Source organism: Salvelinus namaycush, chromosome 4, assembly GCF_016432855.1.
Source record: "Salvelinus namaycush isolate Seneca chromosome 4, SaNama_1.0, whole genome shotgun sequence".
NCBI lineage: Eukaryota > Metazoa > Chordata > Actinopteri > Salmoniformes > Salmonidae > Salvelinus > Salvelinus namaycush.
In genome coordinates this window covers 69,016,956-69,089,044 of record NC_052310.1, presented here as the reverse complement: position 1 = coordinate 69,089,044, position 72,089 = coordinate 69,016,956, and the positions used below count along the sequence as shown (strand labels likewise).

General features: G+C 44.4%; 1 protein-coding gene across 1 annotated transcript; it reads right to left on the bottom strand.

The window, feature by feature from the left end:
* Positions 1 to 25,282: 25,282 nt before the first annotated feature.
* On the bottom strand, positions 25,283 to 61,128 carry LOC120045705 (inactive rhomboid protein 1-like). The gene is made up of 16 exons (XM_038990646.1): positions 60,885 to 61,128; positions 59,385 to 59,524; positions 34,687 to 34,906; positions 33,913 to 34,119; positions 30,917 to 31,036; positions 30,579 to 30,748; positions 30,110 to 30,367; positions 29,447 to 29,558; positions 29,197 to 29,271; positions 28,920 to 29,081; positions 28,443 to 28,543; positions 28,191 to 28,349; positions 27,854 to 28,030; positions 27,483 to 27,636; positions 26,570 to 26,793; positions 25,283 to 26,389 (listed from the first exon to the last, which is right to left on the bottom strand). The coding sequence occupies exons 1-16, from the start codon at positions 60,999 to 61,001 to the stop codon at positions 26,194 to 26,196; spliced, it is 2,592 nt and encodes an 863-aa protein (XP_038846574.1). The 5' UTR covers positions 61,002 to 61,128; the 3' UTR covers positions 25,283 to 26,193.
* Positions 61,129 to 72,089: the final 10,961 nt, after the last annotated feature.

Genomic DNA, 72,089 nt, shown 5'->3' with positions numbered 1-72,089 from the left:
CGAAAGTATTATTCACCTCGTATTCGGAATCCCGCAACAGAAACAAGCCAGCTCACTAGCTACTAGCTACTAGTCAGCTAACCACTGCTAGCGGTCATCAGCTAACCTTTAGCTCGGAAAGCTCTCGCCAGTTTGTACAACGCTACTCAAACCAGAGCATAGCGGACATATTTTCTCTCCATATCCCTGGATTCCTACCGCAAGCTCTGGACATTTTCACCTGGATCTTCGCAGCTAGCTAGCTAGCTGCTATCCGAGTACTGGCTAACATCGGTCCCGGAGCAAGCACCAATTAGCCTGGAGCTAGCCCATTCCAGGCCCTTTCTCCCGGCTAGCTAAAAGTGGCCCATCAGCCACTCCTGGGCTACAATACCCGGACCCCTTTTACTGCCGGTACGGGGCACGGAACCCCGCCGATCCTTTACGACTGGACTACAACGTAATCTGCTCGAGGGGGTACTAAACTGGCCTCTACATCACGAACCGTACTAATCCATCACGACTGGTCTATCAATGTCACCGCACGCGGAGGCCAAAACAGACTTTCCTCCGTCGAAACATCCCTCTAAGGCCCTTCTGCTAGCTTGCTAGCCCCAGCCTGCTAGCTTGTTAGCCCCAGCCTGCTAGCTGTCTGAATCGCCATGTCTCCTGCCAGCCCAACCACTCACTGGACCCCTATTGATCACCCGGCTACGCATGCCTCTCCCTAATATCAATATGCCTTGTCCATTACTGTCCTGGTTAGTGATTATTGTCTTATTTCACTGTAGAGTCTATAGCTCTGCTCAATATGCCTTAACCTACCATTTAATTCCACCTCCCACATATGCGGTGACATCACATGGTTTAAACGTCTCTAGAGACAATATCTCTCTCATCATTACTCAATGCCTAGGTTTACCTCCAATGTACTCACATCCTACCATACCTCTGTCTGTACATGATGCCTTGAATCTATTCTATCGTGTCCAGAAACCTGCTCATTTTACTCTCTGCTCTGAACGCACTAAACGACCAGTCCTGATAGCCTTTAGCCGTACCCTCATCCTACCCCTCCTCTGTTCCTCTGGTGATGTAGAGGTTAATCCAGGCCCTGCAGTGCCTAGCTCCACTCCTACTCCCCAGGCGCTCTCTTTTGTTGACTTCTGTAACTGTAAAAGCATTGGTTTCATGCATGTTTTAACATTAGAAGCCTCCTCCCTAAGTTTGTTTTATTCACTGCTTTAGCACACTCTGCCAACCCGGATGTCCTAGCCGTGTCTGAATCCTGGCTTAGGAAGACCACCAAAAGCCCTGAAATTTCCATCCCAAACTATAACATTTTCCGACAAGATAGAACTGCCAAAGGGGGTGGTGTTGCAATCTACTGCAGAGATAGCCTGCAGAGTTCTGTCTTACTATCCAGGTCTACTATCCCATTGCACTGAGGCTAGGAAACACTGTTACCACCGATTAAATCCACTATAATTGAGAATTTCAATAAGCATTATTCTACGGCTGGCCATGCTTTCCACCTGGCTACCCCTACCCCGGTCAACAGCCCTGCGCTCCCCACAGCAACTCGTCCAAACCTCCCCCACTTCTTCTTCACCCAAATCCAGATAGCTGATGTTCTAAAAGAGCTGCAAAATCTAGACCCCTACAAAACAGCCGGGCTAGACAATCTGGACCCTCTCTTTCTAAAATGATCTGCCGAAAATGTTGCAACCCCTATTACTAGCATGTTCAACCTCTCTTTCGTATCGTCTGAGATTCCCAAAGATTGGAAAGCTGCCGCGGTCATCCTCTTCTTCAAAGGGGGAGACACTCTAGACCCAAACTGCTACAGACCTATATCTATTCTACCCTGCCTCTGGCCTGTTGTCCGGACCTCTGGCAGTCTCTATGGGGGTGTCACAGGGTTGAATTCTCGGGCCGACTCTTTTCTCCATATATATCAATGATGTCGCTCTTGCTGCTGGTGATTATTTGATCCACCTCTACGCAGACGACACCATTCTGTATACCTCTGGCCCTTCTTTGGACACTGTGTTAACCTGTTTGGGCTCAAGGGGCAGTATTGAGTAGCCAGATAAAAGGTGCCCATTTCAAAAAGGCCTCGTACTCAATTCTTGCTCGTACAATATGCATATTATTATTACTATTGGATAGAAAACACTCTCTAGTTTCTAAAACCGTTTGAATTATATCTGTGGGTGAAACAGAACTGGACTTAGAGCAATTTTCCTATGTGTATGTCAGAATGCAGAATTTTGCTGGCTGTTCTGAGACCTGTGTATTAATTTGCCTGTCCTCTATTGGTTGAGATGCACTGCATACGCCTTCCCCTGGGTGTCAGCGAATAGGGAGACTTGAAATGGAGTTTCTACGTAGTTCCCAAAGGTTATAAATTGCTTGGAACCGAAGCGTCCCATCTTTCCACTCTTCGCTCTGACGCAGGGAGGGTCTTGGCATGTCATTTTAGAAGCTCCCGTTTTAGCTCCTAGATATATCCGGCTCTGTTTTTATTCGATATAGGTGTTAAAGACATCGTAATGTTGTTATTTTAAACCGAATTATATCAGTTTATGTCAGTATATTGCGATTTTCGGGTATTTATTTTCGTGACGTTGTAGGAAGTTGGGTATCTCTGGCCCACATGGCTATTGTTTACTGCTAATTGCAACGTTGAAGACGACGTTCTCCAACCTAGCAACGATTCTTTTGGACAAAGGACACCTTTCCCAAGATTCTGATGGGAGTTCATCAAAAAGTAAGAACTATTTATGCTGATAATTCATTGTTCTGTTGGAAAAAGTAAAATGCATAAGACGCCATTACTTGCAGTGTAGCCTTGCTTTATCGCACCCTGTATTGCGCAGTAACGTTAATTTAAAAAATGTAATTCAGCGATTGCATTAAGAACTAATTTGTCTTTCAATTGCTGTCCAACCTGTATTTTTTTAGTCAAGTTTATGAATAGTTTTCGATAAGAATAGGTGCCTTTCCAAGATGGCGCCGGACAGATTGCTTGAGATTTTGGACACTATTCTCATTGTATAAGCACGATTTGTGCCGCTAAATATGCACATTTTCGAACAAACTCTATATGCATTGTGTAATATGATGTTACAGGACTGTCATCTGAAGAATTCTGAGAAGGTTAGTGAAACAATTAATATATTTTGGTGGTTTATACGTTATCGCTATTTTTGCCTTGAATCAATGCTGTTGTTATGTTTGCTATTGTGGTAAGCTAATATAACGCTATATTGTGTTTTCGCTGTAAAACACTTGATAAATCGGAAATATTGTCTGGAATCACAAGATGCCTGTCTTTCAATTGCTGTACACTATGTATTTTTCAGAAATGTTTTATGATGAGTATTTAGTTATTTGGCGTTGGTGTCTGTAATTTTTCTGTCTGCTTTCGGTGCAATTTCTGACTGTAGCTGCAATGTAAACTATGATTTATACCTGAAATATGCACATTTTTCTAACAAAACATATGCTATACAATAAATATGTTATCAGACTGTCATCTGATGAAGTTGTTTCTTGGTTAGTGGCTATTTATATCTTTATTTGGTCGAATTTGTGATAGCTACTGATGGAGTAAAAAACTGATGGAGTAAAAAAAGTGGTGTCTTTTGCTAACGTGGTTAGCTAATAGATTTACATATTGTGTCTTCCCTGTAAAACATTTTAAAAACCGGACATGTTGGCTTGATTCACAAGATGTGTACCTTTCATATGCTGTATTGGACTTGTTAATGTGTGAAAGTTAAATATTAAAAAAAAATATCTTTTGAATTTCGCGCCCTGCACTTTGAGCTGGCTGTTGTCATAAGTGTACCGACGTCGGGCTGCAGCCATAAGAAGTTAACTTCTTATGGCTGGGGGCAGTATTGAGTAGCTTGGATGAATAAGATGCCCAGAGGTGCCCAGAGTAAACTGCCTGCTCCTCAGTCCCAGTTGCTAATATATGCATATTATTAGTATATTTGGATAGAAAATACTCTGAAGTTTCTAAAACTTTTTGAATGATGTCTGTGAATATAACAGAACTCATATGGCAGGCAAAAACCTGAGAAAAAATCCAACCAGGAACTGGGAAATTTGAGGTTAGTCGATTTTCAACTCAGCCCCTATTGAAGATACAGTGGGATATTGGTCATGTTGCACTTCCTAAGGCTTCCACTAGATGTCAACCGTCTTTAGAAACTTGTTTGAGGCCTCTACTGTAAAGGTGGGCTGAATGAGAGGGGATTGAGTCAGAGGTCTGGCAGAGTGCCAGGAGCAGGTCACGCGCATTCAGATGAGAGGTAGTTCCCATTCCCTTGGCTTTTTCTGAAGACAAAGGAATCCTCCGGTTGGAACATTATTGAAGATTTATGTTAAAAACATTCTAAAGATTGATTCTATACATCGTTTGACATGTTTCTACGGACTGTAACGGAACTTTTTGACGTTTCGTCTGCAACTAGTGAACGCGCTTCGTGAGTTTTGATTTGTTTACCAAACGCTCTAACAAAAGTAGCTATTTGGACATAAATGATGGACATTATCGAACAAATCAAACATTTCTTGTGGAACTGGGATTCCCGGGAGTGCATTCTGATGAAGATCATCAAAGGTAAGTGAATATTTATAATGTTATTTCTGACTTCTGTTGACTGCACAATATGGCGGAAATCTTTTTGTCTTGATTGGGCTCTGAGCGCCGACCTCAGATTATTGCATGGTTTGCTTTTTTCTGTAAAGCTTTTTTGAAATCTGACACAACGGTTGCATTAAGGAGAAGTGGATCTAAAATTCCATGTATAACACTTGTATCTTTGATCAACGTTTATTATGAGTATTTCTGGAAATTGATGTGGCTCTCTGCAAAATCACCGGATGTTTTTGGAACTACTGAACATAACGCGCCAATGTATACTGAGATTTTTTTTATATAAATATGAACTTTACCGAACAAAACATACATGTATTGTGTAACATGAAGCCCTATGAGTGTCATCTGATGAAGACCATCAAAGGTTAGTGATTAATTTTATCTCTATTTCTGCTTTTTGTGACTCCTGTCTTTGGCTGGAAAAATGGCTGTGTTTTTCTGTGATTTGGCGGTGACCTAACATAATTGTTTGTGGTGCTTTCGCTGTAAAGCCTTTTTAAAATCGGACACTGGTGGGATTAACAACAATATTACCTTTAAAATGGTATAAGATACTTGTATGTTTGAGGAATTTTAATTATGAGATTTCTGTTGTTTGAATTTGGCGCCCTGCACTTTCACTGGCTGTTGCCATATCAATCCCGTTAACGGGATCGCAGCCATAAGAAGTTTTAACTAACCTCCAGATGAGCTTCAATGCCATACAACTCTCCTTCCGTGGCCTCCAACTGCTCTTAAATGCAAGTAAAACTAAATGCAGGCTCTTCAACCGATTGCTGCCAACACCTGCCCGCCCGTCCAGCATCACTACTCTGGACGGTTCTGACTTAGAATATGTGGACAACTACAAATACCTAGGTGTCTGGTTAGACTGTAAACTCTCCTTCCAGACTCACATTAAACATCTCCAATCCAAAATTAAATCTAGGATCGGCTTCTTATTTCGCAACAAAGCATCCTTCACTCATGCTGCCAAACATACCCTCGTAAAACTGACTATCCTACCGATCCTCGACTTCGGCGATGTCATTTACAAAATAGCCTCCAACACTCTACTCAACAAATTGGATGCAGTCTATCACAGTGCCATCCATTTTGTCACCAAAGCCCCATATACCACCCACCACTGCGACCTGTATGCTCTAGTTGGCTGGCCCTCGCTTCGTATTTTATTGTATATCCTTTAACGAGTCACCAACCCGGATCCGGGATCACCCCCCACTCCCCCCCCACTGAGTAGCATAGCTAGCATAGCGTCACAAGTAAATTGTAGCATCTAAATATCATTAAATCACAAGTCCAAGACACCAGATGAAAGATACAGATCTTGTGAATAAAGCCACCATTTCAGATTTTTAAAATGTTTTACAGGGAAGACACAATATGTAAATCTATTAGCTAACCACGTTAGCATAAGACACAATTTTTTTACTCCAACAGTTTTTTCCTGCGTCAGTAGCTATCACTAATTCGACTAAATAAAAATATATATAGCCACTAACCAAGAAACAACTTCATAAGATGACAGTCTGATAACATATTTATGGTATAGCATAGTTTTTTTTTGAAAAATGTGCATTTTTCAGGTATAAATCACAGTTCTACATTGCAGCTGCAATCTGAAATAGTGCTGACGCAGCCAGAACATTTACAGAGACCAACGTCATATAACTAATTACTTATCTTAAAACATTTCAGAAAAATACACAGCGTACAGATATTGAAAGCCCAACATCTGGTGAATCCAAACAATATTTCAGATTTATTAAATGTTTTATAGCGAAAACAAAATGTAGCGCTAAATTAGCATAGCCACGCCAGCCAGAACCAGCTGGGCGCCCGCGACCAGTTCACATGCACGACAGATATATGAAATAACATCGTAAATTGGGTCTTACTATTGCTGATCTTTCATCAGAATGTTGATCAATGTGTCCTTAGTCCTGATGAGTCGTTCAATCCATTCATAATGGCAACTTTCCCTCTTCATTTAGCATATGTACTGGTCGACTGGCCAAAGTAAAAAAAGTCACAGAACGGAACACGGCAAAACTCCCGAAAAAATTCAAATAATCTGATTAAACTATATTGAAAAAACATACATTAAGATGATATGGTCACATGTATCAAACAAACTTCGAGACGGAGATAGTTTTCATCCGTAACGGCAGCAAAACAGTAGACAATCGCACCTCCAAATAGCGCGAGTCAGAGAACCGGAAGTTGTCGGTCACGCCAAAGAAATAGGTCTTATTTCACGTCAGTACAAGGTAAACAAAAAAATTCTCCTCTGACGTCCTCTTGACACCCAGAGGAAGACGAATGAAGTGTGTTTCGGGTCATAGGTGGCGTGACCATATATAGGCAGAGCGTTGAAGCGAGCATACACATCTTGCATTCTTCTTCTTGGTCAGGGAAAGTGCTGTCAAATGACTTCTGTTTAACTCAGAGACAAAATTGAAACGGTTTTAGAAACTATAGATTGTTTTCTATCCAATGGTATTAATTATATGCATATAGTAAGAGCAATAATTGAATAAGAGGCAGTTTAATCTGTAGAGGAAATTATGCTAATGCGAAAACAGCACCCCCTATAGTGGCAAGAAGTTTAACTTATATTTTATAATGTTTCATGTTTTTCCCCAAACACCACTTTCCATCGATTTGTATATTAGACCCTCACGCCAAATTGAGTCAAAGGCTTTTTTGAAATCAACAAAGCATGAGAAGACTTTGCCTTTGTTTTGGTTTGTTTGTCATTTAGGGTGTGCAGGGTGAATACGTGGTCTGTCGTACGGTAATTTGGTAAAAAGCCAATTTGACATTGTTTTCATTGAGGAAATGTACGAGTCTGCTGTTAATGATAATGCAGAGAATTTTCCAAAGGTTGCTGTTGACTCATATCCCACGGTAGTTATTGGGGTCAAATTTGTTTCCACTTTTGTGGATTTGGGTGATCAGTCCTTGGTTCCAAATATTGGGGACGATGCCAGAGCTGAGGATGATGTTAGAGTTTAAGTATAGGCAATTGGAATTTGTGGTCTGTATATTTTATAATTTATAACACCACAGGCCTTTTTGGGTTGGAGGGTTTTTATTTTGTCCTGTAGTTCATTCAATGTAATTGGAGAATCAAGTGGGTTCTGGTAGTCTTTAATAGTTGATTATAAGATTTGTATTTTATCATGAAGTATATATTTTTTAGGGCCAAAGGTATGGGTAAACCACTTCTCCAATATATCTCAATTTTGGATAGATAACTTCTTGAGCCTATGGGGGGTGCTATTTCGATCTTGGAAAAATTGGTCCCCAAATTAAACTGCCTCGTACTCAATTCTTGCTCGTACAATATGCATATTATTATTACTATTGGATAGAAAACACTCTCTAGTTTCTAAAACCGTTTGAATTATGTCTCTGAGTGAAACAGAACTCATTCTGCAGCACTTTTCCTGCCAGGGAGTGAGATTTCTGAAATCGTGGTCCCTGTTCCCAGGTCAGTTTATAAGTCCCTGTGAACGCTGTGGGGCTACAAACACTGCATACGCCTTCCTCTAGATGTCAGTAAGTGGTGACAATTTGAATGGAGTCGATTGCGCAATCTGGGACCTTATATAAGATTCTGGAGCGGAAGTACCTTTCTTTTCAACGGTGCGCCTGACGCACAATGGACGTCGGACTGGCCTCCTTCCAAGCTTTGGTTTAGCCTGTTCTATATCTCCGGTCATGTTTTTATTCGTTATAGTTGTTAAAGACATCATAAGGTAGTTAATTTAAACCGACTTATAGCAATTTATATCAGTTTATTGCGATTTTCTGGCATTTCTTTGTGACGCACTTTCAAGAGTTGGACACTTTTCCGGTACATGCCGAACGTTAGTGGCCATTTCGACAGGACAAGAGGACATCTTTCGACCAAAAGACGATTAGACCGGAGAAAGGACACCTTGCCCAAGATTCTGATGGAAGCTCAGCTAATAGTAAGAACTATTTATGCTGATAAATCGTTGTTCTGTTGAAAATAGTCAAATGCATAAAACGCCATTACTTGCAATGTAGCCTTGCGTTATCGGACCCTGTATTGCGCAGCAACGTTAATTTTAAAAATGTAATTCAGCGATTGCATTAAGAACTAATTTGTCTTTCAATTGCTGTCCACCCTGTATTTTTTAGTCAAGTTTATGATTATTTATTGATTAGACTAGGTGACTCTCCAAGATGGCGCCCGACATTTTTCTGGGCAGCTTGGCAACTTTTCTCATTGTATAAGCACGATTTGTGCCACTAAATATGCACATTTTCGAACAAACTCTATATGCCTTGTGTAATATGATGTTACAGGACTGTCATCTGAAGAATTCTGAGAAGGTTAGTGAAAAAATTAATATATTTTGGTGGTGATAACGTTATCGCTCTTTTTTGCCTTGAATCAATGCTGGGGTGATGTTAGCACATGTGGTATGCTAATATAACGATATATTGTGTTTTCGCTGTAAAACACTTAGAAAATCTGAAATATTGTCTGGATTCACAAGATCTGTGTCTTTCAATTGCTGTACGCTGTGTATTTTTAAGAAATGTTTTATGATGAGTAATTAGCTAATACACGTTGCTCTCTGTAGTTATTCTAGTCGAGTTGTGATGGTGGCTGCAATGGTAAACTATGATTTATACCTGAAATATGCACATTTTTCTAACAAAACATATGCTATACAATAAATATGTTATCAGACTGTCATCTGATGAAGTTTTTTCTTGGTTAGTGGCTATTTATATCTTTATTTGGTCGAATTGGTGATAGCTACTGATGGAGTGAAAAAATGGTGGAGTAAGAAAAACGGTGTCTTTTGCTAACGTGGTTAGCTAATAGATTTACATATTGTGTCTTCCCTATAAAACATTTTAAAAATCAGAAATGGTGGCTGGATTCACAAGAAGTGTATCTTTCATCTGGTGTCTTGGACTTGTGATTTAATGATATTTAGATGCTAGTATTTACTTGTGACGCTATGCTAGGCTATGCTAGTAGCTTTTCTACTGATGGGGGTGCTCCCGGATCCGGGTTTGGGAGGTGTTAGAGGATAACTCTTTGTGTTTGTTTTGTGTTTCCAATTTTCCCAGAAGTGGTTAGAGTCTATGGATTCTTCAATTACATTGAGCTGATTTCTGACGTGCTGTTCCTTCTTTTCCCGTAGTGTATTTTTCTATTGTTTTAGTGATTCACCATGGTGAAGGCGTAGACTCAGGTTTTCTGTGTCTCTCTGTTTTTGTTTGGATAGGTTTCTCAATTTCAGTCATTGTTAATTTTCTTCAGTTTTCTGTTTGACACTTTTTGATTTGATAGGGAAGCTGAGAGGTCAAATATACTGTTTAGGTTTTCTACTGCCAAGTTTACACCTTCACTATTACAGTGGAAAGTTTTGTCCAGGAAGTTGTCTAAAACGGATTGAATTTGTTGTTGCCTAATTGTTTTTTGGTAGGTTTCCACACTACATTCCTTCCATCTATAGCATTTCTTAATATTATTCAGTTCCTTTGGCTTTGCTGACTCATGATTGAGTATTGCTCTGTTCAAGTAGACTGTGATTTTGCTGTGATCTGATATTGGTGGCAGTGGGATGACTGTGAACGCTCTCTAGCTCTTTCTCTTTCTTTCATCATTGGTGTACAGACTCAGTGTGCCAATGGCATGAATGTGAATCGTGAATACAGTGTGTGGGGGAGTTGAGACAAATGGGTTAGAAGTGACTCCTTGGTGTGGTTTTGGAGATCAATCAGGCTGGTAGGAGGGTCTAGGCCTCTTTAATAGCTGATGGAGGCAAAAGATGATTGCTTGGTCTGAAGAGCCACACTCCATCAAATGTGTGCTGTAATTTTGTCGCTGGGCACTGACAGGATCTGTCTGTGATTGGAGGAGAGTGTGTGTGTGTGTGTGTGTGTGTTTGTGTGTGTTTCCTTGTGCCTCAGACCTTGGGAGGGCTGACTGAGCAAGCCTGAGCTTGCCCTGGTGATGTTACAAAGCCTGTCAGAGTTGAAGGATAGTGGCAACGCCAGCTAGGATAATAATTCCCTCGTCATGCGTTATCAGACCAAATACACAAACACCACGCAATAGTCATTATATATCTACCAAACCTAAATCAAATGCATAAGGTCAAATACTTGAGCTGTGCTTGGTTAGTTTTGCCCAGTGCAATGGAACCAATGAGTTTGCACTTTTGGAACTAAATCAAGGGGCACCTCAAATACTTTTATTATACATATTTGACGCTATTTGACATATGTATTTGACCCAGGTCTGGTACTGTATCAACCTAGGTCATATCTGTACGTCAATATTTCTTCTTTATCACTGCTCCAGCTGAACAGGAAGAGTTCTGCTTCGTTATCCCCTGGAGGAAGACTCCCAATCAACGGTTGTTGACGCAGGTGACTGATAGCTAGATAGCAAACAGAAGGGAGAGACGTTTAAGGTACGTGATTTAAGGGACAGGCAGGCTGCCAATACAGGTGGGAGTCTTCCTGCTCACAGCCACAAATCTATAAGAAACAGATACAACATAACTGTGGTTTGTAGTTGGTTTGAGATAGTCTGTTTCACTGTTTGGGAAGGCTGTGATTCCAGTAACAGCAATCTAATCACTTTGACTTTTAATTGACTGTAAATCATGTTAGAGCAGTGTTTCTCAATTCCTGAGTATCCTCAGGGTTGCACTGTTTTGTTCCAGCCCAGCACTTGAATCAACTAGCCACAGATTTTATGAGTGGTCCTCTTTAGCTCATTTTGTAGAGCATGGCTCTTGCAATGCCTGGAAAGTTGGTTTGATTCCCGGGGTCACCTATATATTTTTTAAAAAGTGCCTGTAAAATGACATACACCGACTGTACCAAACATTAACACCTCCCTAATATGGAGTACTGCAGGTGGTGGTGAGTACTGCACGTGGACAGGTAAGTACTGCAGGTGGTGGTGAGTACTGCACATGGACAGGTGAGTACTGCACGTGGACAGGTGAGTACTGCACGTGGACAGGTGAGTACTGCATGTGGACAGGTGAGTACTGCAGGAGGGGGTAGTACTGCAGGCGGGTACTGCAAGCGGATACTGCAGGTGGACAGGCGGATACTGCACGTGGACAGGCGGATACTGCACGTGGACAGGCGGATACTGCACGTGGACAGGCGGATACTGCACGTGGACAGGCGGATACTGCACGTGGACAGGCGGATACTGCACGTGGACAGGCGGATACTGCACGTGGACAGGCGGATACTGCACGTGGACAGGCGGATACTGCACGTGGTGAGTATTGCACGCGGACAAGTGAGTACTACAAGCGGACAGGTGAGTACTGCTGGCGGACAGGTGAGTAATGCAGGCGGACAGGTGAGTACTGCAGGCGGACAGATGAATACTGCTGGTGCAGTATTCAAAGCCCAATACAGTACAGTACACCTATTTACTACACCCTTCACTCTGTGTTTGAGATATTGAGTTTTTCGGGTCTGTCACTGACAATTTACCTAGCCTGCAATTACCCTAAAAGAGTTGAAGAATCTGCAGAAACTATAGCTAATTTTTTGTGGATGGTGGGCAATCATCAGGAGACCCTGACAGAAACCCTGCCACCCACCACAGACACACAGTACAGCTACAACTCTGGAAACAGAATTGGACTGTTCAGGTCTTGATGATCATCAGTCTGGCTGTGTCTTCATGTGATGGGGTCAATAATAATCTATGGATCTGAGCTCTGGAGTGATGAAGGGAGCAAGAGAATAGAGAGAGAGAAGACATAAAGAGACGAAAAACAAAGGAGACAAGATAGATAATTTACAATGTGAGCTGATTGGTGACAAATAAGTAACTCTTGAAGAAAATTACCCCAAATCATCTGTTTGGTAAATGATATAGACTAAGTGTACAAAACATAAGGAAAACCTGCTCTTTCCATGACATGGAAGGTGAATCCAGCTGAAAGCTATGATCCCTTATTGATGTCACCTGTTATATCAAATCAAAATCAAATGTATTTATATAGCCCTTCATACATCAGCTGATATCTCAAAGTGCTGTACAGAAACCCAGCCTAAAACCCCAAACAGCAAGCAATGCAGGTGTAGAAGCACGGTGGCTAGGAAAAACTCCCTAGAAAGGCCAAAACCTAGGAAGAAACCTAGAGAGGAACCAGGCTATGAGGGGTGGCCAGTCCTCTTCTGGCTGTGCCGGGTGGAGATTATAACAGAACATGGACAAGATGTTCAAATGTTAATAAATGACCAGCATGGTCAAATAATAATAATCACAGTAGTTATCGAGGGTGCAGCAAGTCAGCACCTTAGGAGTAAATGTCAGTTGGCTTTTCATAGCCAATCATTATATCCACTTCAATCAGTATAGATGAAGGGGAGGAGACAGTTTAAAGAGGGATGTTTTAACCTTGAGACGAATGAGACATGGATTGTGTATGTGTTCCATTCAGAGGTTGAATGGGCAAGGCAAAAGATTTATAGGGGTATGGTAGTAGATGCAAGGTGCACCAGTTTGTGTCAAGAACTGCAACGCTGCTTGGTTTTTCACACTCAATAGTTTCCCATGTGTATCAAGAATGGTCCACCACCCAAAAGACATCCATCTAACTTGAAACAACTGTGGGAAGCATTGGAGTCAACATGGGACATCATCCCTGTAGAATGCTTTCGACACCTTGTAGAGTCCATGCCCTGACGAATTGAGGCTGTTCCGAGGGCTAAATGGGGTGCAACTCGTTATTAGGAAGTTGTTCCTAATGTTTTGTACAGTCCGTGTATGTCCCTAAGTCAAGTCAAGGGGGGGATTAAATAATATGTCATGGTCTTTCAGTCCATCTGATAATGCTGTTGATGATAATAATTGATGAGAAATATGACTTAATTCATCACTTGAGGACGCAGAGGATTCTGTCAACCAAATTTAAGCAGGGGAATAGTTCATGAGGTATATAACCAGTGATGGGGACTGGCTGATCCTGGCTCTCACACATTCAATATATTGATATAGGGTGATTTGAAACCAATAACAATATGATCATTCATCCAAATCTACAGTAGCCTTAATGCGTGTGTGCAACGCAACCGTTTGTGTGTGAGTGCATGCATGCGTGTGTGTTTGTTCTGTTCCCAGTGCTGAGTCAGAAGGGGACAATACATTAGGCCCTGACCAGTGATATGGGCTGCTCCTTGGTCCAGGCAGGCCTCTACTTGCCCTGTTTACTGATTAAACAGGTGTGTTTTACCAAGACACATAGTATAACAATGGCTGCCTGCTTCCTCACAACTGTTGACCCATCACACAGTACAGTCAATGGAACACAGTACAGGGAGACAAGACATTCTAGTTCTTTGGAACAAGAGGTCATGTGGACATTGCATTCTGGAGTGACGTCATCCATCATGATGGATGGAAATATTTATACTTTCTCTATCTGGTTAAACATGGTGAATTACCTGTGTGTGTTTGAAAGGATGTGAAGATAGTAGTACACTGATTCTCCCCCCCCCCCCCCTCCTCTCCATCCCGTAGCTATAATAACAATCCCTGACCTTACCCAGAATGCATCTGTTCTATAAAGGCCACCCACATCCCTCTGAGAAACCAACCATTAGAGAGACCTTGAGAGAGAGGGGGCATTCATGGAACCAGCCTTGTTAAAGAGATCCCTAACGAGTAGAGTGTTTGTGTGTGTGTGTGTGTGTGTGTGTGTGTGTGTGTGTGTGTGTGTGTGTGTGTGTGTGTGTGTGTGTGTGTGTGTGTGTGTGTGTGTGTGTGTGTGTGTGTGTGTGTGTGTGTGTGTGTGTGTGTGTGTGTGTGATTAGAGAGAGAGGACCAGAGAGAGGGGGCTTAGGGGATCAGGACGGGGAGACTTCTGCAGGGCTGCTGGGGGACACAGGGCCTTAGCAGGATGGGGTCTGGAGCTGACAGGTGACAGGAAGCGGGACAGGAAGGTGTTTTTTAAAGAGCAGATGTAATCTGGAGTTGATAGGGCAAACCTCACACCCCTCTGATGGACCAGGAGCCCAGGCAGTCACACAACCACAACAAACCAAGAGAACCACACACCCCTCTGATGGACCAGGAGCCCAGGCAGTCACACAACCACAACAAACCAAGAGAACCACACACCCCTCTAATGGACCAGGAACCAGTGTGGATGCTATTAGCTCAGTGTATTAGACTGCTCTCTCGCTCTCTCTCTTTCTGCCAGGGGGAAGGGGGCCAGTCAGTCACAGAACAGGTGGCAGATAGGCCATGTGTGATTCAGGCTACCATTATTCACAATCAGCCGTGTCATTGGAGGTGGGCTCAGACAGGTGCACTGTGGACTCTCTCCCATCCCCCTCACCTAGCCTCCCATCCCCCTCACCTTGGCTAAGAGCCTGGGGGCCTGTGGGCCTGGTGTGTGTGTTGCTCAAGGCAGAATGAAGAGAGAGAGTCTGTCAGTGACCACCTGCCGAGCAGCTGTCAGGGTCCAGTTTCAGGGTCGGCTTTCCAGCCAGGGTTGCAGTACCTGCCCGCCTGCCCATATCCATCCATCTATCAATTTATCCATCCATCCACCCATTTAGCCATTCATCCATCCATTTAGCCATCCATCCATCCATTTATCCATCTATCTATCATCCATCCATCCACCCATTTATCCATCTATCTATCCATCCATCTATCTTTTAACCCATCCATTTATCCATCTATCATCCATCATCCATCCATCCACCTATTTACCCATCCATTTAGCCATTCATCCATCCATTTAGCAATCCATCCATCCATCCATCCATCCATCCATCCATCCATCCATCCATCCATCCATCCATCCATCCATCCATCCATCCATTTATCTATCTATCTATCCATCTATCTATCAACCCATCCGTTTAGCCATCCATCCATTTATCCATCTATCTATCAACCATCCCTTTATCCAGCCATTTATCCATTCATCCATCTACCCATCCATTTATCCATCTATCCATCCATCCATCTATCTATCAACCCATCCCTTTATCCATCCATCCATTTATCCATCCATCCATCCATCTACCCATCCATTTATCCATCAATTTATCCATCCATTTATCCATCTATCCAAGTTCCCAAGTCAAGTCGGGAGTCCCTTGATAGGCTAAAAACTGCGGTCCATCAATCTTTGAAGCAACATTTCATAATATAGAAGGCTAGCTGACTTACGGTGTTGCACATTAGTAGGACTAGCTAGCTAATACAGTAGCTAAGCAAGACTTTCTGACATCACTACTGGACAAGTCAAATCAAAGTTTATTTGTCACGTGCGCTGAATACAACAGGTGTAGACATTACAGTGAAATGCTTACTTACAGGCTCTAACCAATAGTGCAAAAAAAGTATTAGGTGAACAATAGGTAGGTAAAGAAATAAAACGACAGTAAAAAGACAGGCTATATACAGTAGCGAGGCTACATGCAGACACCGGTTAGTCAGGCTGATTGAGGTAGTATGTACATGTAGATATGGTTAAAGTGACTATGCATATACGATGAACAGAGATTAGCAGTGGCGTAAAAGAGGGGTTGGTGGGTGGGACACAATGCAGATAGCCCGGTTAGCCAATGTGCGGGAGCACTGGTTGGTCGGCCCAATTTGAGGTAGTATGTACATGAATGTATAGTTAAAGTGACTATGCAAATATGATAAACAGAGAGTAGCAGCAGTGTAAAAAGAGGGGTTGGGGGGGGGGCACACAATGCAAATAGTCCGGATAGCCATTTGATTACCTGTTTAGGAGTCTTATGGCTTGGGGGTAAAAGTCTAAGTCAGGTGGAGTTCTGGACTTGAGTACTTCAACACTGTGTTGAGATATCTGACGTAAGACAATGGTTTTAGATTGGAAAGACAGACATAACATTTCCATTATGGCTATTCCATGGAAGGCGTGATTGAAGTGGGTATGCATAAGGGTGAAAAATGACAAATGTCCTTACAATAAGAACATTTACTTAATTAGAGTGGAGAGAGGGAGAGAGAGAGAGAAACATAGCAAACTAGAATGTTATTTGGCCCTAAACAGAGAGTACACAGTGGCAGAATACCTGACCACTGTGACTGATCCAAACTTAAGGAAAGCTCTGACTATGTACAGACTCAGTGAGCATAGCCTTGCTATTGAGAAAGGACACCTTAGGCAGATCTGGCTCTCAAGAGAAGACAGGCTATGTGCACACTGCCCACAAAATGAGGTAGAAACTGAGCTGCACTTCCTAACCTCCTACCAAATGCTATGACTATATTAGAGACACAGATTTTCCTCAGATTACACAGATCCACAAAGAATTCGAAAACCAACCCCATTTTTGATAAACTCCCATATCTACTGGGTGAAATACCACAGTGTGCCATCACAGCAGCAAGACCGGATGAAGAACAAACACCATTGTAATTACAACCTATATTTATGTATATTCATTTTCCCTTTTGTTCTTTAACTATTTACACATTATATGACATTTGAAATGTCTTTATTCTTTTGGAAATTTTGTGAATGTAATGTTTACTGTTCATTTGTATTGTTTATTTCACTTTTGTTAATTTTCTACTTCACTTGCTTTGGCAATGTTAACATGTTTCCCATGCCAATAAATCCCTTAAATTGAAAATTGAATTGAATTGAGAGAGTGAGTGAGTAAGAGGAGACAGAGAGAGAGATAAGGAGGGGAGAAGAGAGGTATAGCCCACTTAAAATCTAATCAGCATCTCTATAGGGCCATGGATGGAAGAGAGAGGAAGGGGAGGATTGGGGATGGGAGGAGAGAGGCTGGGTGAGTTTAATGGCACTGTGTGCCCCTCTCAGTTGTCTTAAAGAGAGAGAGAATGGGAGAGAAACAAAGAGAGAGAGAGAGAAAGAGAGCGCGAGAGAGAGCGAGCGAGAGAACGCTGCCCTGGGTCTGAACCCCGCCCTGTGCAACTGGGTCCTGGACTTTCAGATGAACCGCCCCCAGGTGGTGAAGGTAGGAAACAACACCTCCACTTCACTGATCCTCAACACTGGGGCCCCACAAGGATGCGTGCTCAGACACCTCCTGTACTCCCTGTTCACCCATGACCGCGTGGCCACGCACGCCCTCCAACTCAATCGTTAAGTTTGCAGACGACACAACAGTTGTAGGCCTGATTACCAACAATGATGAGACAGCCTACAGGGAGGAGGTGAGGGCCCTGGGAGTGTGGTGCCAGGAAAATAACCTCTCACCCAACATCAACAAAACAAAGGAGCTGATCGTGGACTTCAGGAAACAGCAGAGGGAGCACGCCCCTATCCACATCGACGGACCGCAGTGGAGGAGCTGAAAAGCTCCTCGGGCTTCCTCGGGGTGTACACATCACTAACGATTTGAAATGGTCCACCCACACAGACAGTGTGGTGAAGGCGCAACAGTGCCTCTTCAACCTCAGGAGGCTGAAGAAATTTGGCTTGGCACTTAAAACGCTCACAAACATTTACAGGTGCACAACTGAGAGCATCCTGTCGGGCTGTATCACCGCCTGGTACGGCAACAGCACCGCCCGCAACTGCAGAGCTCTCCAGAGGGTGGTGCGGTCTGCCCAACACATCACCAGGGGTAAACTACCTGCCCTCCAGGACACCTACAACACCCGATGTCATAGGAAGGCCAAAAAGATAATCAAGGAAAACAACCACCCGAGCCACTGTCTGTTCATACTACTATTATCCAGAAGGCGAGGTCAGTTGCAGGTGCATCAAAGCAGGGACTGAGAGACAGCTTCTATCTCAAGGTCATCAGACTGTTAAGGGAAATGGGGTAACCTAGTGAGTTGTACAACTGAATGCATTCAACTGAAATGTGTCTTCCGCATTTAACCCAACCCCTCTGAATCAGAGAGGTGCGGGGGCTACCATAAATTGACAACAATGTCTTCGGCAATCAGGGATTTGATCCAGCAACCTTTCGGTTACTGGCACAACGCTCTAATCACTAGTCTACCTGCTAAATAGCCATCACTAGTGCATTAGAGGCTGCTGCCCTATAAACATAGACTTGAAATCACTGGCCACTTTATAAATGGAACACTAGTCACTTTATTATTGTTTACATATTTTGCATTACTCATCTCATATGTATATACTGTATTCTACCCTATTCTACTGTATCTTAGTCTATGCTGCTCTGACATTGCTCGTCCAAATATGTATGAATTCTTAATTCCATTCCTGATTTGTGTGTATTGCTGTGAAATTGTTAGATATTACTTGTTAGAAATTACTGCACTGTTGGAGCTAGAAACACAAGCATTTCGCTACACCCGCAATAACAGCTGCTAAACACGTGTATATGACAAATACAATTTGATATGATTTGAGAAAGAGAGAGCGCGAGCGAGAGAAAGAGAAATACGTTTTGAGGGAGAGGGGTATACAATAGAAAATACAAAGTTGAGAGGAGAAAGTGAGCCTACACTAGTCCTAAACTAGTCCCATCTAAAAGGTCTGGATGAGTGAACGTAATATGGCATACTGCACTCTTTCATCACTGTACTCTATACTTCTCTGTAAACTGGTGATCTCTGTATACCTGTCGCAAGACCCACTGGTTGATGCTTATTTATTAAAACCCTCTTAGGCCTCACTCCCCCCTATCTGAGATATCTACTGCAGCCCTCATCCTCCACATACAACACCCGTTCCGCCAGTCACATTCTGTTAAAGGTCCCCAAAGCACACACATCCCTGGGTCGCTCCTCTTTTCAGTTTTCTGCAGCTAGCGATTGGAACGAGCTGCAGAAAACACTCAAACTGGACCGTTTTATCTCCATCTCTTCATTCAAAGACTCAATCATGGACACTCTTACTGACAGTTGTTGTGACATGGTGAGGTTGGACCCAGGTGCAGAGAAGAGACCAGACAAAGAATCAGTGGTTAAGGATGACTTTACTGAGAAACTGTAACGGAAGGATCACAGTAACACTGGAAAAACAACAAACACTAAGTCTCAAACTCACTCAGGAGACAAACGCACATGGCACACAATTCAAGCTTCAGCAAAGAACAGAAAACACACAGAAAACACACAGAAAACACACCTCTTAACAGGGAAATCATAATGAGTAAATAGGACACACCCGAGAGTCGTTAATGTCTCTAGGATGGTCTGTGCCGCCCTCTGGTGACAGGTGGAACCATGACAGTACTCTCACTTGTAAGAGCGGCTCCAGCCCGCGACATCCCAGATCCAGAATGTCGCGGGCAGGCACCCACGCACGCTCATCGGGATCATGGCCCTCCCAGGCCACCAGGTACTGCAGGTTGCCTCGGACCGGACGAGCCTCCAACAGATGCCGGACAGTGTAGGCCGGGGGACCATCGACAAGTCGAGGGGGCGGAGGGGCAGGTGTGGGGCGAGAGAAGGGACTGGTCCTTACCAGCTTGAGAAGGGAGACATGGAAGGAATGGACAGACCCTCATAGACCTGGGAAGCTGAAGACGATAGGTGAGCAGGTTGATGCGACTCATGATCTTGAATGGTCCAATGTAGCGTGGAGCGAGTTTCCGCGAGTCCACCTTTAAGGGAAGATCACGGGTGGACAGCCACACTCGTTGACCCGGTAGGAGGAGCCGAAGAGGCCTTCGGTGCCGGTTTGCCTGGTGTTGGTGTCGGGCAGATGAGCGGAGAAAGGAGTATCGCGCTCTGATCCAGGTGCAGAGACATCGTCGAATGAACGCCTTGACTGATGGCACCCCGTTTCGGCCTCTTGTTCAGGAAATGGGGGCGGGGGGTGAGCATACTTCGCCCAGATGAGGAACGTGCTCCAGTTGCTGGCCTGGGTGGAAATGAAACAACTTCTCCAGCTCCTGGTTGGCCTGCTCCGTTTGTCCATTCGACTGTGGGTGGAACCCCGAGGAGAGACTCACTGACGCACCCAGAAGGCCTCTGTCGAGAGGACTTGCTTTGGGCATAGGTGGAACAGGCCCCAACAAAGGATTTCACATCCTCAATTAGGTCGGGCCACCAGAATTTCCATCTCAGGAACTCCAGTGTCCGATTAACCCCTGGATGCCCAGTTCATTTAGAGGAGTGTCCCCATTGTGGCACTCGAGAACGGGCTGATCGCGGAACATAAAGTCTGTTAGTGGGACCCCAGCCGGGGTCAGGTTCTCGGGTCTGGGCTTGTCATATCATGGTCTCTACTCTCCATAACACAGGAGCCACAATGCGGGAGCTGGGGATGATGGGCTCGGAGTCCCTCTCCTCGTTAGAGACATCGTGTTGGCAGGACAGGGCATCTGTTTTCTGATTCTTGGATCCCGGGCGATAGGCGAGAGTGAAGTTGAACCTGTTAAAAAACAGAGCCTATCTTGCCTGGCGAGTGTTCAACCTCCTGGCTTCTTGAATGGAGACCAAGTACTTATGGTCCGTCCAGATCACGAAAGGATGAGGTTCCCGTCCAACCAGTGTCTCCACCCCTCAAGGGCCCACTTGACTGCCTAGAGCTCCCGGTTGCCTACATCATAGTTGTGGTCTGCTGGAGAGAACCGCTTGGAAAGAAAAGCACATGGGTGCATTCTCTTGTCCCCCTCGTTCCGCTGTGAAAGGACCACCCTGCTCCGGTGTCTGAGGTGTCCACCTCTGCCATGAAGAGAAGAGTAGGATCAGGATGAACGAGGATGGGTCCGGAGGTGAAACATCCCTTAATCTCCATGAATGCCCTGTCAGCCTCAGGGGTCTAGCCAAAACGGTTCTGGGACTTGCGGGTTAGGGCCGAGAGAGGAGCTGCCACCACACCAAAGTTCCGAATAAAACACCTGTAAAAATTGGCAAACCCGAGGAACCGCTGGACTTGTTTGAGTGAGGCGGGACGGGGCCAGTCAGTGACCACCCTAACCTTAACAGGGTCCATTTGGATGCCTGCAGTAGAGATAATGTGGCCCAGGAAAGAGACTTGGGATACATGGAACTCACACATCTCAATCTTGATGTATAGTTGACTCTGCAGGAGGCATCTCAGGATTTGGCGGATGTGCAGGATGTGTTCCGGAAGGGTCTTGGAGAAGATCAGGATGTCGTCGAGGTAAACAAAGACAAACCGATTCAACATATCCCTAAGAGGGTCATTGACCAATGCTTGGAAGACTGCTGGTGAGTTCAATAATCCGAATGGCATGACTAAATACTCATAGTGGCCAGGGGTGTTAAAGGAAGTTTTCCATTCATCTCCCTTCCTGATTCTCACCAGATTGTAGGCGTTGCAGAGGTACAGTTTGGTGAAAAGATCTGGGTCCCCTGGGCTAGCTGCAAGGCAGCGGACATCAGGGGTAAGGGGTAACGGTTCTTAATCGTGATCCTGTTCAGCCCTCGGTAGTCGATGCAGGGACACAGACCTCAATCCTTCTTTCCCATGAAGAAGAAACATCCACCAGCTGGGGATGTTGAGGAGCGAATGAAACCTGCCTCCAGCGACTCCCGGATGTAATTGTCCATGACTGCAGCTTCAGGGATCGAGAGGGAGTAAAGACGGCCCCGGAGAGGGGTGGAACTGGGTAGGGGTTATATGGCGCAGTCATATGGACGATGAGGAGGGAGGGTGGCGGCTTGCCTCTTACTGAAGGCCTCCGGGAGGTCTAAGTATTCGGGAGGGAGAGTGGAGAAGTCTTGGTCTTCAATGGATGCAGGTGGACGCAGCAAGGCTCTTGGTGGGGTCTTAGTCCACAAAGGCTTGAATCTGGTGCTGATGGTTGTCCCAGTGGAGGGTTGCGGGTAGTGACAGACGGTGACTGGGTAGCCGAGGGGTAACTGCACAGTTCGTCAGGGTCTCCCCTTGTCCTGGCAAGCCCTGGCATTTCCCGTCAGCTCTGGGCAGGTAGCATGGAGATGGTCGAGACCTCCGCAGTAGAGGCAGCAGCCTTCACTCATGCGCCTGTCACGCTCCTGTGGGCTCAGACATGTGCGTCCCAGCTGTATGGGCTCCTCAATGCTGGGTTCGGGGGGCTTGGGTTGCTCAGGAAACCGGGATACTGGGGTGGTGTCAAAAAAGCGCCATCTCATGCGTTCTCGGAGGCGGTTGTCGATCCTGATTGCCAGGGTTATCAGGGACTTGAGGTCCTCTCCCAGTTTCTGAGAGGCCAGTTCATCCTTGATGGAGCTAGACAACCCCTGGTGGAAAGCGCTGACCAGTGCCTCCGTATTCCACCCATTCTCGGCAGCGAGGGTGCGGAACTCAATGGCGAAGTCAGCCACTGGTCTGGCCCCTTGGCGGATGATGAACAGTTGGCTGGCCGCTTCTCATCCGCCGACTGTGGGGTCAAAGACTCGTCGCAGCTTGGCAGTGAAGGCTAATATGGAGATGCAGGATGGTGGCTGCTGTTCCCACACCGCCGTTGCCCACGCCAGGGCCTTGCCTGAGAGTAGAGAGATTATGTAAGCGATCATGGCCCGATCATTATGGAACGAGGAGGACTGTAGCTCGAACACCAGAGAGCCCTGGTTGAGGAACCCCTTGCATCCTCCCGGGTGGCCGTCATACCGCTCGGGGGCTGGGATCTTGGGTTCCCGGTGCAGGTTTCCTGGAGGAACTACGGCGACACCTGTAGCACTGGATGATGAGACTTGGGCATTGGCTGCTCCTGGGTTGGGGTTAGACTGTGGTTGGAGGGAGTCGGTAAGTGCCCGGAGGGTATCTGATGTCAGGAAGAGTTGTTCTTGCTGCCACCCCAGCAATGCTCCTGGGTGATCTCTGCTGGGTCCATGTTGTAGGCTGAAGCTTGCTGTGACATGGTGAGGTTGGACCCAGGTGTAGAGAAGAGACCAGACAAAGAATCAGCAGTTAAGGATAAACATAATACTTTACTGAGAAACAGTAATGGAAGGATCACAGTAACGCTGGGAAAACAACAAACACTAAGTCTCAAACTCACTCAGGAGACAAACACACACAGCACACAATGTAAGCTTCAACAAAGGACAACAGAAAACACACTTCTTTTAACAGGGAAATCATAATGAGTAAATAGAACACACCTGAGTGTTGTTAATATCTCTAGGACGTCTCTGCCGCCCTCTAGTGACAGATGGGAACATGACAGTTCTGACTTGCCCTTGGTGCTGTTGTCTGTGCCCAATAATGTTTGTACCATGTTTTGTGCTACTACCATGTTGTACTGCTGCCATGTTGTGTTGCTACCATGTTGTTGTCATGTTGTGTTGCTACCATGCTGTGTTGTCATGTGTTGCTGCCATGCTATGTTGTTGTCTTAGGTCTCTCTTTATGTAGTGTTGTGGTGTCTCTCTTGTCGTGATGTGTGTTTTGTTCTAAATTTTTATTTTTAATCCAAGCCCCCGTCCCCGCAGAAGGCATTTTGCATTCTGGTAGGCCGTCATTGTAAATAAGAATTTGTTCTTAACTGACTTGCCTAGTTAAATAAAAAACAATCTATAGGTGGAGAAGCATCTGTAAGGTGAGATTCGTGGAATAGCACCTAAACATACTATGTAGCTATTATACCTTGGCTGCAAATAAGGGTTTGTCATAATCAGCTTTCCTTCAACAGGAAGCTTGAGTGTACATACTAATTAACACTCAATTACAGACTCTCTCTGTGTGTGTGTGTGTGTGTGTGTGTGTGTGTGTGTGTGTGTGTGTGTGTGTGTGTGTGTGTGTGTGTGTGTGTGTGTGTGTGTGTGTGTGTGTGTGTGTGTGTGTGTGTGTGTTGGAAGGGGCTGGTGAATCAAGGAGAGGGGGATGGAAGAGAGAATTAGTAAACGACAAAAGAGAGGACTTGAAGTCCACCATAAATTATAGACTGTGTGTGTGTGTGTGTGCGAATGTGTGGGAAGGGGTTGGTGACTCAAGGAGAGGAAGAGAGAATTAGTAAACAGCAAAAGAGAGGTATTGACGTGCACCATTAAGAGTTGTGTGGGATAAACATATCAAACACTGAAATCATGAGAGGCCAGAGCCATGGAACAACATGGGGTCTCTAGTTGACATTAGCCTACATATCCTCTTGCAGAGATAATGTTGATAACACAGAGTATTATAAATGCATTATACATCTTACTTTAACAGCCATTTAGACTAGGTTTGTTGAAGCTTATATATGAAGGCATCAGATATGCATCTTATGTGACATGTCCCTGATGGAAGCCACTTACTCAAAAAAAACTCTGCCCTCTACTGGGGGAGGCTCTGCCCTCTACTGGGGGAGGCTCTGCCCTTTACTGGGGGAGGCTCTGCCCTTTACTGGGGGAGGCTCTGCCCTCTACTGGGGGAGGCTCTGCCCTCTACTGGGGGAGACTCTGCCCTCTACTGGGGGAGACTCTGCCCTTTACTGGGGGAGACTCTGCCCTCTACTGGGGGAGGCTCTGCCCTTTACTGGGGGAGGCTCTGCCCTTTACTGGGGGAGGCTCTGCCCTCTACTGGGGGAGACTCTGCCCTCTACTGGGGGAGGCTCTGCCCTCTACTGGGGGAGGCTCTGCCCTCTACTGGGGGAAACTCTGCCCTCTTCTGGGGGAAACTCTGCCCTCTACTGGGGGAAACATGCATGTGCAGCAAGACACATTCACACAACAGAAATAAAGTGGACACACAGACAGAAAGCTTTAGTTGGTGTTGCTGTATTGTCAGGTACAGATAAGCAGGTAGCTAAAACGCTACCCTCCAAACACTCACCACTCTTAGACAGCAGTATACAGTACATGTTAAGCTACAAGTGGTTTGTCTAGTCTAACACAGAGCACATCTCAAATGGCACACTATTCCCTATCCCCTATGTAGTTCACTACTTTTTCAAAACGTAGTGCACTATATAGAGAATAGACCCAATATAGTGCACTAATAAGTTCACTGTATAGGGAATAGTGTGCCATTTGAGACCTAGACTTGGACCTAGATTTAGACCTAGACTTGACATTAATAACCAAGGCACCAGAGGCAGTCATCCTACAGTACTAAACATATATTTTCTTTCTTGGGAGATAGCTTCCTGTCTGAGGTCATCCAATAAAACTCTTAGTTGGCTTTATGACTTGTGTAGAAAAATACAAAACAAAATCCATCCACAACTGTGTGTGGAGTCAGTGGCTGTTGTGTGGTCTGATGGCCACAAGGTGGTTCTGTTGGATCAGTTTTAATAAGAAGAGAGGGGAGTGAGATCAGTGTCAAGGCAAAACAGTCACATATTACCCCTTTCCACCTCTCTCTGTCTTTATGCTTTGAAAGTGACCGGTCACTCGCTAGCAATGTCCATATAAACAAAACTGAATGGAGACAGATCAACAGTTCAACAGTTATTAAGATCAACCGTCATCAGTTCATTTTTCCAAGATTGGCAATCTTCACGTCCAATGTCCTGAATGCTACACCAAATATTTCCGCCGGTCTGGTCCATGCCGTGACGTTGCTTTAAGACTAGTCTTGTTCACCAGACTTGTGTCCTGCTATCCTGGTGCGTGAGGCTATACTTCTTTGAGAATGTCCATTCTAGTCATTATAGTTGCACCGTCAAAGGCCTGGTCAGTGGAGGTGGGCGTTGAGGTCGTACTTGTCACAGAACTTGTCAGTGAGGGGAATACAGGTGAGGTACTCACACCACTCACACTTGACCTGGTGGACGTAGAACAGGACAGCCAGCCCTGAGAAGAGTCCCAGGAACACCAACAGGAACACACAGATCTGGACACGCTTACGGTACATGTCCGAACGGCCAAAACTGGAAATAATAAGAATAGATCATATAATCAGATAGTGACGATGATTTGCCAATAATTAGTAATACTAAAATCCCCCTAATTATCCCAAGCAACTTCAACCCAACAACCGAGTCATGTATATGTCAAAGCGTTTACATACAAACAAACTAAAAATATCACGAAATCAACAAACTTCTCACCTGATGTACGGCAGGAAGGCAAAGGAGAGGAAGAGTCCAGAGATGAATCCGGAGATGTGGGCGAAGTTGTCTATCCAGGGCAGCAGGCCAAAGGAGAACAGGAAGAGGACGACACACAACAGCTTGGTGAAAGCCCTCCACGGACGCTCCAGGATCTGCCAGCTCTGGAACAGCTCAACAAACAGACAGGCCAGAATACCAAACTGAGAGCCTGCTGGACCCACCTGGGGAGGAAGGGAGAGTGGGAGTGTATTTTACCTCAGCTCTGTAGGGCAGGTATCACGGTACAGTGTATCTACAGTATTTACCTCAGCTCTGTAGGGCAGGTATCACGGTACAGTGTATCTACAGTATTTACCTCAGCTTTGTAGGGCAGGTATCACGGTACAGTGTATCTACAGTATTTTACCTCAGCTCTGTAGGGCAGGTATCACGGTACAGTGTATCTACAGTATTTACCTCAGATTTGTAGGGCAGGTATCACGGTACAGTGTATCTACAGTATTTTACCTCAGCTCTGTAGGGCAGGTATCACGGTACAGTGTATCTACAGTATTTTACCTCAGCTCTGTAGGGCAGGTATCACGGTACAGTGTATCTACAGTATTTACCTCAGCTTTGTAGGGCAGGTATCACGGTACAGTGTATCTACAGTATTTTACCTCAGCTCTGTAGGGCAGGTATCACGGTACAGTGTATCTACAGTATTTACCTCAGCTCTGTAGGGCAGGTATCACGGTACAGTGTATCTACAGCATTTACCTCAGCTCTGTAGGGCAGGTATCTACGGTACAGTGTATCTACAGTATTTACCTCAGCTCTGTAGGGCAGGTATCACGGTACAGTGTATCTACAGTATTTACCTCAGCTCTGTAGGGCAGGTATCACGGTACAGTGTATCTACAGTATTTACCTCAGCTCTGTAGGGCAGGAAGATAGCGCTGGCCAGGTTTCCAGTGATTCCAGAGACAATGTAGATGATAGAGATCCTCAGCCAGCCAGCCAGCTTCTCTAAGTCCCTCAGGATGGTCATCTGGAACAGCACCGACACCAGGCAGTGCAGGATCCTGCACACACACACACACACACACACACACACACACACACACACACACACACACACACACACACACACACACACACACACACACACACACACACACACACACACACACACACACACACACACACGTTATACATTAGTAATGCGGGAAAGACCCTGAAAAAGACACAACACCATGACGGACATGAGACACTGTGATTCTGGGGGAGTTCCAGTCTCACCCAGCATGGAGGAATAGAGAGAGCCAGAGTCTGTAGAACTGGTCTGGGATCTCAGGGTTGAGGAAAGGCAGCAAGCCACACACATCATCCAGACAGGCCACCTGGGAGCAGAGAGTAGTCTCCTCGTGGAAGTAGCCCTTCATAAAGTCACAGTACTCTCTGGACGTGATCTCACACCTGAACACACAACACATTACATTATTACAACACACACATACCGTTCTTACAACATTAACAACTTATAGCAGCCTGCACACACAACACACAGTATTACATCACAACACCATCGCAGCGACAACGTATAGCTGCAGAGACAGAACAAACAGAGTGTCCTTACCTCCCTTTCGTCCCGATGCAGCAGGGCCGTCCTGTGATGGCACAGTCTACGTGGGGGAGGTTAGTGTGGTTGCCTGGGTTGTACCTGGTACACACTGGCCACTTGGTGATGTCATCAGGCCACTCATGAGGCGATACAGAGGCTGGCTCCAGGCAGATCCTGGAAGGAGAGGAACAGAGGAAAGAACGTTAGAGGAATAGAGGGAAGAGGAGATATAGAAGAAGAGAGGGACAGAAAGAAGCAGTCTATTACCTGGGGTCCTGGTGGCAGACTGAGCCGTGCTGACGGACCTTCCCCTTCAGGAGAGGAGCACTGGGGTGATGAGGCCACTTCACCCACACTGCTAGAGTAGACTGGAGAGAGAGAACAGGGGAAAGAGAGAGATGGAGAGACAGATAAAGAGATGGATAGAGAGAGAGATAAAGAAAGAGAAAGCGAGAGAGAATGAAAGAACGAGAGAGACAGAGACAGAGAAAGAAAGAAACCACAGGGATAGAGAGATAGAGGGATAGAGAGAGTGAGAAAGAGAGAGAGAGAGAAAGCATGAGAGAACAAAAGAACGAGAGAGAGAGAGAGAGAGAGAGACAAGAGGGATACAGAGAGAGAGAGGGACAAGAGGGATAAAGAGAGAGAGAGAGAGGGACAGAGAGATATCAGATCTCGTAGGATGTTAACCAGTACACGACTCTAACATTAGTCTAACATTAGTCTAACACCAGGGTGACTCACAGAGCACTCCTCCTGTGAGGTCTGGAGACAGCCGGAGCGGTCGTTCCTCACACAGCAGGCTGAGTCCCTCTCTCTTCCTCTCTTCTCCTGGATCAGGTCATGGACCTGCTGGTCCTGACGCATGCAGGGGGAGAATTTAGCCCCCAGGTGGATCAGCGCCTCCTGCAGGCCAGGGGGAGGATGTGCAGTCAGAACACAGACAAGGTCTCATACTGTAGCTGACATTGAGGTTTAAATGATCAAACGAAGTCCATTCACCTAAAAAATATACACTTACCGAATTTGGTCCCACCCAAAAGTTTTCTTGTTGCACAAACTTGACATTTTCATGAACACCTTTATTTCTCAATACCTAAAGAGAGAGAGGGGAAATGCCAAAGGGTTTACAAAGTCAAATACACAGACATACCACACGGATTCAATGGATCACTCATCACATAAGGCACAACCTTCATAGCAACGACGATACACCCGCCACTGTAACTTGTAGAACCCAAACTACAGTATAAAACAATCAGTGTACTGACCGAGTCGACGGTCTCGTGCTGGGAGAAGCCAACAGGGGCAATGCCGTACAGACACACAGTCAACATGGTGATCAACAGGTGGACAAACATGATCCAGTAGGTGAAGAAAGGCCTGCAGAGACACACAATATGAATAGGGTATCCCAGACAGTATAGCAGCTTGCCTCCTCTGTTAGAAACAGTACCTCACTATGTCAGTGTGGGCTTCCCACTGAAAACAGCTGCAGCGACTAGGAGAACAGTTTGTAGTGTACACCTGTGTACACCATTGTTTCCCACATGGAGTGCCAGGGACTCGAGAGTGGACCATCTGTTACTGAGTCACACAGTCCTGCTGTATCTAGAGGCCAGGTCAGTCAGAAAAAAGGGTGCTTTCATGTGAGTCATGGTGCAGTAATGTTTGGGAACCACTGGTCTACACTATCCTGTGATGACTCATGCTATATCTTATCTGGGGCCAACTCAGACACAGCTGCTACCTCCGCTACGGCTGTGACTGGGCTCTTCTCCTGTAGTATCGTAACATGTTAGACATGTGACCATGTTAAAGTGCAACTATGTGACCATGCCAGAGTTGAAGTCAATTGCATAGCAATGTAGCAAATTCTGAATTTGAAATAGAAATTCAAGAATCTGAAAATCCTCTAAGACAATAAAGTGTACCTGTGGTCGTCCATGTCCTCTATCTGTTGCTGGACGAAGCTGTCGATGCGTTTGCGGTAGGTTCTGTTGGTGAGCCGTCCCACCATGCCTAGGCCGTAGGGCCTCTTCTCCCTGGCAAAGAGCTTCTTGACAGGCACTGTGATCCGCTGGCCCCGTCGCTGCACACTCACACTCACCACCTCCTGCTGCAGACGCACCTTGGGCTGGACCAGAGAGGGCCCAGGTTCTTTACCCTTACGCCAGCCTCTTTCTAGGGGTCTGTTGAGCAATAGAAAAAGAGAGAGACAGACAGACAGAGAGAGAATGAGAAAGAGAAAGATATGGTACCGAAGGAGAGAGAGAGGGTCAGAAGAGGGTGTGTGTTAGGTGAAAACAGGCTACAGTAGCAGCAACAACTTGTTTGTGTCTGTCTGTGTGTCTGTGTGTGTCTGTGTGTATGTCTGTCTGTCTGTGTGTGTGTTAAACTCACATCATTAGGTGACTCCTCTCCAGTTCGTTCTTGTCCAGGGCGCCACCTGTGAGGTCACTCTCATCTGCAGCTGTGTTAGACTCCTCCTCTTTAATGGCGGCCTCAGACGGAGAGTCAAACACATCGTCTGCATAGGTAGACAGCTCCTCATCTCCTCTCCTCAGACCATCCTGCATGGAGGAGGAGGAAACGAGAGGAGTGGAGAGGAGAAGAAGGAGGAGGAGGAGGAAGAGGAGGAAAAGATGTGAAGAGGGACAGGAGAAACTGTGTGAGTGTGTGTGGTATCTGTGCGTGAATGTGTGATGGGACAGGTGTGTGTATGTGCGTGTGTTACTCACCCTAGCAAAGAAGGAGGTGTCCAGCTCATCAGGGAAGTCCACTGTGTCGTCCTCCAGGAAACTCACTGGCATGAAGCTCCGCCTGCGACACCGCTGGTCCCTCTCCCAAACCGTACGGCCCTGACACACACCATCATCACCATCGTTGTCATCATCACCGTCAATGTTATACCCTCTGTTATACATTTATTGCATGATAATACATTACTGTTGTGTGTGACAGGAAGACCATGACGGATCAATTCCATTTAAATTCCGTCAGTAGGAAGTAAATTTAAAATAGAAATGGAATTGACCCCAACCGCAACCCGAAATCAAGAACATACCAAGTAAACAAAGGGTTGACAGTGTCCCCAGACAAAACAACACAAATGATTGTCCTCTCTGGCTTCTGACAACCAGCTGTGAACAGTGGCCATGATGATTATGATGCTTTGACCTCAGGAGGCGGGATTAGCCCTGTATCATTCAATGTTCCAGTTCCAGAACACACAACACTCTACTGGATAACAGACCAGACACACAGCTGAGCCTTCTGACTGGAGGACAGGACTGACAGCAGTGTTATCCTACTGCCATCTGTTAATGGGGTTAGGGACATGGACCAGGGCCCTGTTCAAAAGTAGTGCACTATATAGGGAATAGGGTGCCATTTGGGATGTAAACATTTTCTCATCAATCTAGTCATCTATCTAATGCCCCCCCCCCCCCCCCCGACCCTGCCTGACATCCAAGAACATGTAGATAGATCTATCTGTACCCCCCACCACCCTGCTGGACACCACAGGACATGGAGATAGATCTATCTGTACCCCCCACCACCCTGCTGGACACCACAGGACATGGAGATAGATCTATCTGTACCCCCCACCACCCTGCTGGACACCACAGGACATGGAGATAGATCTATCTGTACCCCCCACCACCCTGCCTGACACCACAGGACATGGAGATCTATCTATCTGTACCCCCCACCACCCTGCCTGACACCCCAGGACATGGAGATAGATCTATCTGTACCCCCCCACCACCCTGCCTGACACCACAGGACATGGAGATAGATCTATCTGTACCCCCCACCACCCTGCCTGACACCCCAGGACATGGAGATAGATCTATCTGTACCCCCCACCACCCTGCCTGACACCACAGGACATGGAGATAGATCTATCTGTACCCCCCACCACTCTGCCTGACACCCCAGGACATGGAGATCTATCTATCTGTACCCCCCACCACCCTGCCTGACACCACAGGACATGGAGATAGATCTATCTGTACCCCCCACCACCCTGCCTGACACCCCAGGACATGGAGATATATCTATCTGTACCCCCCACCACCCTGCTGGACACCACAGGACATGGAGATAGATCTATCTGTACCCCCCACCACCCTGCCTGACACCACAGGACATGGAGATAGATCTATCTGTACCCCCCACCACCCTGCCTGACACCCCAGGACATGGAGATAGATCTATCTGTACCCCCCACCACCCTGCCTGACACACCAGGACATGGAGATAGATCTATCTGTACCCCCCACCACCCTGCCTGACACCACAGGACATGGAGATCTATCTATCTGTACCCCCCACCACCCTGCTGGACACCCCAGGACATGGAGATATATCTATCTGTACCCCCCACAACCCTGCCTGACACCACAGGACATGGAGATCTATCTATCTGTACCCCCCACCACCCTGCCTGACACCACAGGACATGGAGATCTATCTATCTGTACGCCCCACCACCCTGCCTGACACCACAGGACATGGAGATAGATCTATCTGTATCCCCCACCACCCTGCCTGACACCACAGGACATGGAGATCTATCTATCTGTACCCCCCACCACCCTGCCTGACACCACAGGACATGGAGATCTATCTATCTGTACGCCCCACCACCCTGCCTGACACCACAGGACATGGAGATAGATCTATCTGTACCCCCCACCACCCTGCCTGACACCACAGGACATGGAGATATATCTATCTGTACCCCCCACCACCCTGCCTGACACCACAGGACATGGAGATCTATCTATCTGTACCCCCCACCACCCTGCCTGACACCACAGGACATGGAGATCTATCTATCTGTACCCCCCACCACCCTGCCTGACACCACAGGACATGGAGATATATCTATCTGTACCCCCCACCACCCTGCCTGACACCACAGGACATGGAGATATATCTATATGTACCCCCCACCACCCTGCCTGACACCCCAGGACATGGAGATATATCTATCTGTACCCCCCACCACCCTGCCTGACACCACAGGACCTGGAGATCTATCTATCTGTACCCCCCACCACCCTGCCTGACACCACAGGACATGGAGATCTATCTATCTGTACCCCCCACCACCCTGCCTGACACCCCAGGACATGGAGATATATCTATCTGTACCCCCCACCACCCTGCCTGACACCACAGGACATGGAGATCTATCTATATGTACCCCCCACCACCCTGCCTGACACCACAGGACATGGAGATATATCTATCTGTACCCCCCACCACCCTGCCTGACACCACAGGACATGGAGATATATCTATCTGTACCCCCCACCACCCTGCCTGACACCACAGGACATGGAGATCTATCTATATGTACCCCCCACCACCCTGCCTGACACCCCAGGACATGGAGATAGATCTATATGTACCCCCCACCACCCTGCCTGACACCACAGGACATGGAGATCTATCTATATGTACCCCCCACCACCCTGCCTGACACCCCAGGACATGGAGATAGATCTATATGTACCCCCCACCACCCTGCCTGACACCCCAGGACATGGAGATATATCTATCTGTACCCCCCACCACCCTGCCTGACACCCCAGGACATGGAGATAGATCTATCTGTACCCCCCACCACCCTGCCTGACACCCCAGGACATGGAGATAGATCTATCTGTACCCCCCACCACCCTGCCTGACACCCCAGGACATGGAGATAGATCTATCACACCTTGACCAGCGCGGCGGTGGCCTTGAAGCTCATGACAGCGACAGACTCTCGTTTGCGTCTCCGTGGTAACCTGTTGAGTGCGGAGCGCGAGCTGGAGAAGGAGCAGAGAGATGTGGCACCAGGGGTGATGGGAGTCTGCGGTACGCTGTAACCATCTACCTCCTCCACCAGGCGAAATGCACGGCCCCGCGCCAGGGGGTCCACAATCTACACACACACACACACACACACACACACACACACACACACACACACACACACACACACACACACACACACACACACACACACACACACACACACACACACGCACATGCACATGCACAAAGACAGAGGCAGACACTGTAATGTCCGATACTGTAGTAGACAGCACGGAGGCAAGTATATTATTTGATGTTATTTAGTGGTGAACTCACATGCTAAGTGGGTACATGACAGGTCAAGTTCACAGTCATATCAATACGCAGGTTACCATAGTGATGGACCTATAATAGTTGCATTACTCCATGTATTAATACGTATCACATGGGAAAAATATTACCCGAAATAAGCTAAATATACATTCTGATATCTATATTGAATTGTATTGAATAATGTTATTATTCCAAAGGGAGGGATAGGATTGATATTGGTAAAGAAACACTACACATCACAACACCACACATGACACATGCAAGATGTATGGCAAGCTCCTAACATCCTAAACAGTAAGAGATAGAGAAAGAGAAGAAGAGAGGAAGAAAGCCACTCTGTCTGTGGGTGGCGCTGCCCTACCCTCTGCATGCCATAGGGGTGTTGGTGTGGGGGGAGGTAGAGGGGTGGTGGGGTCTCAGTGCTGGTTAGAGACAGGTTGTCCTGGCTGGACAGCTCCATCTCCCTCATCACCTGGGCCTTGAGACGGCCGTAGCGCCGGTTGCAGTGCTGCAGGCTCTTCCTCCGCCATCGCTGGGTGCTGTCGTTTTCCTTACTGACCCCGAACCAGGCTGCCGTACCCCTGAGGGGACATAGACAGAGGTTAGAGCAAGGTGAATCTCCGTTCGGGGATGTTCTTGGTTAGTGATAGTTGGTTGTAACAGTTTAAATATAGTTAAAAGAGACAGTATTTGGGTTGAGTGTGGGCTCGTCTTTGCAGAGAGTGTACAGAAAAGACAGAAACAGATTACAATAGCAACCCAGGCACAGCAGTGGGTTTCTAGTTGATTTGTGTACGGAACGAGGCCATTTGGATTACCATGTGAGTGTGTGTTCCCCCACTCCCCAGCCCCACAGTTTCAAACCCTAACCCAGTGTAAAGCCTGAGACATTTGGAGGGGCTGACCGGGCCAGAGCATTAGTGTTGTGTATCACCACTCAGTCAAACAATGACAGAGTACAGCAGGATTACATCAGTTCTACTCACACAGACAGGAAGTCAACTGCAGTTGACAAATATGTGCCTTGACATGCCACTCACACAAAACCATGCTCAGACACACACATTAAAACCCTAATGGATACACACGAGCACGTTCACACACTCATAAAACCCAGTGACAAACAGTGCAAGCCCTCATTCTTCTTTTAGTGCATAGTGAATGAGCTGATGTTCTCTGTTAGTCCTGGGCAGACAGCCAGCCCCCTGGTGGACCTCTGGGTTTGTAGGAGCGTCTCAGAGTGGATAGGAAAAGTGTTCTGTGAAGAAGCAGGATGTGGGTTGGGGAGTAGCAGACACTCAATAATAACACAGTCTCCATCATTAGAGAGAAACCAGCCAGCTGGGGAAGCCTTTTAAGGCTGCGCAACGCCAGGGGAGAGAGGGAGGGAAGTGCCACACTGATTCTTGTCCTCCCGGGAGGCAGGAATGTTTTAAGAGGGGTCACAAGTTTTAGTTGGGAGGGTTTAGGAGGGTTGGGGGGGAGGTAGATTGAGTGGTGGTGATTCACAGAGAGAGGCTCTCAGGGTAGCAGGATTATTATAAACACCACAGAAGAAGAAAACAGAGTGACACATCCATCTTAACTGAAACAGACTGTGTGAGATGAGGTTCTGGGAAGACTCATACCCTCTGCAGAAGGTTGTTTCTAGGAAAATAAACACCTTGATTCATTATGCTACAAACCTAGTGTGTATGTGTGTGTGTGTGTGTGTGCACGTTTGCCTGTGTGTGTTTGAGCAGCCAGATCACCAGTGGTACAAGTCAGTATTCAGTAGAGACCATCCAAATCAACAGCTATAGCCAGTAGAGACCATCCAAATCAACAGCTATAGCCAGTAGAGACCATCCATATAAACAGCTAGAGCCAGTAGAGACCATCCATATCAACAGCTATAGCCAGTAGAGACCATCCATATCAACAGCTATAGCCAGTAGAGACCATCCATATCAACAGCTATAGTCAGTAGAGACCATTCATATCAATAGCTATAGCCAGTAGAGACCATCCAAATCAACAGCTATAGCCAGTAGAGACCATCCATATCAACAGCTAGAGCCAGTAGAGACCATCCAAATCAACAGCTATAGCCAGTAGAGACCATCCAAATCAACAGCTATAGCCAGTAGAGACCATCCATATCAACAGCTAGAGCCAGTAGACCATTCATATCAATAGCTATAGCCAGTAGAGACCATCCAAATCAACAGCTATAGCCAGTAGAGACCATCCAAATCAACAGCTATAGCCAGTAGAGGCCATCCTACTCAACAGCTATAGCCAGTAGAGACCATCCATATCAACAGCTATAGCCAGTAGAGACCATCCAAATCAACAGCTATAGCCAGTAGAGACCATCCAAATCAACATCTATAGCCAGTAGAGACCATCCATATCAACAGCTATAGCCAGTAGAGACCTTCCATATCAACAGCTATAGCCAGTAGAGACCATCCAAATCAACAGCTATAGCCAGTAGAGACCATCCGAATCAACAGCTATAGCCAGTAGAGACCATCCAAATCAACAGCTATAGCCAGTAGAGATCATCCATATCAACAGCTATAGCCAGTAGAGACCATCAAAATCAACAGCTATAGCCAGTAGAGACCATCCATATCAACAGCTATAGCCAGTAGAGACCATCCAAATCAACAGCTATAGCCAGTAGAGACCATCCATATCAACAGCTATAGCCAGTAGAGACCATCCAAATCAACAGCTATAGCCAGTAGAGACCATCTAAATCAACAGCTATAACCAGTAGCGGCCATCCAAATCAACAGCTATAGCCAGTAGAGACCATCCATATCAACAGCTATAGCCAGTAGAGACCATCAAAATCAACAGCTATAGCCAGTAGAGACCATCCAAATCAACAGCTATAGCCAGTAGAGACCATCCATATCAACAACTATAGCCAGTAGAGACCATCCATATCAACAGCTATAGCCAGTAGAGACCATCCAAATCAACAGCTATAGCCAGTAGAGACCATCCAAATCAACAGCTATAGCCAGTAGAGACCATCCATATCAACAACTATAGCCAGTAGAGACCATCCATATCAACAGCTATAGCCAGTAGAGACCATCCAAATCAACAGCTATAGCCAGTAGAGACCATCCAAATCAACAGCTATAACCAGTAGAGGCCATCCAAATCAACAGCTATAGCCAGTAGAGACCATCCATATCAACAACTATAGCCAGTAGAGACCATCCATATCAACAGCTATAGCCAGTAGAGACCATCAAAATCAACAGCTATAGCCAGTAGAGACCATCCAAATCAACAGCTATAGCCAGTAGAGACCATCCATATCAACAACTATAGCCAGTAGAGACCATCCATATCAACAGCTATAGCCAGTAGAGACCATCCAAATCAACAGCTATAGCCAGTAGAGACCATCCAAATCAACAGCTATAACCAGTAGAGGCCATCCAAATCAACAGCTATAGCCAGTAGAGACCATCCAACTCAACAGCTATAGCCAGTAGAGACCATCCATATCAACAGCTATAGCCAGTAGAGACCATCCAAATCAACAGCTATAGCCAGTAGAGACCATCCATATCAACAGCTATAGCCAGTAGAGACCATCCAAATCAACAGCTATAGCCAGTAGAGACCATCTAAATCAACAGCTATAACCAGTAGCGGCCATCCAAATCAACAGCTATAGCCAGTAGAGACCATCCATATCAACAGCTATAGCCAGTAGAGACCATCAAAATCAACAGCTATAGCCAGTAGAGACCATCCAAATCAACAGCTATAGCCAGTAGAGACCATCCATATCAACAACTATAGCCAGTAGAGACCATCCATATCAACAGCTATAGCCAGTAGAGACCATCCAAATCAACAGCTATAGCCAGTAGAGACCATCCAAATCAACAGCTATAGCCAGTAGAGACCATCCATATCAACAACTATAGCCAGTAGAGACCATCCATATCAACAGCTATAGCCAGTAGAGACCATCCAAATCAACAGCTATAGCCAGTAGAGACCATCCAAATCAACAGCTATAACCAGTAGAGGCCATCCAAATCAACAGCTATAGCCAGTAGAGACCATCCATATCAACAACTATAGCCAGTAGAGACCATCCATATCAACAGCTATAGCCAGTAGAGACCATCAAAATCAACAGCTATAGCCAGTAGAGACCATCCAAATCAACAGCTATAGCCAGTAGAGACCATCCATATCAACAACTATAGCCAGTAGAGACCATCCATATCAACAGCTATAGCCAGTAGAGACCATCCAAATCAACAGCTATAGCCAGTAGAGACCATCCAAATCAACAGCTATAACCAGTAGAGGCCATCCAAATCAACAGCTATAGCCAGTAGAGACCATCCAACTCAACAGCTATAGCCAGTAGAGACCATCCATATCAACAGCTATAGCCAGTAGAGACCATCCAAATCAATAGCTTTAGCCAGTAGAGACCAGCCAAATCAACAGCTATAACCAGTAGCGGCCATCCAAATCAACAGCTATAGCCAGTAGAGACCATCCATATCAACAGCTATAGCCAGTAGAGACCATCCATATCAACAGCTATAGCCAGTAGAGACCATCCAAATCAACAGCTATAGCCAGTAGAGACCATCCATATCAACAGCTATAGCCAGTAGAGACCATCCATATCAACAGCTATAGCCAGTAGAGACCATCCAAATCAACAGCTATAGCCAGTAGAGACCATCCAAATCAACAGCTATAACCAGTAGAGGCCATCCAAATCAACAGCTATAGCCAGTAGAGACCATCCATATCAACAGCTATAGCCAGTAGAGACCATCCAAATCAACAGCTATAGCCAGTAGAGACCATCCAAATCAACAGCTATAGCCAGTAGAGGCCATCCAACTCAACAGCTATAGCCAGTAGAGACCATCCAAATCAACAGCTATAGCCAGTAGAGACCATCCATATCAACAGCTATAGCCAGTAGAGACCATCCACATCAACAGCTATAGCCAGTAGAGACCATCCATATCAACAGCTATAGCCAGTAGAGACCATCCAAATCAACAGCTATAGCCAGTAGAGGCCATCCAAATCAACAGCTATAACCAGTAGAGGCCATCCAAATCAACAGCTATAGCCAGTAGAGACCATCCATATCAACAGCTATAGCCAGTAGAGACCATCCAAATCAACAGCTATAGCCAGTAGAGACCATCCATATCAACAGCTATAGCCAGTAGAGACCTTCCATATCAACAGCTATAGCCAGTAGAGGCCATCCATATCAACAGCTATAGCCAGTAGAGACCATCCATATCAACAGCTATAGCCAGTAGAGACCATCCATATCAACAACTATAGCCAGTAGAGACCATCCATATCAACAGCTATAGCCAGTAGAGACCATCCATATCAACAGCTATAGCCAGTAGAGACCATCCAAATCAACAGCTATAGCCAGTAGAGACCATCCAAATCAACAGCTATAAGCAGTAGAGGCCATCCAAATCAACAGCTATAGCCAGTAGAGACCATCCAAATCAACAGCTATAGCCAGTAGAGACCATCCAAATCAACAGCTATAGCCAGTACAGACCACCCAAATCAACAGCTATAACCAGTAGAGACCATCCATATCAACAGCTATAGCCAGTAGAGACCATCCATATCAACAGCTATAGCCAGTAGAGACCATCCAAATCAACAGCTATAGCCAGTAGAGACCATCCAAATCAACAGCTATAACCAGTAGAGGCCATCCAAATCAACAGCTATAGCCAGTAGAGACCATCCATATCAACAGCTATAGCCAGTAGAGACCATCAAAATCAACAGCTATAGCCAGTAGAGACCATCCATATCAACAGCTATAGCCAGTAGAGACCATCAAAATCAACAGCTATAGCCAGTAGAGACGATCCAAATCAACAGCTATAGCCAGTAGAGACCATCCAAATCAACAGCTATAGCCAGTAAAGACCATCCAAATCAACAGCTATAGCCAGTAGAGACCATCCAAATCAACAGCTATAGCCAGTAGAGACCATTCAAATCAACAGCTATAGCCAGTAGAGACCATCCAAATCAACAGCTATAGCCAGTAGAGACCTTCCATATCAACAGCTATAGCCAGTAGAGGCCATCCATATCAACAGCTATAGCCAGTAGAGACCATCCAAATCAACAGCTATAGCCAGTAGAGACCATCCAAATCAACAGCTATAGCCAGTAGAGGCCATCCAACTCAACAGCTATAGCCAGTAGAGACCATCCAACTCAACAGCTATAGCCAGTAGAGACCATCCATATCAACAGCTATAGCCAGTAGAGACCATCCATATCAACAGCTATAGCCAGTAGAGACCATCCAAATCAACAGCTATAGCCAGTAGAGACCATCCATATCAACAGCTATAGCCAGTAGAGACCTTCCATATCAACAGCTATAGCCAGTAGAGGCCATCCATATCAACAGCTATAGCCAGTAGAGACCATCCATATCAACAGCTATAGCCAGTAGAGACCATCCATATCAACAGCTATAGCCAGTAGAGACCATCCATATCAACAGCTATAGCCAGTAGAGACCATCCATATCAACAGCTATAGCCAGTAGAGACCATCCAAATCAACAGCTATAGCCAGTAGAGACCATCCAAATCAACAGCTATAAGCAGTAGAGGCCATCCAAATCAACAGCTATAGCCAGTAGAGACCATCCATATCAACAGATATAGCCAGTAGAGACCATCCAAATCAACAGCTATAGCCAGTAGAGACCATCCAAATCAACAGCTATAGCCAGTAGAGACCATCCAAATCAACAGCTATAGCCAGTACAGACCATCCAAATCAACAGCTATAACCAGTAGAGACCGTCCATATCAACAGCTATAGCCAGTAGAGACCATCCATATCAACAGCTATAGCCAGTAGAGACCATCCATATCAACAGCTATAGCCAGTAGAGACCATCCAAATCAACAGCTATAGCCAGTAGAGACCATCCAAATCAACAGCTATAACCAGTAGAGGCCATCCAAATCAACAGCTATAGCCAGTAGAGACCATCCATATCAACAGCTATAGCCAGTAGAGACCATCAAAATCAACAGCTATAGCCAGTAGAGACCATCCATATCAACAGCTATAGCCAGTAGAGACCATCAAAATCAACAGCTATAGCCAGTAGAGACCATCCAAATCAACAGCTATAGCCAGTAGAGACCATCCAAATCAACAGCTATAGCCAGTAAAGACCATCCAAATCAACAGCTATAGCCAGTAGAGACCATCGAAATCAACAGCTATAGCCAGTAGAGGCCATCCAAATCAACAGCTATAGCCAGTAGAGACCATCCATATCAACAGATATAGCCAGTAGAGACCATCCAAATCAACAGCTATAGCCAGTAGAGACCATCCAAATCAACAGCTATAGCCAGTAGAGACCATCCAAATCAACAGCTATAGCCAGTACAGACCATCCAAATCAACAGCTATAACCAGTAGAGACCATCCATATCAACAGCTATAGCCAGTAGAGACCATCCATATCAACAGCTATAGCCAGTAGAGACCATCCAAATCAACAGCTATAGCCAGTAGAGACCATCCAAATCAACAGCTATAACCAGTAGAGGCCATCCAAATCAACAGCTATAGCCAGTAGAGACCATCCATATCAACAGCTATAGCCAGTAGAGACCATCAAAATCAACAGCTATAGCCAGTAGAGACCATCCATATCAACAGCTATAGCCAGTAGAGACCATCAAAATCAACAGCTATAGCCAGTAGAGACCATCCAAATCAACAGCTATAGCCAGTAGAGACCATCCAAATCAACAGCTATAGCCAGTAAAGACCATCCAAATCAACAGCTATAGCCAGTAGAGACCATCCAAATCAACAGCTATAGCCAGTAGAGACCATTCAAATCAACAGCTATAGCCAGTAGAGACCATCCAAATCAACAGCTATAGCCAGTAGAGACCTTCCATATCAACAGCTATAGCCAGTAGAGGCCATCCATATCAACAGCTATAGCCAGTAGAGAACATCCAAATCAACAGCTATAGCCAGTAGAGACCATCCAAATCAACAGCTATAGCCAGTAGAGGCCATCCAACTCAACAGCTATAGCCAGTAGAGACCATCCAACTCAACAGCTATAGCCAGTAGAGACCATCCAAATCAACAGCTATAGCCAGTAGAGACCATCCATATCAACAGCTATAGCCAGAAAGAGACCATCCATATCAACAGCTATAGCCAGTAGAGACCATCCAAATCAACAGCTATAGCCAGTAGAGACCATCCAAATCAACAGCTATAGCCAGTAGAGACCATCCAAATCAACAGCTATAGCCAGTAGAGACCATCCAAATCAACAGCTATAGCCAGTAGAGACCATTCAAATCAACAGCTATAGCCAGTAGAGACCATCCAAATCAACAGCTATAGCCAGTAGAGACCTTCCATATCAACAGCTATAGCCAGTAGAGACCATCCAAATCAACAGCTATAGCCAGTAGAGACCATCCAAATCAACAGCTATAGCCAGTAGAGGCCATCCAACTCAACAGCTATAGCCAGTAGAGACCATCCAAATCAACAGCTATAGCCAGTAGAGACCATCCATATCAACAGCTATAGCCAGTAGAGACCATCCATATCAACAGCTATAGCCAGTAGAGACCATCCAAATCAACAGCTATAGCCAGTAGAGACCATCCAAATCAACAGCTATAACCAGTAGAGGCCATCCAAATCAACAGCTATAGCCAGTAGAGACCATCCATATCAGCAGCTATAGCCAGTAGAGACCATCCAAATCAACAGCTATAGCCAGTAGAGACCATCCAAATCAACAGCTATAGCCAGTAGAGGCCATCCAACTCAACAGCTATAGCCAGTAGAGACCATCCAAATCAACAGCTATAGCCAGTAGAGACCATCCATATCAACAGCTATAGCCAGTAGAGACCATCCATATCAACAGCTATAGCCAGTAGAGACCATCCATATCAACAGCTATAGCCAGTAGAGACCATCCAAATCAACAGCTATAGCCAGTAGAGGCCATCCAAATCAACAGCTATAACCAGTAGAGGCCATCCAAATCAACAGCTATAGCCAGTAGAGATCATCCATATCAACAGCTATAGCCAGTAGAGACCATCCATATCAACAGCTATAGCCAGTAGAGACCATCCATATCAACAGCTATAGCCAGTAGAGACCATCCAAATCAACAGCTATAGCCAGTAGAGACCATCCAAATCAACAGCTATAGCCAGTAGAGACCTTCCATATCAACAGCTATAGCCAGTAGAGACCATCCAAATCAACAGCTATAGCCAGTAGAGACCATCCAAATCAACAGCTATAGCCAGTAGAGACCATCCAAATCAACAGCTATAGCCAGTAGAGACCATCCAAATCAACAGCTATAGCCAGTAGAGACCATCCAAATCAACAGCTATAGCCAGTAGAGACCATTCAAATCAACAGCTATAGCCAGTAGAGACCATCCAAATCAACAGCTATAGCCAGTAGAGACCTTCCATATCAACAGCTATAGCCAGTAGAGACCATCCAAATCAACATCTATAGCCAGTAGAGACCATCCAAATCAACAGCTATAGCCAGTAGAGGCCATCCAACTCAACAGCTATAGCCAGTAGAGACCATCCAAATCAACAGCTATAGCCAGTAGAGACCATCCATATCAACAGCTATAGCCAGTAGAGACCATCCAAATCAACAGCTATAGCGAGTAGAGGCCATCCAAATCAACAGCTATAGCCAGTAGAGACCATCCATATCAACAGCTATAGCCAGTAGAGACCATCCAAATCAACAGCTATAGCCAGTAGAGACCATCCAAATCAACAGCTATAGCCAGTAGAGACCATCCATATCAACAGCTATAGCCAGTAGAAACCATCCAAATCAACAGCTATAGCCAGTAGAGACCATCCATATCAACAGCTTTAGCCAGTAGAGACCATCCATATCAACAGCTATAGCCAGTAGAGACCATCGAAATCAACAGCTATAGCCAGTAGAGACCATCGAAATCAACAGCTATAGCCAGTAGAGACCATCGAAATCAACAGCTATAGCCAGTAGAGACCATCCAAATCAACAGCTATAGCCAGTAGAGACCATCCATATCAACAGCTATAGCCAGTAGAGACCATCCAAATCAACAGCTATAGCCAGTAGAGACCATCCAAATCAACAGCTATAGCCAGTAGAGACCATCCATATCAACAGCTATAGCCAGTAGAGACCATCCAAATCAACAGCTATAGCCAGTAGAGGCCATCCAAATCAACAGCTATAGCCAGTAGAGACCATCCAAATCAACAGCTATAGCCAGTAGAAACCATCCAAATCAACAGCTATAGCCAGTAGAGACCATCCAAATCAACAGCTATAGCCAGTAGAGACCATCCATATCAACAGCTATAGCCAGTAGAAACCATCCAAATCAACAGCTATAGCCAGTAGAGACCATCCATATCAACAGCTTTAGCCAGTAGAGACCATCCATATCAACAGCTATAGCCAGTAGAGACCATCGAAATCAACAGCTATAGCCAGTAGAGACCATCGAAATCAACAGCTATAGCCAGTAGAGACCATCGAAATCAACAGCTATAGCCAGTAGAGACCATCCAAATCAACAGCTATAGCCAGTAGAGACCATCCATATCAACAGCTATAGCCAGTAGAGACCATCCAAATCAACAGCTATAGCCAGTAGAGACCATCCAAATCAACAGCTATAGCCAGTAGAGACCATCCATATCAACAGCTATAGCCAGTAGAGACCATCCAAATCAACAGCTATAGCCAGTAGAGACCATCCATATCAACAGCTATAGCCAGTAGAGACCATCCATATCAACAGCTATAGCCAGTAGAGACCATCCATATCAACAGCTTTTGCCAGTAGAGACCATCCAAATCAACAGCTATAGCCAGTAGAGACCATCCATATCAATAGCTATAGCCAGTAGAGACCATCCATATCAACAGCTATAGCCAGTAGAGACCATCCATATCAACAGCTATAGCCAGTAGAGACCATACATATCAACAGTTATGGCCAGTAGAGACCATCCAAATCAACAGCTATAGCCAGTAGAGACCATCCAAACCAACAGCTATAGCCATTAGCGACCATCCATATCAACAGCTATAGCCATTAGCGACAGAAACTACTGCTATTATTCCCACTACCAGAGGCAAATGCGTAGCTTTGGCAGAGACATTTAGTGACGGTTGAACATCCTCATTTACATCACACTGATCAGCGCTATCAGTGCTATTTCCCTTGTTCTATTACATGTTGGTCACTTTACAAAAAACAAGCATCCCTCAGCTGAGACAAATAAAAAGATAAATGGCTCTTCTGTAAAATACTTTCAGTGATCTCTCTCCTCCTATCTCCCCTCCCTCAACCTCTCTCTCTCCCACCCACCCTTCCTCTCTCTCACTTCTTTCCTCTTCCCGACTCCTTCCATCCCTTCTGTTTCCCACCTATTCCTCTACCCAGTCCCACACTGTCTTACATGTCCAGCACCCTCCCCCATTCCATTCTAACAGACTAAAGTACCTCCACCTGTATCTCCATCTTCCCACCTGTATCTCCATCTTCCCACCTGTATCTCCATCTTCCCACCTGTATCTCCATGGATTTTCTCTCTCCAGCTGTCTGATCCTCAGTGGGAATGGACAACAGATCTACTGTCTATGAATCTCTGTTCCCACCTCCCTAAAATACTTTTACAAGCCTCTCCCTCTTTTTTAATCTCTCCCTCTTTTCCTTCCTTGACCTCTCTCTCTCTCTCTCAATTCAATTCAATTCAAGGGGCGTTGTTGGCATGGGAAACGTATGTTAACATTGCAAAAGCAAGTGAAGTAGATAATATACAAAAGTGAAATAAACAATAAAAATGAACAGTAAACATTACACTGTTTACTGTTAAAAGACATTACAAATGTCATATTATGTATACGTATTTACAGTTTTGTAACGATCTGCAAATGGTTAAAGTACAAAAGGGAAAATAAATAAACATAAATATGGGTTGTATTTACGATGGTGTTTGTTCTTTACTGGCTGCTTTTTTTTTGTGGCAACAGATCACACATCTTGCTGCTGTGATGGCATACTGTGGTATTTCACCCAGTAGATATGGGAGTTTATCAAAATTGGGTTTGTTTTTGAATTCTTTGTGGATCTGTGTAATCTGAGGGAAATATGTGTCTCTAATATGATCATACATTTGTCAGGAGGTTAGGAAGTGCAGTTCAGTTTCCACCTAATTTTGTGGGCAGTGTTCACATAACCTGTCTTCTCTTGAGAGCCAGGTCTGCCACTGTGTACTCTCTGTTTAGGGCCAAATAGCATTCTAGTTTGCTCAGGTTTTTTGTTAATTCTTAATTCTTTCCAATGTGTCAAGTAATTATCTTTTTGTTTTCTCATGATTTGGTTGTGTCTAATTGTGTTGCTGTCCTGGGGCTCTGTGGGGTCTGTTTGTGTTTGTGAACAGAGCCCCAGGACCAGCTTGCTTAGGGGACTCTTCTACAGGTTCATCTCTCTGTAGGTGATGGCTTTGTTATGGAATGGTTGTATGAATGGTTGTAGAATTTAATGGCTCTTTTCTGGATTTTGATCATTCGCGGGTATCGGCCTAATTTTACTCTGCATGCATTATTTGGTGTTTTTGCAGAATTCTGCATGCAGAGTCTCAATTTGATGTTTATCCCATTTTGTGAATTCTTGGTTGGTGAGCAGATCCCAGACCTCACAACCATAAAGAGCAATGGGTTCTATAACTGATTCAAGTATTTTTAGCCTGATCCTAATTGGTATGTCGAATTTTATTTTCCTTTTGATGGCATAGAACACCCTTCTTGCCTTGTCTCGCAGATCGTTCACAGCTTTGTGGAAGTTACCTGTGGCGCTGATGCTTAGGCCAAGGTATGTATAGTTTTTTGTGTGCTCTAGGGCAATGGTGTCTAGATGGAATTTGCTGTTAATGGTAATGCAGAGGATTTTCCCAAGGTTGCTGTTGACACATATCCCACGGTAGTTATTGGGGTCACATTTGTCTCCACTTTTGTGGATTGGGGTGATCAGTCCTTGGTTCCAGATATTGGGGAAGATGCCAGAGCTAAGGATGATGTTAAAGCGTTTTATTATAGCCAATTTGCATTTGTTGTCTGTATATGTTATCATTTAATTTAGGATACCATCAACACCACAGGCCTTTTTGGGTTGGAGGGTTTGTATTTTGTCCTGTAGTTCATTCAATGTAATTGGAGAATCCAGTGGGTTCTCATAGTCTTTAATAGTTTAATTTGATCATGTATATGTTTTTTCTGTTTGTTCGTTGCTATAGAGCCAAAAGGTTTGGAGAAGTGGTTTACCCATACATCTCCATTTTCGATAGATAATTATTTGTGTTGTTGTTTGTTTCGTGTTTTCCAATTTTCCCAGAAGTGGTTAGTCTATGGACTCTTCAATTACATTGAGCTGATTTCTGACGTGCTGTTCCTTCTTTTTCCGAAGTGAATTTCTGTTTTGTTTTAGTGATTCACCATAGTGAAGCCGTAGACTCAGGTTTTCTGTGTCTCTATGTTTTTGGTTGGACAGGTTTCTCAATTTCGTTCTTAGGTTTTTGCATTCTTCATCAAACCATTTTTCATTGTTGTTCATTTTCTTCGGTTTTCTGTTTGAAATGTTTAGATTAAATAGGGAAGCTGAGAGGTCAAATATACGGTTAACATTTTCTACTGCCAAATTTACACCTTCACTATTACAGTGGAACGTTTTGTCCAGGAAGTTGGTTGTCTAGAAGGGATTGAATTTGTCGTTACCTAATTGTTTTTTGGTAGGTTTCCACACTACATTCCTTCCATCTATAGCATTTATTGATATTACTCAGTTCCTTTAGCTTTGATGCCTCATGATTGAGGATTGCTCAGTTGACGTAGACTGTGATTTTGCTGTGGTCTGATAGGAGTGTCAGTGGGCTGACTGTGAACGCTGTGAGAGACTCTGGGTTGAGGTCAGGGATAAAGTAGTCTACAGTACTACTGCTAAGAGTTGAGCTATAGGTGTACCTACCATAGGAGTCCCCTCAAAGCCTACCATTGACTATGTACATACCCAGCGTGCGACAGAGCTGCAGGAGTTGTGACCTGTTTTTGTTGGTTATGTTGTCATAGTTGTGCCTAGGGGGGGCATACGGGGGAGGGAATGCTGTCACCTCCAGGCAGGTGTTTGTCCCCCTGTGTGCTGAGGGTGTCGGGTTCTTGTCCGGTTCTGGCATTTAGGTCGTCACAGACTAGTACATGTCCCTGGGCCTGGAAATGATTGATTTCCCCCTCCAGGATGGAGAAGCTGTCTTCATTAAAGTATGGGGATTCTAGTAGGGGGATGTACTGTCGGTAGCACACAGAACGTTTTTCTCTGTTAAGATAATTTCCTTTAGAATTTCTAGCCAAATGTAAAATGTTCCTGTTTTGATTAATTTAACAGAATGAGTTAGGTCTGCTCTATACCAAATTAGCATACCCCCTGAATCCCTTCCCTGTTTCACACCTGGTAGTTTGGTGGATGGGACTACCAGCTCTCTGTAACCTAGAGGGCAACCAGTGGGTCAGTCTCCTCAATACTATGTTTCTTGTAGGATGACAATGTCTGTATTTCAAATTTCTTTGATGAAGTCCAGGTTCCTGCTCTTCAGGCCAAAGGCAGATGACCTCAGGCCTTGGATATTCCAGGATTAGATAGTGAAGGCTTTGTGTTCCATAAAGTGTCCAATATTGTTGGTCGTGTGGTTTGGCCTCAGGCCAGTAAGTGTGAGCAGAGCCTGCTGAGCATCTGGTACATGCCATTGGCTTGGGCTAGTGTAAGAGTGGGGTTTGGGCCTGTTTGCCTCCTCACGGCCTGGGCGTATGTGTGACTTCCATGTTGAGGCCCTCTTTGCGGGGGTGAGGTGCATGGGGTGGGCAGGAGGGGCATACAGTAGGTCTGATCTGACGGGGCCTAAATGGGGTGTGAGCATGGTTGACTTGGGGGGTGTTTATTGGTTGGGGTGGGGATGTGGCTGGTGGTGTTGTGGTGTTGTGGTCTGGATGTAGGTCTTCTCGTCGTGGATCCTCAGTGTAGGTCTGGGGGGGGGGGGGGGGGGTCCCGCAGGTCTGGGAGAGTGTCTCGCTAGTCTGGGCGGGGTGTCTATTGATCTGTTGCTCCTGTGTGAAGTGTTGGGTCTGCGTTTGACAGCGATGTCCTTTAGAGTCCGGGCGAAGGTGGGCACTGCTGCCTTGTATAGGTGGACCTGGTCATAAAGGCTGTTCAAGTCCAGGGTGGAGTGGTGGGCCAGGTAAACATTTGGTTTTGAGCCACAGTCACAGAAAAAACTTGCATTTACACGCTGTACGGTAGCAGGGTGGATATAACCACTTGTGCATTGGGGAAAGTAGAAGAAGCTTTTTCAATCACTCCCTTGAGTGCTGTGGCCAACCTTTCCTGCTGTGCTCTCAGGTCATGTGTGTATTATTATGTGGCTAGGTGAACCTAGTTGGTCCTCAGACAGAAGGTCTAGGGCGAGCTGGGTGTTTGGACACCAGAGTTTAGACACACTGTTTGGGAAAAAGTTTTTTTTTCTTGTATATATTTCCCATTTGAGTCCATAAGGAGTACAATCTGTGTCTTGTGTATGTCCTCAGTGGGTGTGGGGAAGTTGTCAAGAGGGCTATCAGGGTGGCTGATGGGGGGATGCTCAAGGGTTCTTCATTTGTCTGTCCCGCTGTGATGTCGACATGGTCAGGGTCTGGGGTGGACTGTTCTGCTGTGGTGTCGAGACTTTTGTCGGGAGCTGAGGTGGGCTGTTCTGCTGGCTTCTCTGTGGGGGTAGCCACCTCTCTAGTGGGTTGGTCTCGGTCACACGCCATCCCCCTCACCCTCTCCTTCAGCAGTCTGATCCTCTCCTCTAGTTCGCTGTTCTTCTCCTGCTCCTGATTTTTATCCTGTTGAAGTTGGCTCACCACAGTCCAGAGTGCAGATATGTCTCTCTCCACCTCCACCTCTCTGGGTCTGGTTAAGGGGGTGTTGTTGTGCTGGACTGTTGTCTGGGTCTGTGCTGACTGGAGTGTAATCACCTGCTGTTCCAGCTCCACCTGCCTTACATCAAGCTGGGTAAATGTATCCTTCATTTCAATGAGGGAGTAGTACTCTGTGCTGGGAGGTTGACTTTCCACTTGGGGTTGCTCGTCTGTGGGGTTATATAACGTCTGGTCTGACCCGCTCGGGGTGGGGATATCTTTCTCAAGGGAGAGCTTCTCCTGCTGAGCTAATTCTTTGATTAGGTGAAAGTCCAGCGGAAACTGTTTGGGGTTGCCCTGTACCAATACTGTTCCAGACTTCTAGAGATTTATATTAGCTGACTCAGAGTCCTCGTTGTCTAGTATCCTGAGTTTTCACCCCTCGTTACCCCCCCCCCCCCCTCTTAACAGAGGGTTAGTGTGCTTATATAGCACTGTGCCATGCCAGGGGATGGTTTGTGTGGAAGATGAGGTTGCTGATGTTCCCATTTTTATAATAGTCAGCAAGAAGTGTCTCTTGATTTTCCGTAAGGAGCTTCATTTTGTGCTCTTTTTGTGTCTTATCATTCTTTACATACACAGGGTACTGTATTTTAATTACCTCTGAACAGCGGGAGGCAGCTTCTAAGGCCTCTCCATTTGGTTGGAGTACAGTGCGACTCTCCTGCCATTGTTGGGCTAAAGGGCTTTGACACCTCTCACTTGACATGACAGTGCTAATTGTTGTATCAAGCTTGGCAGCCTTAATTTAGCATTCAGTCCTTATAAAGTAATGTAATGTATTTCTCTCCCTCTCTCTCCCTCCCTCTCCCTCCTTCTCCCCCCCCCATCCCTCTCCCTCTCCCCCTCCCTCTCCCTCTCTCCCTCTCTCCCTCTGTTTGGGGAGTGTGTGTAAATGTAAACAGGCCAATACTCCCACTAACATACCAGCACTTCTCAGGAAGAGAGATTAGAAGAACATAAAGAAACGAGGGAGGTTGTACATGTCAGGCAGAGGAGGGAGCCACAACAAACAGGACAAATCTAGCTAGTAGACATATGTAAACATATGTTCCCCATGCCAATAAAGCCCTTAAATTGAAATTGAATTGAGAGAAAGAGAACGCACACAAGGTTGCAAAGTCCTGAACATTGTGCCTGAAAAGGTTAAGTAAGGTATTCTATGTGTTGTGTCTGGGCTGTGTTCTCAAGCTAATGCCTAGGCTTTAGCTCAGCAGGCTTACACAGTACTGTGGCACACTGATAACCCAGGGGTTCAAACTCAGTCAGTCACATACAGTATCATCATGTCTATGAATATAGCAACCTAGACAATGGCTGTGTGTCAATAGAAAGTTAGCTGACATTACTATCAGCCTCTTACAGGCCTTGGCTTGTCATTACAGTGTCCCCTTGGCTTGTCATTAAAGTGTCCCCTTGGCTTGTCCTTACAGTGTCCCCTTGGCTTGTCATTACAGTGACTTTAACCACATTTTGTTACATGACAGCCTTTTCTAAAATTGATCAAATACATTTTCCCCTCATCAATCTACACACAATACCCCATAATGACAAAGTGAGAACAGGTTTTTAGAAAATGTTGCACATTTAGTAATAATTAAAAAAAGAAATGCCTTATTTACATAAGTATTCAGACCCTTTGCTATGAGAATCGAAATTGAGCTCAGGTCCATTGATCATCCTTTGATCAGGTCCATTGATCATCCTTGAGATGTTTCTACAACTTGATTGTAGTCCAACTATCGTAAATTCAATTGATTGGACATGATTTGGAAAGGCAAACACCTGTCTATATAAGGTCCCACAGTTGACAGTGCATGTCAGAGCAAAAACCAAGCCATGAGGTCGAAGGAATTGTCTGTAGAGGCCCGAGACAGCATTGTGTTGAGGCACAGATCTGGGGAAAGGTACCAAAACATTTCTGCAGCATTGAAGGTCCCCAAGAACACAGTGGCCTCCATCATTCTTAAATAGAAGAAGATTGGAACCACTAAGACTCTTCCTAGAGCTGACCGCCCAGCCAAACTGTGCAATTGGGGAGAAGGGCCTTGGTCAGGGAGGTGACCAAGAACCCGATGGTCACTCTAACAGAGCTCTAGAGTTCCTCTGTGGAGATGGTAGAGTGGCCAGACGGAAGCCACTCCTCAGTAAAAGGCACATGACAGCCCGCTTGGAGTTTGCCAAAAGGCACCTAAAGACTCTCAGACCATGAGTGTTACGTTCTCCAGTTTCTGTGTTGTTGTGGGTTTGTATGTGTGTATATTTCAGAAAATTGCTTCCTGGATTCTAAGCAGCTGATTGGTCGGCCCAATCGCAGATTGGAGGTCTGATCCCTCCCTCTCGTCTGGGGATACAGCTGTCTCGGCAATTACCAACACCTTCTCCAGCTTGATAAAAGCCAGTGTTCCTTTGTCAGAAGAGAGGTGCATGGTTTATGTCCTGTGTTGATTGTTGTGGCGGTCAGTAAAAGTTGTGTGGATATTATTTTGTAGCCGCTCCTTCCGAGGTATGTGTATGTCAATAGGACTTAGTGTTTTTGGTTAATTAACATTTTTGAGTATTGGTAAATTCTTCTGTTTCATTTGTTCCCAGGGGGGAAGGGAACGCACCTTGAGAGTGTTTATGCAAGAGGCCTGCGGGCATACATAAACCGTAGTATTTAATCTGTCTATGCACACTAGGTAAGACCTGTGCGGACCACCCCCTGTATTTTGGTTAGCGCGCCAGGTGGTGCTAAAGGTTTGGTAAGTAGTGGTAAGGCAGGAGAGGGGACTCTTTAATTTTTAACTTCTTTGCATTGGTTCCATCCAGCCCCTTTTCCCCACTTTACCGTGTTAAGGAGGAATAAATTCCCCGTAAAGGGTATTTTTCTCTGCCTCTGTTGTCCTTCCCTGCACCTATGATCACATACTTTTTCTCACTCCACGGGGACTTGAGATGTAGCGGTGTGCTGCATTCCCTCCTCCAAGAGGCATACGTATCATAACGGGGGCTCATCCGGGATCATTAAATCCACAGAACCCCGCTGCTCTGAGCGCTCTGTGATTGGTGATTGAGGCGCTGTGAGGTTGTGAGTTTGGGTGACTTACTTAGTTACCGTGTGTTCAATAGGCTGCTGTATACAAAATGGCTGCCTCAGCCGTCTCCAATTTTATTGACGCACCCTCTGTTGATCGGTTGGTGGGGTTGTGTAAAGTAGACCTTTGCGCCATAGCTGACCATTATGGACTCTTCGACCCTGAGAAAGCCCTAAAGGCTGAGCTTTTGGTGTTAGTCAAGGAGGGTTAAATGGGAGAAAAAAAATTCTCGTTGAAAGATGAGCAGAGGGAGGCTTCAGGAGAGGAGATGTGTAGACCTTCCGATGCCAAGTCGGAGGACGGCGGGGAGGCAGCCTTCTGCTTCAGGTGGTTCAGGCAGAACCGCTAGGCTAAAGGTGAGGCTGGCCCGTTTGGAAATGGAGCTAAAAGATAAAGAGCGCGTTAGACAGCTGGAGTTTGATTCAGAAATGAGGAAAATGGAAATAGAAGCCTACAAGGAGGTGAGGATCCGACAACTGGAGCTTGACGCTGGCTCCAGTGCGACTCCACAACCTGCCCATCATCAAGCCCACTTCGAAGTGAGTAAAAAATATTGCGTTAGTCCCTCCATTTCGGGAGTCGGAAGTTGATTCGTATTTCTCTGCGTTTGAGCTGTGCTGCCATGGCCACTCAAGGTTTAGCCGCTCCTGTTGCAATGTAAATTGTCTGGGAAAGCCCAGGAAGTTGTAGCCGCTCTCTCCCTGGAAGACAGTTTACAGTACAATACAGTTAAAACTACCGTGTTGCGGGCTTATGAGTTGGTGCCTGAAGCTTATAGGCAGCGCTTCAGGAACCACAAAAAACCCTCTCACTGTACTTTTGTTGAGTTTGCTAGGGACAAATAGTCTCTGTTTAATCGCTGGTGTTCAGCCAGCAAAGCTAACACCTTTGCTGATATTCGGGAGTTGATGCTGTTGGAGGATTTTAAAAGCAACCTGCCTGATAGAATTGTAGTTCATTTAAATGAACTGAAAGTGGCGACATTGGCCCAGGCAGCAGTGTTGGCAGATGAGTACGCTCTGATACACAAGACTGTGTTTGGTGCGCCTCGTTTTGAAGGCCGAAAGATTACGTCATCAGTGCTGCGTTCGGGTCATTTTTTCCCTCCGACGACCCTAAGCCTTCGCACAAAATCCGTGAATGTTTTTACTGTCACCAAAAGGGTCACGTGATTGTGGACTGCCCGGTTTTGAAAAATAAACCGAAACAGTCCCTATAACCATTAAAAAGCGTGAGTTTAGTCCAGTTTGTGGCTCATCCGTTGGATCGACTTATTGATTCAGCATTTGGGAAACCGGATCCTATCTATGCTCTGTTTATCTCTACCGGTTGTGTTTCCTTAACTGTAGAACAAGCTGATCAAAAGCCCATACAAATCTTATGAGACACTAGGGCGGCGCAGTCAGTAATCGTTACTGATGCTTTACCCTGGTCTCCTGAAACGTATTGTGGCTCGCATGTCATATTACAGGGTATAGAGACAAAAACCGTACCTGTACCATTACACTGGGTCCACTTAGTGTCAGACTTGGTGTCAGGACGTTTCCGTGTTGGTGTAGTGTCTACAAGCCCAGTAAAAGGAGTCACATTGCTACTAAGGAACGATATCGCTGGTGGTAATGTGACTCCTGTGTTAGAAGTAGTAGACAACCCAGAAATCAAAACTGCAGATGATAAATTGGTTCAATCATTTCCCCATGTTTTTCCTGCTTGTGTGTTAACGAGGGCACAATCTCGCATGCTGGGAGATGTGGTGGATTTGTCTAGTTTCATTTTTGAGAATATTGAGGTAGAAGACAATGCACCGAGTAGTCCTTCTGCAAGGCCGACGGTTTCTACCTTCCCTGCACCTACGATCACATACTTTTTTGAGATGTAGCGGGGTGTTGTGTTCCCTCCACCAAGAGGCGTACATAACAATGAGAAACAAGATTCTCTGGTCTGATGAAACCAAGATTGAACTCTTTGGCCTGAATGCCAAGCGTCACGTCTGGAGGAAACCTGGAACCATCCCTACGGTGAAGAATGGTGGTGGCGGCATCATGCTGTAGGGATGTTTTTCAGCGGCAGAGACTGGGAGACTAGTCAGGATTGAGGGAAAGATGAACGGAGCAAAGTACAGAGAGATCCTTGATGAAAACCTGCTCCTGAGCGCTCAGGACCTCAGACTGGGAAGCAGGTTCACCTTCCAACAGGACAATGACCCTAAGCACACAGCCAATACAACAAAGAAGTGGCTTCGGGACAAGTCTCTGAATGTCCTTGAGTGTTCCAGCCAGAGCCCGGACTTGAAACCCATCGAATATCTCTGGAGAGACCTGAAAATGGCTGTGCAGCGACCCTCCCCATCCAACCTGACAGAGCTTGATAGGATCTGCAGAGAAGAACGGGATAAACTCCCTAAATACAGGTGTGCCAAGCTTGTAGCATCATACCAAAGAAGACTTGAGGCTATAATCGCTGCCAAAGGTGCTTCAACAAAGTACTGAGTAAAGGGTCTGAATACTTATGATTACGTTTTTTTATTTATTTTTAATGTCAACATTTCTAAAAAACAGTTTTTGCTTTGTCATTATGGGTTATTGTGTGCCGATTAATGAGGGGGAAAACAACTATTTAATCCATTTTAGAAAAAGGCTGTAACATAACAAAATGTGGAAAAAGTCAAAGGGTCTGAATACTTTCCGAATGCACAGTATATAGACATGGAATCACTGGCCACTTTAATAATGGAATACAAGTCACTTTAATAATGTTTACATACTGCTTTACTCATCTCTAATGTATATACTGTATTCTATTCTACTGTATTTTAGTCTAATATTTCTATATTTCTTAATTCCATTCTTTTACATTTAGATTTGTGTGTATCGTTGTGAATTGTTAGATAATACTGCTGTCGTGTCTTTGGCTATGCCGGATTAAGTGATATGACATGTTATTCTATAAAATCGTTTCTCTGTAATTAATATTACCTGATTGAGCTAATCATGTAAATGTAATTAACTAGAGAGTCGGGGCACCACAAAATAATATTTAAAGAGCTGTTATCTTCCGAATAAACTCTTAAAGACCTAGTAATATTTTACAACAATAGCAGTCAATATTAATCGTCACCTTAATTCAGTCTCATCTGAAAGTTGTAAATTCTTGGTTATCTTCACGAACCCTGGCTAACAAGTTGAATCAGCAATACAAAATTGGGTTTAATTATTTATTTACTAAATACCTAACTAATCACACAGAATTACATATACACAGAATGAATCATACCTTGATTACAAATTAGGTCATAAAGGAAAACGTCCCTAGCGGACGGAACAGATATGACAGCTGGTTACACAAAAGAAAAGGGGGCTGGGTTTTAGTGAAAGAGCGGGAAGGCTTGAGGAACAAAGGGAGACGCCATGCTATCGTAAATACAGTATCTTATGCATTCTAAATTATCGCCCATTTGGAAAAGGAAAATGCAATAAATATTTACTCTGAGCTGCGCTTCGGTAGGTTGGTGGTAGATGGAAGGCCGTGTTGCCCAACCGAGTCCTTTGTCCTTTGAATAATGTCTCTGCTGGTAAATTGGATACGTTGTAGTAACGTCGTTGTGTGGTAGACGGGATACTCTGTCTGTTCTTTCCAAGCCCACGTTTGCAGCTGCTGTTGCTAACTCAACGGCTAGGAGGTATCACTTCTGTAGTGAATAAGAGTTCAAAGTTCATACCATTCGCAACCAAAGCTCACGCTGAGGTTGGCTTAGTTCTATAGTTGACATGTTAGTCCTTTTAACGCAGAGGCTGCAGACCTCATGTACTTGGAACAGGTTATATTGTCGTCAAGGCTTTATATAGGAAGGGAGAGGAGGGTGTGTTTGAAAAGTTTTATAACCCATGTTTCTTCACAGGGGCGGGCCACTGATTGAGCAGAGCCCTAACCTTATGAAAACCCAAATCTCTCATTTGGAAGCTAAAATTTCTTCACCAATAATTTTATATTCAAACATTTAAATTGAACAACAATTCCATGTGACTCCGATAACTACAATGTGCAGACTTTCCACTGTAGAGTTTATGTTATTCTATCATTGATCAGAATGTCTCAGATGACAACCAAACTGACATCATATTCATTAAGTACCACCGCATATGATCAATTGGTCGGATTACCAGAATATAGTTAATTTCCCCCCACCTTCTGATGTTCCCAGAATCTCTATGTTAACCAAAGGATTTTCAAATGTCACATCAGTAGGGTAGAGAGAGGAAAAAGGGGGGGAGAGGTATTTATGACTGTCATAAACCTACCCCCAGGCCAATGTCATGACACTGCACTGTTGGAGCTAGGAACACAAGCATTTCGCTACACCCGCAATAACATCTGCTAAATATGTGTACGTGACCAATAACATTTGATTTGACTTACAGTGTCCCCTTGGCTTGTCATTACAGTGCAATTGTATCAGGCTGCCACATGACTCTCCTACTGGAATCCAATTGGACCACACACACGCATACACAAAATGGTGTGAAAGCCTGGCCAGCCCTTTAAAGTGATAGCTGGTGTTTGTCCACCGTCACTCCGTTAGCTGAACACACAAACCAGCTCTACAGAGCTCAGATGGATTCACAGTGGCCTTGATGTGGTCAAACTCTCATGGGAGGCCAGGTAAATGAGGAATTTTGTAATTGAGTGTGTGTAATTTTGTGAGTGTGTATGAGGGGTAATGGGTGGGACAAAGGTGTGTATGCATCCTCTATGCGTCATGGAACATCGCCAAGATGATGAAAACATCTGTGATGTGTTGTTTGCTGTAGGGCAGAGGTGTCAAACTCATTCCATGGAGGTCCTGTTGTCTGCTGCTTTTTGGTTTTTCCTTTCAATTAAAACAACCAGGTGAGGGGAGGGGAGTTCCTTACTAACTAGTGACCTTAATTCATCAATCACGTACAAGGGAGGAGCGAAACCCTGCAGACACTCGGCCCTCCGTGTAATGAGTTTGACACGTGTGATGTAGAGAATTCATCCTCAGTCACAGGTCATGTGATACCTTCAGGGGATTCATCCTCAGTCACAGGTCACGTGACACCTTCAGGAGATTCATCCTCAGTCACAGGTCATGTGACACCTTCAGGGGATTCATCCTCAGTCACATGTCACGTGACACCTTCAGGGGATTCATCCTCAGTCACATGTCATGTGACACCTTCGGGGATTTCTCAGTCACAGGTCATGTGACACCTTGAGGGGATTTCTCAGTCACAGGTCATGTGACACCTTCAGGGGATTCTAAAACGGTTGTATTAACACATGATCTTAACCTTTCTTTCCTTCATCCTACTCTTTTTCTCCCACTCCCTCTGTGTCTCTCTCTTTCTCCCACTCCCTCCGTGTCTCTCTCTTTCTCCCACTCCCTCCTCTGTTTCTCTCTCTCTCTTACTTGATGATTTGTTTGGGGATGGACGAGCGGCGCCGGGTGACCAGTTTGGGGACACAGGAGCGCCGGCCGAGTACAGAAACCCGTCGGGGGCCCCTCTGGCCCTTATGAGGGACCGTGTTGACCCGCTTGAAATGCACCCTCTTCCCACTACACACACCAGACGGGGGGAAGACGGGGAGGTAGGTAGGCAGAGAAGGAGAGAGATGGAAAACATACAGAGAAAGGAGAGAGAGTGGGAAGTAAAAGAGAGGAAAAATTTCAATAAAAATAGTATAAAGTTCAGATCAGCTGGAAGAAGAGTCAGTCAGTAAAAGTTAGGGTTTAGAAAAGATATTCAGGGCATGCAGAAATCATAGTAGTGAGCAGTTAAGCAAGGATAGTGGATGGTGTGGTGTGTGATGCAAGCACGTGTGTGTGTGGTCTCACCTCTTGATGGTCTCTGTGATGGAGGGCTGGCGCTGCAGAGGGGGTCGGAGATAATTGCTGGGGTCAAAGGTTGCGATGCCTGGTTGTGTGATCTCACAGGGCATGCTCACACTGTGCAGGAACCTCTGCCTCTTCACCGGCTGCAACACACACCAGACAACAAAAAGTTATTTCTCCTCAATAGCTCAGTGGATTTACTGTAGCTGGTTGTCACTGTAATGCATCTATTGAAACTGTATGTAGGCCAGATTACAGTACCTGTATGTAGGCCAGATTACACTACCTCTACCTGTATGTAGGCCAGATTACAGTACCTGTATGTAGGCCTGATTACAGTACCTGTATACAGGCCAGATTATAGTAACTGTATCTATGAATGTGTGTGCTGTACCTGTATAAGTGTGTTTTCGGTCTATCGATTTGCATTGTATCTGGAACATAAGGTGTGAGTGAGTGAGTGTCCAGAAAACCTTCTATAACAAAGCCATCACCTACAGTGAAATTAACCAGGAGAAGAGCCCCCTAAACAAGCTGGTCCTGGGGTTCTGTTCACAAACACAAACAGACCCCAGAGAGCCCCAGGACAGCAACACAATTAGACCCAACCAAATCATGAGAAAACAAAAAGATAATTACCTGACACATTGAAAATAATTTACAAAAACACTGAGCAAACTAGAATGCTATTTGGCACTAAACAGAGAGTACACAGTGGCAGAATACCTGACCACCGTGACTGACCCAAATTTAAGGAAATGTTTGACTATGTACAGACTCAGTGAGCATAGCCTTGCTATTGAGAAAGGCTGACGTAGGCAGACCTGGCTCTCAAGAGAACAGGCTATGTGCACACTGCCCACAAAATGAGGTGGAAACGGAGCTGCACTTCCTAACCTCCTGCCAAATGTAGATATTAGAGACACATATTTCCCTCAGATTACACAGACCCACAAAGAATTCAAAAACAAATCCAATTTTAATACACTCCTGTATCTATTGGGTGAAATACCACAGTGTGCAATCACAGCAGCAAGATTTGTGACCTGTTACCACAAGATAAGGGAAACCAGTTTGCACACACTGTATACAGATTTTTATATTGTATTATTGACTGTACGTTTGTTTATACCATGTATAACTCTGTGTTGTTGTTTTTGTCGCACTGCTTTGCTTTATCTTGGCCAGGTCGCAGTTGTAAATGAGAACTTGTTCTCAACTGGCCTAATTGGTTAAATAAAGGTGAAATAAAAATAAATAAATAAAAAACTATTTGCACATCATTACAACACTGTATTTAGACATAACATGATATTTGAAATGTCTTTATTCTATTGTAACTTATGTGAGTAATGTTTACTGTTCATTTTTTATTGTTAATTTCACTTTTGTTTATTATCTACTTTACTTGCTTTGGCAATTTAAACATGTTTCCCATTCCAATAAAGCCCCTTAAATTGAATTGAGAGAGATAGATCGAGAGAGAGAGGTGTTTCATCATACCTGTATTAATGTTAAGGGCTCATCCAGGGACAGCTGTGGGGGGATGTCCACTTTGAGCCATGGAGGTTTCTTCCTCTGCAGACTGCTGCTCTCCTGTGGCTGGCTGGGCTCAGCCATGCTCTCTACCGCCCCCTACCGCGCTACACCTGCCAGCTGGAGACACAGGGAGAGGAAGGAGAGATGTGAGACAGAAGTTCAGAACGCACACACAAGCACACACACACACACCCACACACAGTAGCCGTACTACAGATAAACCCAGCGATCTGACTCAGAGTGGAGCGCATTGAGCAGCTTTATTGAGTACTTTTCATGATTGGGTAATTCCATAATCCTAATGCTGCTAGCGCAGCCCATCACAAACAGACAGACTGCCCTCTAAACTGGACATACCCTGCCCTGTGTCCACTGTCTGTCTGCCCATCTGGACACAGCCTCAGATTTAGGCTTTAGAGCAGTCTGCTCTGGGCTGTCTTTATGTACATTCACGGCCTTTCTTCCATTCTGTGTAGTCATATGTCTTTGTGTCGGGTGTGCTATCACTGTACCACTGCATGACCAAGGCAGACCTATGATTTCCATGGACTGTTTTTCAAGTCTTTGTACTACTATAAACTCCCACAAGGGGGCAGTGATTGCCTCTAAATCTTCTCCCCAATAAATGTTGTATTTACTGTTAGTCTTTGAACTCAGCCACCTCTGCGTGGGGGGTGGCTGAGAATGTTTATACACACACACACACACACACACACACACACACACACACACACACACACACACACACACACACACACACACACACACACACACACACACACACACACACACACAACCTTTATACAGTAAACCTCTAACAAGCTGCTAATCAAGGCCAACCCCTGGAAGCAGCCATCTGCACCGGAACCGCTGCATCAAAGGACCAGCCTGACTCAAGTATAATGAGGGGTTCAACTCCACACATATAGTACTGAGGAATCCTGTGGACAGAACCACAGAGAGGGATTGATTGGGATACTGTACACATACAATTCAAACCTAAACCCACACCGTCTACAGACTGGCAGGGGGTTTCTCACTAAGGAGTTGACTAATATATTGCTTGCCATGTGTCAAGAGCTAGGATATGATCTTTGATGTAAGCCTTAGGCAAACTTGTATTGATATAATCATTCATTCATTCAGCAGGTTGGTCTTGTAATTGATTGTTGAGGCTGAATATTCAGCCAAGTCCAACAAGCTGTGTGCTATTCAATACCAGCAGACTCACTAGCCAGCCAGGCAGTGAGAGAGGCTGTTTCCAAACCCAAGATAATGGAGTTTTACAGAAAGAATTCAGAAAAAAGCAGCACATAAGAATGTGCAGTTTTTCCTTGCCTGGCTGTGTTCTGTGTGTTCTGTGTGTTCAGAGTGTTCTGTGTTTTATGTTCTGTGTTCAGTGTGTTCTGGTGTTCTGTGTTCTGTCTGCTCTTTGTTCTGTGTGCTCTTTGTTCTGTGTGCTCTGTGTTCTGTGTCTTTTGTGTGCTCTGTGTTCTGTGTGTTTTGTGTGCTCTTTGTTCTGTGTGCTCTGTGTTCTGTGTCTTTTGTGTGCTCTGTGTTCTGTGTCTTTTGTGTGCTCTGTGTTCTGTGTGTTTTGTGTGCTCTGTGTTCTGTGTGTTCTGTGTGCTCTTTGTTCTGTGTGCTCTGTGTTCTGTGTCTTTTGTGTGCTCTGTGTTCTGTGTGTTATGTGTTCTGTGTGTCCTGTGTTCTGTGTGTTGTGTGTTCTGTGTGTCCTGTGTTCTGTGTGTTATGTGTTCTGTGTGTCCTGTGTTCTGTGTGTTGTGTGTTCTGTGTGTCCTGTGTTCTGTGTGTTGTGTGTTCTGTGTGTCCTGTGTTCTGTGTGTCCTGTGTTCTGTGTGTCCTGTGTTCTGTGTGTTGTGTGTTCTGTGTGTCCTGTGTTCTGTGTGTTGTGTGTTCTGTGTGTCCTGTGTTCTGTGTGTTGTGTGTTCTGTGTGTCCTGTGTTCTGTGTGTTGTGTGTTCTGTGTGTCCTGTGTTCTGTGTGTTGTGTGTTCTGTGTATTCGGTGTCCTGTGTGTTCTGTGTGTTCTGGCAGTCATTCTGTGGTTGGTTCTAGAACCCTGTGTGCTCCTGCATTCACAGTAAACGCTGCATATGTAGGCTAAATCGTAAATTACCTTTACATTTCTATTGCGCAATCTGTAACAGTTCAGTGATCCAGACTGATTAGGGCTCCTACAAATAGCACCATAACAATACAACCACATCCTAAAACAAAACAATAAAAACGAAAGCACTGCCTCTCTCACCCCCCTTTTGACACAAAATACATTGTTTGTTATTTCATGATCCCTCTATCGCTCTATTCCTCTTTCACCCAGTCAGTTTTCTACATCTCTGTGTGTGTGTCGTACGACAAGCAGATTAAGGCTTTACCCTCCTCCTGTATGTCAGCCTAGCAGGCCTGGGCAACTCCAGTCCTCGGGGCCTGATTGGTGTCACACTTTTGCCCCAGTCCCATCTAACACCCCTGACTCCAACAATCAGCTAATCATGATCTTCAGTTTAGAATGCAATTTGATTAATAAGCGGTGTTTGCTAGGGATGGAGAAAAAGTGTGACCCCAATCAGGCCCTGGAGGAGTTGCCCACCCCTGGAGGGAGATCAGGACAGGAACTGGATGGGTGATATCATAAACATCAAGAATCTCCAGGAATTCACCCTGCACCAGGAGTCAAATGGAACTGAATGGAAGTGAGTTTTCATTGAATGGAACAGAATGAATGGGTTTGCTCTTGTGTCATGAACCTTGGTGTTGATTTCACTACAGTACATGGATGGATTGGTGGGCAACTCCAGAGATCCACTCCAGAGATGGATCTTCTCTAACAGTTGCGTAACTACAGTAAATACTTGGGCCTGTTTTACATCCATGGACAGTTCCTCCAGACACATCTTATTGAAATTCAACAGAATGTCACTTTGCATATAATAGCTGTCAAAACATTGTCTTCTCCTACCCTGTTTGCTGTACTCATGGTAAGAGCTTTGCACTGTATGGTACTGGGGTTGAATGGAGCTCAAGTTACGCCTCATTGTGTCTATATCAATAGCCTTGCACTTTCCAAACCAATGGCTCTCTCTCTCTCTCTCTCTCTCGCACTCTCTCTCTCGCTCCCTTTCTCCTACTCTCTCTCTCCTCCTTCTCTCCATCTCTACTTCTCCCTCTCTCATTTCAACCTTCCTTCCTCGAGAAAAGAAATGCCAAGCTGCATTTTTATGACATTATAACTGGCACAAGGTCAGTGTAACCTTACAGAGCCTGATCCCAGCTCTTCTCATTTCAGCTTAACAGAGCATTGTAGAGGAGCTCTGCTTTCTTTATGCTTTATGGACAAACCAATAAGCCTGATAGCATCTCAGTCCAAACAGTGATATTTCCCCACTTGTGTCATGTCAATGGACTTCTGTGTTATGCATCTTTGGCTGGAATCAATATTTGATGTGTTAGAAAAAATCTGATCCTGTATCTAATATTTGACGTGTTTCTGTTATTTATTTTTAATTCATATCTCAGTTCTAATGAACCAAATGCAACTTTACCCATCATCTAGGCATGCCTCCCCCTCCCCCTATGTGACATTCGAGGTCTGTGTAGTGGGTTTTGATTTGTGCCAGATGTTAGTCATATCTGTGTGTGTGTGTGTGTGTGTGTGTGTGTGTGTGTGTGTGTGTGTGTGTGTGTGTGTGTGTGTGTGTGTGTGTGTGTGTGTGTGTGTGTGTGTGTGTGTGTGTGTGTGTGTGGTGTCCCTCTTCTGGGAACTTCCCTCGTTTTGTGTGATTACAACAGCTCACACCTGCTGCAAAAGACACAGAGTTAATAAAACATCAGCCTGACAACAGTGAGAATCATAGAGAAGACAACAGTGAGAATCATAGAGAAGACAACAGAGAGTATCATAGAGAAGACAACAGAGAGTATCGTAGAGAAGACAACAGTGAGTATCGTAGAGAAGACAACAGTGAGAATCATAGAGAAGACAATAGTGAGTATCATAGAGAAGACAATAGTGAGTATCATAGAGAAGACAACAGAGAGTATCATAGAGAAGACACTAGAGTATCATAGAGAAGACAACAGAGATTATTATAGAGAAGACAACAAAGAGTATCATAGAGAAGATCAACAGAGCTAGTATCATAGAGAAGACAACAGAGAGTATCATAGAGAAGACAACAGTGAGTATCATAGAGAAGACAACAGAGAGTATCATAGAGAAGACAATAGAGTATCATAGAGAAGACAATAGAGTATCATAGAGACGACAATAGTGGGAATCATAGAGAAGACAACAGAGAGTATCATAGAGAAGACAATAGTTGGAATCATAAAGAAGACAACAGAGAGTATCATAGAGAAGACAACAGAGAGTATCATAGAGAAGACAACAGAGGGTATCGTAGAGAAGACAACAGTGAGTATCGTAGAGAAGACAATAGTGAGAATCATAGAGAAGACAATAGTGAGTATCATAGAGAAGACAATAGTGAGTATCATAGAGAAGACAACAGAGAGTATCATAGAGAAGACAATAGAGTATCATAGAGAAGACAACAGAGAGTATCATAGAGAAGACAACAAAGAGTATCATAGAGAAGACAACAGTGAGAATCAGAGAAGACAACAGAGAGTATCATAGAGAAGACAACAGTGAGAATCATAGAGAAGACAACAGAGAGTATCATAGAGAAGTCAACAGAGAGTATCATAGAGAAGACAACAGAGAGTATCATAGAGAAGACAATAGTGAGAATCATAGAGAAGACAACAGAGAGTATCATAGAGAAGACAACAGAGAGTATCATAGAGAAGACAACAGTGAGAATCATAGAGAAGACAACAGTGAGAATCATAGAGAAGACAACAGTGAGTATCATAGAGAAGACAATAGAGTATCATAGAGAAGACAACAGAGAGTATCATAGAGAAGTCAATAGTCAGTATCATAGAGAAGACAACAGAGAGTATCATCGAGAAGACAATAGAGTATCATAGAGAAGACAACAGAGAGTATCATAGAGAAGACAACAAAGAGTATCATAGAGAAGATAACAGAGAGTATCATAGAGAAGACAACAGTGAGAATCATAGAGAAGACAACAGTAGTATCATAAAGAAGACAACAGAGAGTATCATAGAGAAGACAACAGTGAGAATCAGAGAAGACAACAGAGAGTATCATAGAGAAGACAACAGTGAGAATCATAGAGAAGACAACAGAGAGTATCATAGAGAAGTCAACAGAGAGTATCATAGAGAAGACAACAGAGAGTATCATAGAGAAGACAATAGTGAGAATCATAGAGAAGACAACAGAGAGTATCATAGAGAAGACAACAGAGAGTATCATAGAGAAGACAACAGTGAGAATCATAGAGAAGACAACAGTGAGAATCATAGAGAAGACAACAGTGAGAATCATAAAGACAATAGTATCATAGAGAAGACAACAGTGAGAATCATAAAGACAATAGTATCATAGAGAAGACAATAGAGTATCATAGAGAAGACAATAGTGAGAATCATAGAGAAGACAACAGAGAGTATCATAGAGAAGACAACAGAGAGTATCATAGAGAAGACAATAGTTGGAATCATAAAGAAGACAACAGAGAGTATCATAGAGACGACAACAGAGAGTATCATAGAGAAGACAACAGAGGGTATCGTAGAGAAGACAACAGTGAGTATCGTAGAGAAGACAATAGTGAGAATCATAGAGAAGACAATAGTGAGTATCATAGAGAAGACAATAGTGAGTATCATAGAGAAGACAACAGAGAGTATCATCGAGAAGACAATAGAGTATCATAGAGAAGACAACAGAGAGTATCATAGAGAAGACAACAAAGAGTATCATAGAGAAGACAACAGAGGGTATCATAGAGAAGACAACAGAGAGTATCATAGAGAAGACAACAGTGAGTATCATAGAGAAGACAACAGAGAGTATCATAGAGAAGACAATAGAGTATCATAGAGAAGACAATAGAGTATCATAGAGACGACAATAGTGGGAATCATAGAGAAGACAACAGAGAGTATCATAGAGAAGACAATAGTTGGAATCATAAAGAAGACAACAGAGAGTATCATAGAGAAGACAACAGAGAGTATCATAGAGAAGACAACAGAGGGTATCGTAGAGAAGACAACAGTGAGTATCGTAGAGAAGACAATAGTGAGAATCATAGAGAAGACAATAGTGAGTATCATAGAGAAGACAATAGTGAGTATCAAAGAGAAGACAACAGAGAGTATCATCGAGAAGACAATAGAGTATCATAGAGAAGACAACAGAGAGTATCATAGAGAAGACAACAAAGAGTATCATAGAGAAGACAACAGTGAGAATCAGAGAAGACAACAGAGAGTATCATAGAGAAGACAACAGTGAGAATCATAGAGAAGACAACAGAGAGTATCATAGAGAAGTCAACAGAGAGTATCATAGAGAAGACAACAGAGAGTATCATAGAGAAGACAATAGTGAGAATCATAGAGAAGACAACAGAGAGTATCATAGAGAAGACAACAGAGAGTATCATAGAGAAGACAACAGTGAGAATCATAGAGAAGACAACAGTGAGAATCATAGAGAAGACAACAGTGAGTATCATAGAGAAGACAATAGAGTATCATAGAGAAGACAACAGAGAGTATCATAGAGAAGACAATAGTGAGTATCATAGAGAAGACAACAGAGAGTATCATCGAGAAGACAATAGAGTATCATAGAGAAGACAACAGAGAGTATCATAGAGAAGACAACAAAGAGTATCATAGAGAAGATAACAGAGAGTATCATAGAGAAGACAACAGTGAGAATCATAGAGAAGACAACAGTAGTATCATAAAGAAGACAACAGAGAGTATCATAGAGAAGACAACAGTGAGAATCAGAGAAGACAACAGAGAGTATCATAGAGAAGACAACAGTGAGAATCATAGAGAAGACAACAGAGAGTATCATAGAGAAGTCAACAGAGAGTATCATAGAGAAGACAACAGAGAGTATCATAGAGAAGACAATAGTGAGAATCATAGAGAAGACAACAGAGAGTATCATAGAGAAGACAACAGAGAGTATCATAGAGAAGACAACAGAGAGTATCATAGAGAAGACAATAGTGAGAATCATAGAGAAGACAACAGAGAGTATCATAGAGAAGACAACAGAGAGTATCATAGAGAAGACAACAGTGAGAATCATAGAGAAGACAACAGTGAGAATCATAGAGAAGACAACAGTGAGTATCATAGAGAAGACAATAGAGTATCATAGAGAAGACAACAGAGAGGATCATAGAGAAGACAATAGTGGGAATCATAGAGAAGACAACATAGAGTATCATAGAGAAGACAATAGTGGGAATCATAGAGAAGACAACAGAGAGTATCATAGAGAAGACAACAGAGAGTATCATAGAGAAGACAACAGAGAGTATCATAGAGAAGACAACAGAGAGTATCATAGAGAAGACAACAGAGAGTATCATAGAGAAGACAACAGAGGGTATCGTAGAGAAGACAACAGTGAGTATCGTAGAGAAGACAATAGTGAGAATCATAGAGAAGACAACAGTGAGAATCATAGAGAAGACAACAGAGAGTATCATAGAGAAGACAACAGTGAGAATCATAGAGAAGACAATAGTGAGTATCATAGAGAAGACAACAGAGAGTATCATAGAGAAGACAATAGAGTATCATAGAGAAGACAACAGAGAGTATCATAGAGAAGACAACAAAGAGTATCATAGAGAAGACAACAGAGAGTATCATAGAGAAGACAACAGTGAGAATCATAGAGAAGACAACAGAGAGTATCATAGAGAAGACAATAGTGGGAATCATAGAGAAGACAACAGAGAGTATCATAGAGAAGACAACAGAGAGTATCATAGAGAAGACAACAGTGAGAATCATAGAGAAGACAACAGAGAGTATCATAGAGAAGACAATAGTGGGAATCATAGAGAAGACAACAGAGAGTATCATAGAGAAGACAACAGAGGGTATCGTAGAGAAGACAACAGTGAGAATCATAGAGAAGACAACAGAGAGTATCATAGAGAAGACAATAGTGAGAATCATAGAGAAGACAACAGAGAGTATCATAGAGAAGACAACAGTGAGAATCATAGAGAAGACAACAGAGAGTATCATAGAGAAGACAATAGTGGGAATCATAGAGAAGACAACAGAGAGTATCATAGAGAAGACAATAGTTGGAATCATAAAGAAGACAACAGAGAGTATCATAGAGAAGACAACAGAGAGTATCATAGAGAAGACAACAGAGAGTATCATAGAGAAGACAACAGAGAGTATCATAGAGAAGACAATAGTGGGAATCATAGAGAAGACAACAGAGAGTATCATAGAGAAGACAACAGAGGGTATCATAGAGAAGACAACAGTGAGAATCATAGAGAAGACAACAGAGAGTATCATAGAGAAGACAACAGTGAGAATCATAGAGAAGACAACAGAGAGTATCATAGAGAAGACAACAGTGAGAATCATAGAGAAGACAACAGAGAGTATCATAGAGAAGACAACAGAGAGTATCATAGAGAAGACAACAGTGAGAATCATAGAGAAGACAACAGAGAGAATCATAGAGAAGACAACAGAGAGTATCATAGAGAAGACAACAGTGAGAATCATAGAGAAGACAACAGAGAGTATCATAGAGAAGACAATAGTGAGAATCATAGAGAAGACAACAGAGAGTATCATAGAGAAGACAATAGAGTATCATAGAGAAGACAACAGAGAGTATCGTAGAGAAGACAACAGAGAGTATCGTAGAGAAGACAACAGAGAGTATCATAGAGAAGACAACAGTGAGAATCATAGAGAAGACAACAGAGAGAATCATAGAGAAGACAACAGAGAGTATCATAGAGAAGACAACAGTGAGAATCATAGAGAAGACAACAGAGAGTATCATAGAGAAGACAATAGTGAGAATCATAGAGAAGACAACAGAGAGTATCATAGAGAAGACAATAGAGTATCATAGAGAAGACAACAGAGAGTATCATAGAGAAGACAATAGAGTATCATAGAGAAGACAACAGAGGGTATCGTAGAGAAGACAACAGTGAGAATCATAGAGAAGACAACAGTGAGAATCATAGAGAAGACAACAGTGAGAATCATAGAGAAGACAACAGAGAGTATCATAGAGAAGACAACAGTGAGAATCATAGAGAAGACAATAGTGAGTATCATAGAGAAGACAACAGAGAGTATCATAGAGAAGACAATAGAGTATCATAGAGAAGACAACAGAGAGTATCATAGAGAAGACAACAAAGAGTATCATAGAGAAGACAACAGAGAGTATCATAGAGAAGACAACAGTGAGAATCATAGAGAAGACAACAGAGAGTATCATAGAGAAGACAATAGTGGGAATCATAGAGAAGACAACAGAGAGTATCATAGAGAAGACAACAGAGAGTATCATAGAGAAGACAACAGTGAGAATCATAGAGAAGACAACAGAGAGTATCATAGAGAAGACAATAGTGGGAATCATAGAGAAGACAACAGAGAGTATCATAGAGAAGACAACAGAGGGTATCGTAGAGAAGACAACAGTGAGAATCATAGAGAAGACAACAGAGAGTATCATAGAGAAGACAATAGTGGGAATCATAGAGAAGACAACAGAGAGTATCATAGAGAAGACAACAGTGAGAATCATAGAGAAGACAACAGAGAGTATCATAGAGAAGACAATAGTGGGAATCATAGAGAAGACAACAGAGAGTATCATAGAGAAGACAATAGTTGGAATCATAAAGAAGACAACAGAGAGTATCATAGAGAAGACAACAGAGAGTATCATAGAGAAGACAACAGAGAGTATCATAGAGAAGACAACAGAGAGTATCATAGAGAAGACAATAGTGGGAATCATAGAGAAGACAACAGAGAGTATCATAGAGAAGACAACAGAGAGTATCATAGAGAAGACAATAGTTGGAATCATAAAGAAGACAACAGAGAGTATCATAGAGAAGACAACAGAGAGTATCATAGAGAAGACAACAGAGAGTATCATAGAGAAGACAACAGAGAGTATCATAGAGAAGACAATAGTGGGAATCATAGAGAAGACAACAGAGAGTATCATAGAGAAGACAACAGAGGGTATCGTAGAGAAGACAACAGTGAGAATCATAGAGAAGACAACAGAGAGTATCATAGAGAAGACAACAGTGAGAATCATAGAGAAGACAACAGAGAGTATCATAGAGAAGACAACAGTGAGAATCATAGAGAAGACAACAGAGAGTATCATAGAGAAGACAACAGAGAGTATCATAGAGAAGACAACAGTGAGAATCATAGAGAAGACAACAGAGAGAATCATAGAGAAGACAACAGAGAGTATCATAGAGAAGACAACAGTGAGAATCATAGAGAAGACAACAGAGAGTATCATAGAGAAGACAATAGTGAGAATCATAGAGAAGACAACAGAGAGTATCATAGAGAAGACAATAGAGTATCATAGAGAAGACAACAGAGAGTATCGTAGAGAAGACAACAGAGAGTATCGTAGAGAAGACAACAGAGAGTATCATAGAGAAGACAACAGTGAGAATCATAGAGAAGACAACAGAGAGAATCATAGAGAAGACAACAGAGAGTATCATAGAGAAGACAACAGTGAGAATCATAGAGAAGACAACAGAGAGTATCATAGAGAAGACAATAGTGAGAATCATAGAGAAGACAACAGAGAGTATCATAGAGAAGACAATAGAGTATCATAGAGAAGACAACAGAGAGTATCATAGAGAAGACAATAGAGTATCATAGAGAAGACAACAGAGAGTATCATAGAGAAGACAACAGTGAGAATCATAGAGAAGACAACAGTGAGAATCATAGAGAAGACAACAGTGAGAATCATAGAGAAGACAACAGAGAGTATCATAGAGAAGACAACAGTGAGAATCATAGAGAAGACAATAGTGAGTATCATAGAGAAGACAACAGAGAGTATCATAGAGAAGACAATAGAGTATCATAGAGAAGACAACAGAGAGTATCATAGAGAAGACAACAAAGAGTATCATAGAGAAGACAACAGAGAGTATCATAGAGAAGACAACAGTGAGAAT

Coding starts and splice junctions, on each gene's coding strand:
- LOC120045705 (XM_038990646.1), bottom strand. CDS start 61,001: ATGGCTGAGCCCAGCCAGCCACAGGAGAGCAGCAGTCTGCAGAGGAAG. Junction 29,082..29,196: donor TTTGGGTGGGACCAAATTCG/GTAAGTGTATAT, acceptor CCTGGCCTGCAG/GAGGCGCTGATCCACCTGGG. Junction 28,031..28,190: donor TGCATCGGGACGAAAGGGAG/GTAAGGACACTC, acceptor TTGTGTGTTCAG/GTGTGAGATCACGTCCAGAG.